At 43.5% G+C, this 72,089-nt stretch overlaps 1 protein-coding gene across 3 annotated transcripts; it reads left to right on the top strand.

The window, feature by feature from the left end:
• Positions 1-48,915: 48,915 nt before the first annotated feature.
• ZBTB42 (zinc finger and BTB domain containing 42) lies at positions 48,916-58,154 on the top strand. 3 transcript variants are annotated; one of them, XR_004645602.1, is made up of 3 exons: positions 49,001-49,102; positions 56,278-56,420; positions 57,420-58,154. XR_004645602.1 is itself a non-coding variant. In XM_034769835.1 (2 exons), the coding sequence occupies exon 2, from the start codon at positions 50,611-50,613 to the stop codon at positions 52,039-52,041; it is 1,431 nt and encodes a 476-aa protein (XP_034625726.1). In that variant the 5' UTR covers positions 48,916-49,102; positions 50,597-50,610; the 3' UTR covers positions 52,042-52,207. The 3 variants fall into 3 exon arrangements, 2 of the variants coding, with proteins under 2 accessions (XP_034625726.1, XP_034625725.1); XM_034769835.1 differs by lacking the exons at positions 56,278-56,420; positions 57,420-58,154 and adding an exon at positions 50,597-52,207 and having other exon boundaries at positions 48,916-49,102; XM_034769834.1 differs by lacking the exons at positions 49,001-49,102; positions 56,278-56,420; positions 57,420-58,154 and adding exons at positions 49,613-49,974; positions 50,597-52,207.
• Positions 58,155-72,089: the final 13,935 nt, after the last annotated feature.

Raw genomic sequence — 72,089 nt, 5'->3', positions numbered from 1 at the left:
ATCAATGAAGTAGTATGAGACAGGCCCTTCTTTCCTAATCCATTGCTAAAGAAATATAGAGATAAGATATAATTTTATGACAATTTTTAAACAGTTTATTTTAAAACATTTTAATTATGTAACTTCAGAGAGAATGTTTATGTCCAATGACAGGAAAGAAAAATCAGAGAGCAAACTGAAGCATCAGAACTAAATTAACCCTTGACATAACAGGTGCTAATCCACTGGTGTTATATACCAGTCGTGATTTTGTTCTTCTGTCTTTAAAAGATATATTACACTGAACTAAAGAAGCACTGATAAAGAGATGGAGGGTGAACTCTTGATCCCACTGAAGTCAATGGGAGTTTTACCATTGATTTCAATAGAACTAGGATTTCAGCCTAGGTAGTTGCACCTTTTAAATAAAGATGAATTTGGATTAGCCAAAAATCTAACTTGATAGAAAAACAAAAATGAAAGAACATAACTTCAAGGTGCCAAACCTAGAAATCAACAACTATGGTTCTAAACTGTAAAAGGCCATTGTTTGAAGGGATGTTAAAAAATAGATATTTCTGGACTAGCCATACAATAGTTGACTAACTAGGAAGATTTTTTTAATAAATATATAGTCACATGGGATCATTAAAACTCCCGATTGTGAGAAATTTACATTGTAAATAATTTAATGTATTATTAATTATTATTTGGTTTGCACTTCTATAATGGTTTTGATCCAAGGATCTGAAAGCGCTGATTAAACTTATATTTTTAAAAGATGGAAATTTGGACTAGTCCCCATTTACTAAAGCATTTGTTGGAAGTACTTCCCAATGGCTTTGAACAAGCACTCTGCATAGTCTTATAGGAGACCTATGTTTGGTTTCTAGTCCCTGTTTCCTGCGAGATGACAGAGCCTGAGAACACTGAGGAGGCAGTATGCTTTCTTCAGCTGGAGAAGGGGGAGGAAGGCATGCTTCTGAAGAACTCAGTAGCAGTTTCTCTGTCTCTCACGGCTGGGTTGTGAGCAGCCTGGAGTGGGCTGCTCAGAATCTGTGCCAGAGAGTCAAGTCATACCGGGACCAGGCCAGGTCAAAACTGCAAAATCAGAGGCCATTACCAAACTGAGTTCATCAGGCAAGAAGTGGGGTCAGGCTATGCCAGGGTCTTGCACCAGGGTCAGCAGTGGCTCTAAACTAAGATCAGGGTCAGGAACCAGGCTGAGGTCAAAAGCCAAGAGTTTGGGATTCAGGCAAATCACAGAGAGGAGCAGTGAGTGGGGTCTGAGAAAGAAGCATACCAGAAGTCTACATTGCTTAGACAAGTCCCAGACATGCCTTCCTGGTTTATATGCAGAGTGCCAGGAAATCACAAAGGACTGTTATTCATCCCCCTTAGGATGGGGCTTCCTGCAGGGCTTAGCCTCTCAGTACTTTTTGGTGGTACCTTTCCATGTGGTGATGAGGAAGTCGTGCCTGGCTCAGACCTCAGTTCTAGGCCTATGGGTTCTTACATGACTTCCCCCCTTCAGGCTTCTCCTTTTCAGGGTGCAACCAGGCCAGGATTGTCTGGATGAGCTTTTGAAACTCTCTCACCAGGCTGGGGGCGTGGATGGGGAGGCAGGTTCCCAATTCCCTCTTTGGATCATTATCTTTCCCAGTCTACAAGGTAGTATAGGCATCCTCAGGTGCATTTGGAATTGAGGATGGCATGCACCTTGTATTCTTCATGGTCCTGGTCTTCAGCAGGTGGAGGTGGAGGAGTAGTTTGGCCAGGGAAGGGGTTTTCAACATAGGATTTTAGAAGGTACACATGGAATCCAGGGTGTATCTTGAGGGATTGGTTAAGCTGTAATTTGAAAGCAACTGGATTGACTTGCTGGCAGAGCTGGAAAGGTCCCAGAACAGGTGGTCCAGTTTGCGGGAGAGTCTACTGGATGGAAGATGCTTTGAAGTGAGCCAGAATTTCTGTCCTAAGGAGAAGGCCAGGGCCTCCTGGCACCTCTGGTCAGCATATCACTTGTAAGCTTTCTTCGCATTCCCTAGTTTCTCCTGAGTACAATGGATTTGTTGGAGCCAGTCAGCGGCAGCTGGATTCAGCAATGCTGCTCATTGTGCTGGGTGGAATAGGGAGTGGAACTCATGATTTGCGAAGAAGGGGCTCTTTCCTATAGAGGCATGGTCCACATTGTTGTAGGAAAACGAGGCAGGTGGTAAGAGGTTGTACCAGTTACCTTGGTGACAGTGAAGAAACCGAGGTACTGTTCCAGTACCTGGTCCACCCTTTCAGACTGTCCATCTGTTTGAGGGTGGTAAGTGGTGGAGGTAGAGGCATAGAAGTCCAAGAGTTGCAGGATTTCATGCCAGAAGTATGAGGTGAATTGGGGTCTTGGTCTGAGACAATGTGGTCAGGGAGCATGTGTAGACAAATAATACATCTTATCAACAATTGGCTGGTAACCTTGGCCGAGGGAAGGCAGCTGCAGCAGATGAAGTGGTCCATTTTCATCAGACAGTCCATAACTGTCAGGATGAGAGTGTGACTGTCAGAGATGGGGAGTTCCACAATGAAGTCTAATATAATCGATGTCCAAAGCTTTGGGAGTATTTCTAGGGATATTAAAGTACCAAGGGGCTTGGTTCAAGGTGTTTTGGTGTGGGCACAGAGCTCACGTGAACCTACATAGGCTTCAACTTTGGCCGTCATGTGGGGCCAGTAGAAAAAGTGGGGAGCTGTGTGGGATGTCTTATGATGACTGAAATGTCATGCCAGTGGGATGTCCTGACAAAGATGTAATACCTCAAGGTGGAGGTCCTAGGGGGGCATGCATGCACCCACAGAAATATGTTACTTCTTCTTTTTGTGGAGCAGTGCATTCAAGTGCCCGAGTGCTCAGGAAGTGGTTCCTGGGCAAGGGGGTTCTCCTTCGAGGTGGACTGAATAAGGAAGATCAGAACTTGGCAAATTGCCACATTGAGGAAATTACTGTGTTTGAGGAGACATGATGGCTTGGAGCTTGGTTCCTCACCTCCTGTTAATGCTCTCCTTTTTGCAATAAGGCGTCAGTCTTCCTTTTCAGGACTCAGGTTGGTAGGTCATGGTGAACTCGAGAAGAGAGGGAAGAGCATCTTCGCCAGCAGGCTGGCTAACCTAGTGAGGAGGGCTTTAAACTAGGTTCACCGGGGGAAGGAGACCAAAGCTCTGAGGTAAGTGGGGAAATGGGATCCTGGGAGGAAGCACAAGCAGGAGAGCGCAAGAGGGGAGGACTCCTGTCTCATGCTGAGAAAGAGGGACGATCATTGAGTTATCTTAAGTGCCTATACACAAATGCAAGAAGCCTGGGAAACAAGCAGGGAGAACTGGAAGTCCTGGCACAGTCAGGGAACTATGATGTGATTGGAATAACAGAGACTTGGTGGGACAACTCACATGACTGGAGTACTGTCATGGATGGATATAAACTGTTCAGGAAGGACAGGCAGGGCAGAAAAGGTGGGGGAGTTGCGTTGTATGTAAGAGAGGAGTATGACTGCTCAGAGCTCCGGTATGATACTGCAGAAAAACCTGAGAGTCTCTGGATAAAGTTGAGAAGTGGGAGCAACAAGGGTGATGTTGTGGTTGGAGTCTGCTATAGACCACCAGACCAGGGGGATGAGGTGGACGAGGCTTTCTTCTGGCAACTAGCAGAAACTGCTAGATCACAGGCCCTGGTTCTCATGGGAGACTTTAATCACCCTGATATCTGCTGGGAGAGCAATACAGCGGTGCACAGGCAATCCAGGAAATTTTTGGAAAGTGTAGGGGACAATTTCCTGGTGCAAGTGCTGGAGGAACCAACTAGGGGCAAAGCTTTTCTTGACCTGCTGCTCACAAACAGGGAAGAACTAGTAGGGGAAGCAAAAGTGGATGGGAACCTGGGAGGCAGTGACCATGAGATGGTCGAGTTCAGGATCCTGACACAAGGAAGAAAGGAGAGCAGCAGAATACGGACCCTGGACTTCAGAAAAGCAGACTTTGACTCCCTCAGGGAACAGATGGGCAGGATCCCCTGGGAGAATAACATGAAGGGCAAAGGGGTCCAGGAGAGCTGGCTGTATTTTAAAGAATCCTTATTGAGGTTGCAGGAACAAACCATCCCGATGTGTAGAAAGAATAGTAAATATGGCAGGCGACCAGCTTGGCTAAACAGTGAAATCCTTGCTGATCTTAAATGCAAAAAAGAGGCTTATAAGAAGTGGAAGATTGGACAAATGACCAGGGAGGAGTATAAAAATATTGCTCAGGCGTGCAGGAGTGAAATCAGGAAGGCCAAATCACACTTGGAGTTGCAGTTAGCAAGAGATGTTAAGAGTAACAAGAAGGGTTTCTTCAGGTATGTTAGCAACAAGAAGAAAATCAAGGAAAGTGTGGGCCCCTTACTGAATGAGGGAGGCAACCTAGTGACAGAGGATGTGGAAAAAGCTAATGTACTCAATGACTTTTTTGCCTCTGTCTTCACGCACAAGGTCAGCTCCCAGATTGCTGCACTGGGCAGTACAGCATGGGGAGAAGGTGACCAACCCTCTGTGGAGAAAGAAGTGGTTCAGGACTATTTAGAAAAACTGGACGTGCACAAGTCCATGGGGCCGGATGCGCTGCATCCGAGGGTGCTAAAAGAGTTGGCGGGTGAGATTGCAGAGCCATTAGCCATTATTTTTGAAAACTCATGGCGATCGGGGGAGGTCCCAGATGACTGGAAAAAGGCTAATGTAGTGCCCATCTTTAAAAAAGGGAAGAAGGAGGATCCGGGGAACTACAGGCCAGTCAGCCTCACCTCAGTCCCTGGAAAAATCATGGAGCAGGTCCTCAAGGAATCAATTATGAAACATTTAGAGGAGAGGAAAGTGATCAGGAACAGTCAGCATGGATTCACGAAGGGGAAGTCGTGCCTGACTAACCTAATTGCCTTCTATGATGAGATAACTGGCTCTGTGGATGAGGGGAAAGCAGTGGATGTGTTATTTCTTGACTTTAGCAAAGCTTTTGATACGGTCTCCCACAGTATTCTTGCCACCAAGTTAAAGAAGTATGGGCTGGATGAATGGACTGTAAGGTGGATAGAAAGCTGGCTAGATCGTCGGGCTCAACGGGTAGTGATCAATGGCTCCATGTCTAGTTGGCAGCCGGTTTCAAGTGGAGTGCCCCAAGGGTCGGTCCTGGGGCCGGTTTTGTTTAATATCTTTATTAATGATCTGGAGGATGGTGTGGACTGCACTCTCAGCAAGTTTGCAGATGACACTAAACTAGGAGGCGTGGTAGATACACTAGAGGGTAGGGATCGGATACAGAGGGACCTAGACAAATTAGAGGATTGGGCAGAAAAAAACCTGATGAGGTTCAACAAGGACAAGTGCAGAGTCCTGCACTTAGGACGCAAGAATCCCATGCACTGCTACAGACTAGGGACCGAATGGCTAGGTAGCAGTTCTGCTGAAAAGGACCTAGGGGTCACAGTGGACGAGAAGCTGGATATGAGTCAACAGTGTGCTCTTGTTGCCAAGAAGGCTAACGGCATTTTGGGCTGTATAAGTAGGGGCATTGCCAGCAGATCGAGGAACGTGATCGTTCCCCTTTATTCGACATTGGTGAGGCCTCATCTGGAATACTGTGTCCAGTTTTGGGCCCCACACTACAAGAAGGATGTGGAAAAATTGGAAAGAGTCCAGCGGAGGGCAACAAAAATGATTAGGGGTCTGGAGCACATGACTTATGAGGAGAGGCTGAGAGAACTGGGATTGTTTAGTCTCCAGAAGAGAAGAATGAGGGGGGATTTGATAGCAGCCTTCAACTACCTGAAGGGGGGTTCCAAAGAGGATGGAGCTCGGCTGTTCTCAGTGGTGGCAGATGACAGAACAAGGAGCAATGGTCTCAAGTTGCAGTGGGGGAGGTCCAGGTTGGATATCAGGAAAAACTATTTCACTAGGAGCGTGGTGAAACACTGGAATGCGTTACCTAGGGAGGTGGTGGAGTCTCCTTCCTTGGAGGTTTTTAAGGCCCGGCTTGACAAAGCCCTGGCTGGGATGATTTAGCTGGGAATTGGTCCTGCTTTGAGCAGGGGGTTGGACTAGATGACCTCTTGAGGTCCCTTCCAACTCTGATATTCTATGATTCTATGAACTCGAACTGAAAGAAAAACAGAGTTCACCTTAGCTGCCTTTAGTTTAACACTCAGGTCTTGCAGAGATACTCAAGGTCCTTATTGTCTGTGAAGACCTATGTAGAGTGACAAGCCCCCTCAAGGTCGTGGTGCCACTCCTCAATGCAGTTTTAATTGTGAGCAGCTCCTTATCTAATATTTTGTCATCTCTTTCCACTGGGGTGAGGTTGCAGAAGTAAAATGCACCGGTAGATGCAAAACTTGCTGGGGTCTGAGCTTCTGTGAGAGTACTGCCCAAGGGCCATGTTGGATGCATCAGCTTCCACTATGGACAGGCAGATTGGTTCAGAATGTACCAGGATGGGGGCCATCATGAAGGCAGATCTGAACTGTGTGAAGGCATGCTGGGTTTCAGGTGACCAAGTAAACCGAATGGCCTTATGCAGGAGCAAAATCAGAGGAACAATTTTTCCTGAGAAGTCAACAATAAATAAGGCTATGATTTTGTCATGGAGGTCACGGAATCCGTGAGTACCAAAGACCTCTGTGACTTCAGCCCTGGGGGGCTGGGAGCTTCAGGGTCCCACTGCCTCCTCAGTGGCAGGGAGCTGTGAGGTACCCCTGCCGCCTGAGGCAGCAGGCTCCCTAGTTACCATGGGCAACAGGGGTACCCTGCAGCTCCTGGCCACTGTGGGTAGAGGGGGTACCTCGTAGCTCCCAGCTGCCATGGGTGACAGCGGGACCCCCGCAGCTCCCCGGCAGCTGTGGTGGGCATGTGAACTCTGGCAGCTCCCCGGCCACCGTGGTGGGGCAGGGGGGATCCCTGCAGCTCCCCACCATTGTGGGGCGGCAGGGGGACTCCCGCAGCTCCCTGCCACCGCGGGGGGCAGGGGACCCTGCAGCTCTGAGCCTCCAGTGGTGGTGGGGGCCCAGAGATCCCAGCCACCCCGCAGCTGCCCAGCCCCTTCGCATTTTATCATGGATATTTTTAGTAAAAGTCAGGGACAGGTCATGGGCTTCCGTGAATTTTTCTTTATTGCCTGTGACCTGTCTGTGACTTTTACTAAAAATATCCATGACAAAATCTTAGCCTTAGCGATAAATCACTGATAAAAATGGGCAAAGCCCATGAAGCGTTGTAATTCACGGGGTTCCGGGAAGCTGCCCAGTCACAGATTGATGCTATTTTTGGGGGGATCCATCCGAATGTCCTAGGTGGAGAGATGTAGCCTAAAAACGCCAGTTTGGCTTACAACCTGTGCAGCCTTTCTAGAACCGATCAGACATGACAACGGTGTTGTTCTTGGTTCTCTGAAAATACCAGCTTACTGTTGAGATAAATATTGATCCAATATGTCCTTGAACATGTGGTTCACAAAGTGTGGGAAAGTTGCGAGGGCAGCGTTAAAACCATAGGTATTCAAAGTGCCTGTACTGGGTATGGAAGTTGATTTTCCATCCATCCCCAGCTCTTATGTGCACTAAGTTGCAAGCTTCTTCAAGCTTTAGCTTCATGAAGACCCTGGCCATTCACATGCAATCTAGCATTCTGGAATAATAGGCAGAATATACTGGTTGTGAATTGTGACCTGATTTAGGGCTCAACAGTCCATGTAAAGTTGCAGCAATCCATCTTTCTTCCATACGAAAAAGGATTGGTGTCCCGAGTGGGGAGGTAGATTAGCAGATGAAGCCCTTCTCCAGATTTTCTTAGATATAGGTGCACAGTGTTTCCAGTTCTGATTAAAACATGGTGTATGTTCACCCACTGGGGCCTTTGTCCTGGGCTACAAATCTATGGGGCAATCATAGTCCTGGAGAGGGGGCAGGATGTCCAATTTTTTTTCCCCTCAAAAACATCAGTGTTTTCCTGGTATTTCTTGGATGGACATGATTCCAGGATCAAAGTACCTTCTTTCTAGCTGTCCCCCACTGCCCTGGATGTCTCCTGGGGTGGTAACTTCCCTCCCTGGAGAACAAAGGTTGGCTCATATGGGGGTTGCAGACTGACTTTTTTGCGGTAATTGGAAGAAAAGTTGACATTCTCTCTCCTCCAGTAGATAAGCGGTACTGCTCTTTCCATCATCTGTCGAGATATTAGCGGAAGGGAGAAGTCTGGGGGTGGTCCAAGCAATCTTTTAGGGCTGGATTGTGGGTGGCCTGTGGGCATGGGGTGAGCTGCTCAGTATCTAAGGGCTTGGCTACCAGGGCTGGCTCTGGCTTTTTTGCCGCCCCAAGCAAAAAAAAAACAAACCATGCAGGGCGGCCGGAGCCAGGGTGCAGGGGGACTCCCTGCGCTGCAGACATGCTCTGGGCAGCGGAGTGCGTGCCCCAGCTAGCGGGGTGGAGGGGGAGGCAGAGGGAGCAGGGGGAGAGAGAGAAGGGGGGCGACCAGGGCTTCCTTCAGCGGGGCGCTCACCATACGGCCCCTCCCGCCGAGCCGCCTGCCGGGAGGGCTCTGCGCCGCTCCGGTCGGCGGGGAGGGAAGGACGCGGGCTGCCCTGCCGGGCTTGCTGCAGACCTGGCATCAGCTGGGGAAGACAGAGTGGGCAGCCTGCTCCCAGCAGGATGCTCCCCTCCTCTGCGCCGCCGCCTCCTACAGGGCGGCCGGAGCGGTGAACCAAAACAAAAAGAAAAAAAAACCTGCGGGGCGGCCGAAGCAGCAAACCATAAATAAATAAATAAATAAAAGGATTGGAGGGAAGCAAGTTAGAACGCATTAAAGCAGCCCCGGGCGTCCTAACTCCCAATGTGTCCACACTGGCAAGGCATGTAGAGCGCCTGGACTTTGCAGCTGGAGCGCTCCTGGTAATCCACCTCCATGAGAAGCATAAAGCTTACTGCGCCCTGGCTGAAACACCTGGGCATCAGTGTGAACGAGGTGTTGCATTACTGTGCTGTGATTGTCCTCCAGAAACGTCCCATAATCCCCTGAAGTCAAGTGGCCACTCTTCTCATTGTTTTGAAATCGGCTACAGGAATGCGGATATTCCCTTTCAAAGCTCCGTTTCTGACAGCTGGCATGCTTATCTGCTCCGGGACAAAGCAAGCCATTAGTGTGGAATGCTACTGTTATGAGTGTGTGTGTGTGTGTTGGGGGGGAGATTTGCTGCTGTCTGAACTTACAAGACAGCATGCTGACATGCTCTAAGCCCCCCAAAACACACTCCGTCACACTCCACCCCCCGATTTGAAAAGTACGTTGCAGCCACTTGCATGCTGGGATAGCTACCACAATGCACTGCTCTTTGTAGCATTGCAAGAGCTGCTAATGTGGCCACGCCAGTGCGCTTGCAGCTGGCAGTGTAAACACACGGCAGCATTTTCCCTGCTGCAGTCTCTGAAGGCTAGTTTAACTCCCAGCGCTCTACATCTGCAAGTGTAGCCATGCCCTAAGCTGAAGAGTTGAACATCAGTCTGGTGCCAAGCCAGGTCAAAACTGCAAAGTCAGAGTTTGTTACCAAATTGAGAGCATGAGGCAAGAATTGAGATCAGGCCACCTTGGGTCTTGCCCTGGGGTCAGCAATGGTCCTAAGCCAAAGAGAGTAAACCAAGATCGGGGTCAGGAGCCAGGCCGAGGTTGAGAGTCTGGGATCCAGGCAAGTTGCAGCGAGGGGCAGCAAGTAGGGTGTGGGGTATAAACATACAAGAGGTCTGTGTTGCTCAGACAACTCCCAGAAATGGTTTCCTGGGTTATATGCAAATTGCCAGCCAATCAGGGAATCAGGGTAATCTACATAGCAAAGAAAAACCCGCAGCTGGCCCGTGCCAGCCGACTCCAGCTCGCAGAGCCTGGGCTGGAGGGCTCTTTCATTGCTGTGTAGACTTGTAGGGTTGGGATGGAGCCCAGGCTCTAGGATTCTGCAGGGTGGGAGGGTCCCAGAGCTCAGGCTCCAGCGCAAGCCTAAACCAGGAAGTCTACACAGCAATGAAACAGCCCTGTAGCCCGAGATCTGTGAGCCCAAGATGGCTGGCACAGGCCAGCCATGAGTTTTTCTTTGCTGTGTAAACATACCGAAAGAGGCCAGTTGCTTAGACCCCTTTAGGCAGGACTTCCTTTCAGTTCTTCTCAGGGGTAACTCTGCCTGGGTCACTGGTGGCAATGAGGCAGCAGCACCTGTTTCAGACCCTTTGGTTTTACGTTCTAGGCCCATGGGTTCTAATAGTGACTGATTAATGAATAGTGTTGACAAACTCTTGAGGGAGTACCCTTCATTTCTGCTCACCTGAAAGAATGTGACTGTGAGGACAAGCTAAAAAACATGCTACAGGGAATACAGTGACTGAATTGGTTAGATATTGAACATGCTAAAGTAGCAAACACATGAGTCCTGTCCCTTAGATCTCCCCAAATTATTAATTATCATCACAGTAGTACCCAGAAGTCCTGTCAGGATAAGGTCCCTGCCATGATAGGCACCATACAAACACACAGGGAAGTTCTTGCTCTAGACACACAGGAGTCTTTTTTCTGAAGAGATTACAGTCTGCTTTGAAAAGCTGAATTTTCCTCTTCCTAATTACAATATTTGCTGTGGCCTCATTTTGGGGGACTTGTCTGAGAATGCTAAAATTTGCAATGAGCTTTTTCAAGTTTGATCTAAATCCTGTTAGTTATGTAAAAAAGGGGAAACCTAGGATGCTTTAGCATTAAGATTACAGACACACAAAAAGTCTGGAAATAGAAACATTAAGGTTCTTGTAGTAGACTTAACTCACTCACATTGCTACTTGCTATTAACCTGTAATTGTTCAGGCGAATTTATGTGATGGTGCTCGTAGAGATTCTAGTTGTAAATTTCCATTTGGTTCCTGCTGCTTGGCCTTGGTATTGAACAAAAGGTCTATTGGGCTGGATTGGTTCCCATGCTACTGGTTTCCCAGTAGAAAGTAACAGATTGAAGGTTTCTAATGGAGTCTTCTGGAATTTCCTCTAGGGTTTTTTTCATAGACTCTAGGACTGTAAGGGACCTCGAGAAGTCATCGAGTCCAGTACCCTGCCCTCATGGCAGGACGAAATACTGTCTAGACCATCCCTAATAAACATTTATCTAACCTACTCTTAAATATCTCCAGAGATGGAGATTCCACAACCTCCCTAGGCAATTTATTCAAATGTTTAACCACCCTGACAGTTAGGAACTTTTTCCTAATGTCCAACCTAAACCTCCCTTGCTGCAGTTCTCTCCTTAGAGGCTAAGATGAACAAGTTTTCTCCCACCTCCTTATGACACCCTTTTAGATACCTGAAAACTGCTATCATGTCCCCTCTCAGTCTTCTCTTTTCCAAACTAAACAAACCCAATTCTTTCAGCCTTCCTTCATAGGTCATGTTCTCTAGACTTTTAATCATTCTTGTTGCTCTTCTCTGGATCCTCTCCAATTTCTCCACATCTTTCTTGAAATGCGGTGCCCAGAACTGGACACAATACTCCAGCTGAGGCCTAACCAGTGCAGAGTAGAGCAGAAGAATGACTTCTCGTGTCTTGCTCACAACACACCTGTTAATGCATCCCAGAATCACGTTTGCTTTTTTTGCAACAGCATCACACTGTTGACTCATATTTAGCTTGTGGTCCACTATAACCCCTAGATCCCTTTCTGCCATACTCCTTCCTAGACAGTCTCTTCCCATTCTGTATGTGTGAAAGTGATTGTTCCTTCCTAAGTGGAGCACTTTGCATTTGTCTTTATTAAACTTCATCCTGTTTACCTCAGACCATTTCTCCAATTTGTCCAGATCATTTTAAATTTTGACCCTATCCTCCAAAGCAGTTGCAATTCCTCCCAGTTTGGTATCATCTGCAAACTTAATAAGCATACTTTGCCAATAACTTTGCCAAGCTGTTGATGAAAATATTGAACAGAGCCGATCCCAAAACAGACCCCTGCGGAACCCCACTCGTTATACCTTTCCAGCAGGATTGGGAACCATTAATAACTACTCTGAGTATGGTTATCCAGACAGTTATGCACCCACCTTATAGTAGCCCCATCTAAGTTGTATTTGCCTAGTTTATCGATAAGAATATCATGCGAGACCGTATCAAATGCCTTACTAAAGTCTAGGTATACCACATCCACCGCTTCTCCCTTATCCACAAGACTTGTTATCCTATCAAAGAAAGCTATCAGATTAGTTTGACATGATTTGTTCTTTACAAATCCATGCTGGCTATTACCACCTTCCAAGTGTTTGCAGATGATTTCCTTAATTACTTGCTCCATTATCTTCCCTGGCACGGAAGTTAAAACTAACTGGTCTGTAGTTTCCTGGGTTATTTTTATTTCCCTTTTTGTAGATGGGCACTATGTTTGCCATTTTCCAGTCTTCTGGAATCTCTCCTGTCTCCCATGATTTTCCAAAGATAATAGCTAGAGGCTCAGATACCTCCTCCATTAGCTCCTTGAGTATTCTAAGATGCATTTCATCAGGCCCTGGTGACTTGCAGGCATCTAACTTTTCTAAGAGATTTTGAACTTGTTCTTTTTTTATTTTCTCTTCTAAACCTACCCCCTTCCCATTAGCATTCACTATGTTAGGCATTCCTTCAGACTTCTCGGTGAAGACTGAAACAAAGAAGTCATTAAGCATCTCTGCCATTTCCAAGTTTCCTGTTACTGTTTCTCCCTCCTCACTGAGCAGTGGGCCTACCCTGTCTTTGGTCTTCCTCTTGCTTCTAATGTATTGATAAAAAGTCTTCTTGTTTCCCTTTATTCCCGTAGCTAGTTTGAGCTCATTTTGTGCCTTTGCCTTTCTAATCTTGCCCCTGCATTCCTGTGCTGTTTGCCTATATTCATCCTTTGTAATTTGTCCTAGTTTCTATTTTTTATATGACTCCTTTTTATTTTTTAGATCATGCAAGATCTCGTGGTTAAGCCAAGGTGGTCTTTTGCCACATTTTCTATATTTCCTACCCAGCGGAATAGCTTGCTTTTTGGCCCTTAATAGTGTCCCTTTGAAAAACTGCCAACTCTCCTCAGTCGTTTTTCCCCCTCAGTCTTGATTCCCATGGGACTTACCTATCAGCTGTCTGAGCTTACCAAAATCCGTCTTCCTGAAATCCATTGTCTCTATTTTGCTGTACTCCCTTCTACCCTTCCTTAGAATTGTGAACTCTATGATTTCGTGATCACTTTCACCCAAGCTACCTTCCACTTTCAAATTCTCAACGAGTTCCTCCCTATTTGTTAAAATCAAATCTAGAACAGCTTCCCCCCAGTAGCTTTTTCAACCTTCTGAAATAAAAAGTCTGCAATGCAGTCCAAGGACTTATTGGATAGTCTGTGCCCTGCTGTGTTATTTTCCCAACATATATCTGGATAGTTGAAGTCCCCCATCACCACCAGATCTTGGGCTTTGGATGATTTTGTTAGTTGTTTAAAAAAAGCCTCATCCACCTCTTCCACCTGATTAGGTGGCCTGTAGTAGACTCCTAGCATGACATCACCTTTGCTTTTTACCCCTTTTAGCCTAACCCAGAGACTCTCAACACTTCCGTCTCCTATGTCCATCTCTACCTCAGTCCAAGTGTGTACATTTTTAATATACAAGGCAATACTTCCTCCCTTTTCCCCCCGTCTAGCCTTTCTGAGCAAGCTGTACCCCTCCACACCAACATTCCAATCATGTGTATTATCCCACCAAGTTTCGGTGATGCCAACAATTTTATTTTTTGAATCTAACAGTTCAGTACATAGTTGCTATGATGGGAGATGCTTTATGTATGCAGATAGATTTCAAGTAGTTTTTTTGTACCTAAATATGTCACATTAACACTGTATTAACAGTTCTTTTATTATTTGTGTATTAGCATTAGGAGAGAGGAGATTGCATTTAATTTCCTTTGTGCTTCTACCACCCACACTATATTTTATTAATACACACACAAAAAATCTGCTGGTGCATGTTAGTATTTGCATGGTCTCATCTTACTTGTACAGTTCATAGATTTTATAGATTTGAAGGTCAGAAGTGGCCATTATGTTCATCATTCTAGTCTGACCTCCTGCATAACGCAGGCCATAGGATTTCACCTAGCGATTCCTATATCTGCATTCCTGCACTTACACCTACCTCATCAAGATGAATGGCCTCTGGGTAAAGAGATTGCACTTCAGGGAGGTGAATAAGGCAGGGATGAGCTCACACCTTTGGTGTTCTCTTCCTTCAATGCCCTCAAGATCCACTTCTGCACTGATGCCTATGAGAAATCAGCCAAATTAACAATGGCGATTTGAGTGATAGTGTGGAATAAATGGATCCTGTTTAATTCATAATAAGAAACTGCAAATGCATATCTATATATACAAAAATAGTATATATTTGAATGCGTCCCTCTTCCTTACAATTTGTATATCACTTGTTTTCTTAGGCTGTAATCCTGCAAACATTTTATTAGTATTATTTATTATTTACCTTACAATAGGACCCAGGCGACCCAGTCAAGGACCAAGACTCCTTTGTTTTAGGCGCTGTACAAACACAGAGCAAGAAGACAGCCTCTGCCCCAGAGCGCGTATGCATATGCTTTACTTTCCATGTATAGGTAATTCAAAGGGGACATCAGTTGAACTGCTCAGGGGTATAACTTGAAGCAGATATGTAAGTCTTTGCAGAATGGGGGCCTTACATTCAAAGCTGTCTGGGGCAGGAACTGTCTCTTAATATGCCTTTGTGCAGCGCCTAGCACAATGTGGCCCCAATCCTGATTGGAGTCCCTGAATGTTACCGGAATACAAATATTAAATGCTGAAAAAAGTAACAAGGGCGACTGTAATAGAGAGAAACCAGGGGATCAGTCCTGCAGTCCTTACTGCAGCAATCAGGCTCCTAATTTGTGTTGTGATGAAGGACTCTGCTTTATGTTTCAATGAGATACTTATTGCAAGACAGGCCCACTGTTGTTCCAGCAGCAGCCATATAATCAGTGAGGACATGTGGGGAAGCTGTACAAAGTGATGTCACAGAATGGCTGGAGCTGCTTTAGGCTCTGATAAAATCTTAGCAGATGCCCACTGAGCATGATCACAGTTCTTTTCCTGTCCAATATCTCTGTTTTCAATGTCCTTTTCACCCACCCACCTTCTAAATTAGCAAAGAGCAAAGGTAAAGACTATTTATATGCAATATTTGGAGGGTTTTTGTGGCTTTTGCTTTTGTTAAATATTTTTGAGTTTTCCTTCAGCCAATAAATAAATAAATAAACAAATAAAGAAGGTCTTAAGCCTTGATTCAGCAAAACACTAAGCACATTCTCAACTTTGCTCATACAGTCCATTGGCTTCATTGTTGAAGCCAACGGGATATAGGTGCTTAAGTGCTTGGCAAAATTGAAGCCTGACTGTTGAAAAAGTGCATTTTATGTGTACTAATGTAGTAATGTTCACGTCTCTGATTTCAGAATAAAACAATTATTTTCAAAACAGCCATTTTCATCAGATCTCAAAGCACTTTACAAATGAGGTGAGTATCATTCCCCATTTTGCAGATGGAGAAACTAAGGCACAGAGAGGTGAAGTGAAGTCACTTGCCCACGGTCACCCAACAGGCCAGGGGCAGAGTTGGGAATAGAATCCACGTTTCCTGAATCCCTGTCCATGTCTCCATCCACAAGGCCACACTGCCTACTAAGCAAACTAGGATGCCTCCACATTGCACAATTAACTAATACACCCATCCATGCAGTCTTATTACCCGTGGTCACCTTTCTGTTCCCATAAACACTTTGACTTGTACATTTGTCTTGTCCCTATTTAGGTAATCAGCTCCACATGAGTGGACCCTTATGTCTCTGTAGAGTTGCACTGAAATCACTGGCGCTCCAGATAGCGATGGGGTATTATCTCTTATTATATGTTTACACTGTGCCCACTATAATAGAACCTAAACCTGGCTTGGACCTCTGGATGCTACTGCTATTCACTGGCATTGTGGCTAAGTTAGGAACTTAGACTCAAGATCTGGGTTCAGTTCCCTGCTCTGCTATAGACTCTCTGGATGACCTTGGATAAGTCACTTACCATCTCTGTGTCTTAGGTCCTCATCTGTAGAATGGGGCTAATAGTACTTTACTTTCTTTGTCTTGGCTATTTAGATTGTAAGCTCTTTGGGGGCAGAGACTGTCTCTTACTACATGTCAGGACAGCACAATAGGTGTTGGGGACTCTAGGCTCTATTGTAATACAATTAATAATTTAATAATAACCTCCAATAACTGACAAACAGCTGAAGGGATCATCCTCAAAAACTCACCTTCGGGTTAAAACTAAGCCTCGAGAGATTCAGCATCAAAGGGACATTTTCATAAAAACATAGTGTTCTATCACTGTATAACCTGAACTAGAGCAGTTTTTCAATAAAGTGAAAAAATAAATATAAAGCAAAATAAAAAGAATGACATGATTTTAAAAAATGTAATACAATATGGACGGTTTAAAACCTTGGATAAAATATCACCAGCCATCCAGCTTTCCTTCTTTATGATAGTAGATGTGGAAAGCTATCATTATAGTTTGCAAATAATGTTACCCTTTTATGTACGTTGTCTGAGCTTTTTTTATTACATGTCTTCCACTAGACAGTTTCTTACATAATGGCATTATTCTTTTTACTCCAGAGAAAGCTGTTAGGCAATGATTTTTCACTGGCAGATTTTGTTAATAATATCCGCTGAAACCTGCACCTTCAAGAAATTTCCCACTTCGAAACTGTCATGACGTATTCTTTCTTGTTAGAATGTTTGCCTAATGCTAGACATAGAAGCAAATATTTATCACTCTGGGCATGCTATAGGGCTTACACAAATCACCATTATTAATCTAAATCACTTCAATTAAAATTGACACAATTAAGATAGTTAATACTATTTTGCTTGATAAATAAACCCTTGTTCCTTTTATCCTGACATTAGTTAATTACCTGCCTAATGTTGTAGCTGACCGGGAGGGATACACTCCTGTTCCGTGGACATTGTGTGTTTGTGTGCATTCCAGTGATTGGCTGTGTCTTGAAAATAACGATATTTTTTGACTATACGATATAAAGTTTTGTCTATTTGTCTAATTGCTGGGGTGGAGTGTGCATTACCTCATACAGAAGAGGGTAAATATTATCTACCATTTGATTTGAGATGAAATTCCAATATTATTTCATTCCCATATTTCTTCCTCCCCACCTCCCCCCCCATTCTATAGAGCACTGGTATCCGCCACAGCACTCTATAATAGTGAGCAGACTGCGACACTGTTGCAGGGGTTCCCTACAGCAGAGCTCTGCCAGTGCTATTGATCAAGACACAGGCACGAGCTAAGTAACGCAAGGTTGTTCTAATTCCCTGACTCATCTCCTCCTCCCCCTACCCACTGGAAATAGTAAACCCTGGCTCTCAAAATCAAACTGCAGTCTTCTGACTGCAGGGAGACTGACTAACTTTGATTGCTGAGTCACTCAGTTGACCCACATATATCAAATTTCTGTGTGTAGCTAGTGATATATAAAATGCCTATTGTAATCCTGTAAAATTGGAAGCTCTAACTAAGCACTATTTTAAAATATATTCAGCTTGAGATTCTACAGGCTCCCCAAATCACCATTCACTCAATGTTCACCAAATAATATTTCATGATATCCACTGAATTATTATGTTCTTGGGGTCCTTTTTTTTCTTTCACAAGTCATCTTAGGGCTAATCAGCAGTCTGGTCTTATACCGGCCACTGCTGAGAAAGTCAGATCTTGAAAAGACACAATTCCCAGATAATTTTTGCCTGTCAATAACTCATATACGTTTTTTTTGGATCTAGTATGTGATGTGGAAGAAAACTGAAGATGAAATTATTTGCAGCTATGAATTAAGGCTGTTTTTTAAGCAGCCAAGACTTCTCTCTGCTCTGCATTATGAAATTCACCTTGTAACCCACTGCATCTTTTTGCAAACATTGTTTTTAGGAGTGTGAGCTATTTTTTGGAGTAACTGATCAAAATGTATATTCCAGTTCCACTGCACCAACATGAACTACTAGTGTTAATGTTGTTTGAAGGGCTCCCACAAATCCCTTCCCCCATTTGTAAGGGTGTTATAATTGGGCTAGGAACATTTTGCTTTCATCTGAAACTTGAGAAAATTTATTTCATGTATGCATATAAAGATGGATGCATAAAAGGTGATTCCGGCATCTATAGTTTGTTGGGAAAGTTATTAAACAGGTCTCAATCCTTCAGGATGAAAGTTGTCGCATCAATGATATTGTAATAATGATCCTTCATTAAGAAAAATGATATTTCTTGTTAACCAGTGCAAATAGTGGATGAGAGTGGATGCTCAAGGTACACTTTCAAACTGGCTAATCCATAACAGTTGGGTTACAATTCATACCAAAATTAGACAATTTAAATAAAAGGAGAAAAATCAATCAAATCAGACAAGTCTTGATCAGATGAAAAGGCATGTGATCAATCTACAATATGAATGAGCTTCTTCTGCAACAAGTCTCTTAAATTACCTTCTTCACTGCCATGTGAATCAGAGCTCATTGGCCAGCTGTCCAAGAGAAAAGGAATTTTTCCATCTACTTTATTTTCACGTTTGGGCATCTCTTTATGCTGCTTGGACTCTGAGGGGCAAAGATTTCTAAGCATAAGCAAGAGATCCCCAGCTGCTTAGCCTGGGTTAGTCCTAAAGGACACATAGAGCTTGCATATCACAGCACTTCTATCACCTTTTGAAATCTAAGTCTGTAATTCATTTGTGGATGTATGTTTACCTACTTTAACCTTGTACATAACTCTCATTTCTTTTTCTTAGTTAATAAATCTTTAGAGAGTTTATTATAGGATTGACTACAAGCATTGTCTTTGGTGTAGGATGTAAGGTGTGGTTGACCTTGGGTATGAGACTGGTCCTTTGGGACTGGGAGTAACTTGAATGTTGTTGTGTTTTTTGGTGTAAGCGACCATCTATCACAAAGGCAAGCTTGCCTGAGTGGCAAGATAGATGGGAGTACACAAGGAGACTGTCCGTGACTCCATGACAAGGCTGTTCTAGTGCTTGAAGAGTTTACGCTTGATACTTGATTGATGAAACCTAAGTATAAAATTCATAACCAGTTTGAGGTTTGTGCCATGCTTCTTCACAATCTGCCCTGAGGTTGGTATTCATGATCATGCGCCACTGCAGACAGTTTGACAGGAAGTCTTTCCATTGATTCATAGATTATAAAGCCAAAAGAGGCCACATTGTGATCATCTAGTCTGACCTCCTGTATAACACAAGCTGTCGGACTTCCCTGAATTAATTCCTGTTTGAACTGCAGCATATCATTTAGAAAAACATTCAATCTTGATTTAAAAATTGCCAGTGATGGAAAATTCACCACAACCCTTGGTAATTTTTTTCAATGGTTAATTACCCTCATCATTAAATATTTGCACCTTATTCCAAGTCTGAATTTGTCTAGCTTCAGCGTCCAGCCATTGGATCTTGTTATATCTTTGTCTGCTAGATTGAGGAGCCCTCTGTTATCAAATTTCTGTTCCCCATGCAGGTCCTCAGATCAAGTCACCTTTTAACCTTCTCTTTGATACGCTAAATAGATTGAGTTTCTTGAGTCTGTTACTAAAAGGCAGGGTTTTCCAATCCTTTAATCATTCCTCTGGCTCTTTACTGAACCCTCTCCAATTTAACAGCATCTCTCATCCAGTAAGTATAGCCTGCATTCTTTGTTGCTAGATGTATCACATTTGATCACATCAACATGCATATTGTTTGCTTGTCCCCAGCTTACCAAGTGATCCAGATTGCTCTGTATCTGTGACCTGTCCTCTTCATTATTTACCACTCTGATCAATTTTGTGTCATTTGCAAATTTTATCAGTAATGATTTTATGTTTTCTTCTAGGTCATTGATAAAAATGTTAAATAGCATAGAGCCAAGAACCAATCCTGGTAGGACCCACTAGAAATACACCCAACTTGATGATGATTTCCCCTTTACAATTACATTTTGAGACCTATCAGTTAGCTATTTTTTAATCCACTTAATGTGTGCCATGTTGATTTTGTATTGTTTGGGTTTCTTAATCAAAATGTTATACAGTACAAAGTCAAATGCCTTACAAAAGTCCAAGTATGTTCCATCAGCACTTATCAAGCAAACTTGTAATCTCATAAAAATATCAAGTTGATTTGAAAAGATATTTTTTCCGCAAACCAAACTTTATTGGCATTAATTATATTATCCTCCGCAAATTCTTTATTAATTGAGTCCTATCTCAGCTATTCCATTATTTTGCTTAGGACCAATGTCAGGCTGACAAGCTCATAACTACCCCGGGTCACCCCATTTACTCTCAATAAATATTGGCACATTGATTTTCTTCCAGTCCTGTGGAATTTCCTCAGTGTTATAAGACTTTTTGGAAATCAGTATTAAAAATCCATTGAGCTCCTTGGACAGCTCTTTTAAAATTCTCAGATGCAAGTTATCCAGAACTGCTGATTTAAAAATGGCTAACTTTAGTAGCTGCTGTTTAGCATCCTCCTGAGTTCCTGCTGGAATAGAAAGTATTTCATCATCGTCATCATATGGTATGACTATGTCATCTGGCTATTTCCCAAATATGGAACAGAAATGTTTACTACATAATTGTGCCTTTTCAGCATTATTATTGACAATTCTACCATTCTACCAATGGACCAATACCATTAAGATTCCTTTTGTTCCTAATATACTTTGAAGCGCTTTTTTTGTTGTTAACTTTTCTGGACTTTGACTTCTCTTTGTGTCCTTTTGCTTCCCTTATCAATTTTCTACAATTTCTAGCTTCTAATTTATATTCATCACTATCAACTTGCCCTTTTTTCCATTTGTTATATATTGTTGGGTATTTTTATAGCTGCTTTTGATTACCCTCTAAGCCAGGTTCTTTTTTTAAGCCATGTAGCCTTCTTTCTTAATAGTGGTATTGTGGATTTGGGGGCATTTAGTAACATATTATTAAACAATTCCCAATATCATTCACATTTTAATGTTAACATTCTTCCCGCTGATTCAGCTCATAATTGTTTTTAGCTTTGTGAAGTTGCCCATTTGTCTATATTACTGGGCTGGACTTTATTCTGTTCATGACTTCATCAAGTCATGATGAATTATGCCTAAGCAACCACTAATTTTTAGTTGTGATCAATTCCTCCTTATCTGTCAAGATGAGGTCTAATATAGAATTCCCCCATGTTGGATGCAACACTTTTTGATTAAGAAATTGTCATCTGTAATATTTAGAAATTCTGAGGACATTTTAGTCGTGGCAGCATGAGACCTCCAGCATATGCCACTCAAATTGAAGCCCCCCCGCCCCCATGATCATGCTGTTCTTTTCCCCTACACATTATAGATAGGTGTGGAAGGAGTCAGTCATCCTGTTCCCTAGTGCGATTTGGTGGTCTGTAGCAGACACCAAATAGTACCCCATATTGTGCTTTATCTGTTAGGACATTGATCCCTAAGCATTCAAGATCGTTTGCTTCCAAGTTGTCAGTGATTTGGAAACAGTAATGCCATTTCTGGCATAAAGTGCCACTCCCCTTCCCTTTTTGCCCACTCAGTCCTTCCTAAATAGTGATTTTAACATTCCAATCATGCAAATCATCCTACCAGGTTTCAGGAATATCAATTAGATAGAATTTATTCTCATAAATGAATAAACTCTTGTTTATTACCCAGGCTAATAGCCTTGGTGTATATGCAATTAAAAAGTTTAGTCTCTTCATTTTCCTTGGTGCCTTGATTATTTTTGTTCTCAAGATAATCATTGAGTTCTAAATGGGTACACGTTTCTCCTTCCTTTTCACCCTTCCCTTTTGTTATTAGCAGAACACCTTCCGGACGAGTCTAGCCAGCCTGTGCCCAAAGAGATTGGATTCCCTTTGACTGAGCTGGAGGCCATCTCAGCTGTACAGCTCCCTCTCCCCCTAGAAGGTGGACCAATGTTCCACAAAATCTAACCCCTCTAGTTTACATCACTTACTTGGCCAGCTATCAAATCCCCCCTCATTCTTCTCTTCTGCAGACTAAATAACCCCAGTTCCCTCAGCCTCTCCTCATAAGTCATGTGCCCCAGCCCCCTAATCATTTTCGTTGCCCTCCGCTGAACTCTCTCCAATTTGTCCACATCCCTTCTGTAGTGCGGGGACCAAAACTGGATGCAATACTCCAGGTGTGGCCTCACCAGTGCTGAATAGAGGGGAATAATCACTTCCCTCAATCGTTCCATTTAGCTGACTGCACAGGGGAACAGCTCCCCGCCCCAGATCACCTCCACTCTACCTCCTCTGCTGAGCACACAGCCCCCGCTCTAAGTCTCATCCAATTGGCGCTGCAAGCCTGCGAGGGGAGGAGAATTAGAGTGGCGCCGGCGTGCTCAGTGGAGGAGGCGGAGATGAGGTGAGCTGGGGCGGGCTCCCCGGGCGGGGTTAGCTGCTGCGGGGGGGAGTCTCCCCAGGCGGGGTTAGCTGGGTGAGGGGGGGGGGGAAAGGCCTTGCACCGGCCTGCCCGCAGGAGTACCGGAAGCTGTGTAGAACAGGGAGACGGGGGGAGGGGAGGACAACAGTGCCTGAACAGTGGCCCCACCTCCTGCTCTTCCTCTTTCCCTGGGGGCCCCACCCCCTGGCCAGGCCGGCAGCCGAAGGCAAGTCGTGGTAAGGGCCACCCAGGGAGCCCAGGTTGCTGTGGGGAGCCCCAGACCCTCCACCTGCTCTGGGCACTAGAGCAGCCCCCAACCCATGTCCCCACCCCCGGGGATGCACCTCACCCTCACAGGAGCAGACCTCCAGGAGCATGAGGGTGAGGAGCCATGGTAGCTAGTCCCTCTTCTCAGAAGCAGCCATGGAAACTGAAAAATTCCATCTTCCCAAGGACAGAGTCACAGATTCCAGCCGCCTGGCAATCAGGCTTGTGGGAATGATGTCATGGGATGTACGAGTATCCACCTAGGTCATAATGTGAGCCAATCAATCAGTCAGGAAAAATTTTAATGGCCCACTGGACCTGAAGATATCTCCTTTGCTGATCTCTCCTCCCTAAAGGTCAGTGTGGGAGAAGAAAGGTCCCATGCAACTGAAAATTCCACCTGATTGACCAGTATCACACCCGTCCCCCCCATGATCAGTGATGAGCCTCTAGCAACAAAGCAATCCAACAACGCGCAACAGTGACTGGATACAAGGAGCTTCTTATTTTTCCCACTGAAAAAGATTGTGGGTGTTTGTAAAATATCCTTTGCCCTTAGGCAGGAACTGGTCTGTTTTGGGATCATATAGCAGGATGGGTGTTACTCAGCTACAGAGCTGTAGTAACTCCGGCAGGACAGTTACAAAGCTCATTGAAATGCACTAGCCTTCTCTATAACCTTTTTCTACAATTTTCTGCTGCAGAGCTACTCTCTTGAGTCATGTCGTGTTTCCAGGTTGGTGTTTCCTCTGGATCAGAGCCTGAAACTATGGCTTTCCTGGGATTTTGTATCACAGGAAGCAGTGGGTATTTGATACTGGATCAGGCCATAAGCAACTGGCCACTCCCTTCATTTATTTGTTGTTGTTGTTTTTTTTCAAATTATTTTTAACAAATCTACTAGCCTGCAGGTTTGGAGCATAACAGAAGATACAGGGAGGCTAACTCTTTGGGATAAATCCTGCTGTCCTTAGTCAGGCAAAACTATTTGTTTGCCTTAGAATCATAGACTCATAGAATCATAGAATATCAGGGTTGGAAGGGACCTCAGGAGGTCATCTAGTCCAACACCCTGCTCAAAGCAGGACCAATCCCCCACTAAATCATCCCAACCAGGGCTTTGTCAAGCCTGACCTTAAAAACCTCTAAGGAAGGAGATTCTACCACCTCCCTAGATAACCCATTCCAGTGCTTCACCACCCTCCTAGTGAAAAAGTTTTTCCTAATATCCAACCTAAACCTTCCCCACTGCAACTTGAGACCATTACTCCTTGTTCTGTCATCTGCTACCACTGAGAACAGCCTAGATCCATCTTCTTTGGAACCCCCTTTCAGGTAGTTGAAAACAGTTATCAGATCCCCCCTCATTCTTCTCTTCTGCAAACTAAATAATCCCAGTTCCCTCAGCCTCTCCTCATAAGTCATGTGCTCCAGCCCCCAATCATTTTTGTTGCCCTCCACTGGACTCTTTCCAATTTTTCCACATCCTTCTTGTAGTGTGGGGCCCAAAACTGGACACAGTACTCCAGATGAGGCCTCACCAATGCCGAATAGAGGGGAATGATCACGTCCCTCGATCTGCTGGCAATGCTCCTACTTATACAGCCCAAAATGCCGTTAGCCTTGGCAACAAGGGCACATTGTTGACTCATATCCAGCTTCTCGTCCACTGTAACCCTTAGGTTCTCTTCTGCAGCACTGCTGCCTAGCACTTGGTTCCTAGTCTGTAGCAGTGCATGGGATTCTTCCATCCAAAGTGCAGGACTCTGCACTTGTCCTTGTTGAACCTCATCAGATTTCTTTTGGCCCAATCCTCTAATTTGTCTAGGTCCCTCTGTATCCTATCCCTACCTTCCAGTGTATCTACCACTCCTCCCAGTTTAGTGTCATCTGCAAACTTGCTGAGGGTGCAGTCCACACCATCCTCCAGATCATTAATGAAGATATTGAACAAAATCAGCCTTGGGGCACTCTGCTTGATACCGGCTGCCAACTAGACATGGAGCCATTGATCATTACCCATTGAGCCCAATGATCTAGCCAGCTTTCTATCCACCTGATAGTCCATTCATCCAGCCCATACGTCTTCAACTTGCTGGCAAGAATACTATGGGAGACCATATCAAAAGCTTTGGTAAAGTCAAGTAATAACACATCCACTGCTCTCCCCTCATCCACGGAGCCAGTTATCTCATCATAGAAGGCAATTAGGTTAGTCAGGCACGGCTTCCCCTTGGTGAATCCATGCTGACTGTTCCTGATCACCAGGGCCGGCTCTAGGCACCAGCTTGTCAAGCAGGTGCTTGGGACAGCCACTCCGGAGAGGGGCGGTACGTCCAGCTATTCGGCAGCAATTCGGCCGACGGTCCCTCACTCTGGCTTGGAGTGAAGGACCTTCCACCGAATTGCCGCCGCAGATCGCGATCGCAGCTTTTTTTTTTTTTTTTTTTTTTTTGGCTGCTTGGAGCGGCCAAAACCCTGGAGCCGGCCCTGCTGATCACTTTCCTCTCCTCAAAGTGCTTCAAAATTGATTCCTTGAGGACCTGCTCCATGATTTTTCCAGGGACTGAGGTGAGGCTGACTGGCCTGGTAGTTTCCAGGATCCTCCTTCTTCCCTTTTTAAAAGATGGGCACTACATTAGCCTTTTCCCAGTCATCTGGGACCTCCCCCGATCACCATGAGTTTTCAAAGATATAGGCCAATGGCTCTGCAATCACATCTGCCAATTCCTTTAGCACCCTCGGATGCAGCGCATCAGGCCCCATGGACTTGTGCTCATCCATCTTTTCTAAATAGTCCTGAACCACTTCTTTCTCCACAGAGGGCTGGCCATCTTCTCCCCATGCTGTGTTGCCCAGTGCAGTAGGCTGGGAGCTGACCTTGTTTGTGAAGACAGAGGCAAAAAAAAGCATTGAGTACATGCCTGGTCTACACCAATGTAGCTATACTAGTGTCAACTCCAATGGTGCAAAAAGGCAGCTTTACCTGGAGTCAAATGAGTGTAAACTGTGCTGGTGCGTGCAAGTCACAATTTACACTGGTCAGCATGTGTGCTGTGTGTCCCTCTCTGTACCCATGCTACACAGGAAGTAGTCCACCACATGCCTGAATGAGGAGTTTGCTCCAGTATAGCCATGGTGGTGTAACTATTCCAATATCAAAGTCCTGTTGTGACCAAGGCCTAAAGCCCTGCAGGATTTGCCTCAGGGCTAGGATTAAATGTAGAGCACACACTGGGATGGCGACTGTGGTAGCATGTATCCCTGTTCTAGTGACAGCTGCTTGAGAAGTTTTGAATTTTGAAATGTTGACAAAATTTCACATTTTGAAATTTAATAAATTGAAAAAAATATATAAAATACTTCAGTAAATCCTGCCCCTCATTTTTAAATAAACTGTAGAGCTAGTCAAAATTTTGAATTGGGAGTTGGGGGGGGGAGGACAGAAACAGGAGAAATTTGAGGGGAAAGTTATGATTTTCTCCCCCTTTTTTTCAAGATCAAGATCTAGTCTGATTTCATTGATCAAATGGCCAACGTCTCCACTCGTTAAGGTCCTGAGTCAAATTAACACTTCAAATTGGATCTGTTTGCAGGGTCAAAGGCAGCTGATAGATCTAATATCAGCAGGACATCTGGAGTGAAATTTTTACTCCACTCGGCTCAACTCAAGTTTTGCCATTGCCTTTATTGGAATCAAGATTTCACCTGCAATCTTTATCCATTATCACTGATGAACACAACCAGTGCAATCAACAGTGGCTTGTTAAACTCAGCAGCCTTCTCCAGAACTAATTTATGGTCTGCAGATAAATAACTTTTCACCTGTTTTGATTACAATCCAGAAGTCTCTTTATCCAACATAGGATATTGGGTCTGTTATGAAGTTCTTCATTTTTCCTATAATGTTTTTTCCCTTTTTTATCTTGTGGGTCCCTTCCAAGTCATCAACTATCTTTTGGACAACTTAGCAAGCCAATTGTGTATTATGAGTTCACCATAGAGCATCTATGGCAAGGTCAAAATGTCCTGCCAAGGCTTTGCTCATTAACTTAATTTATTGTAACTTCAGAAATGTCTTGTAAGGTATCCGTCATATAGGAAGTCAAATGGCACACTGAAGCCATGTTCTGCATAAAACCTTCTAACTTACTTAATGATCTTTGCTCTGACAATTACTTAATTATATCACTTTTGTAGCACTTCTGAAATGTTCACCTCTCTATTTTCTAATCTTTTTTCCTTCTCCCCTTTACTGTGATCACAAATTTGTCTGGCAGTTTAATTCTAGCCTTTTTGTGGACAACTTCTGTGATTTCTTGGACTGTGGCTTCTTCCTTCAGCTCGGATTTGGTTTAAAGCATTGAAGTTGACATTCTTTTAGATTTCTTTACAATATTTCTCTTTTAACTCTCTATATTTTTGAGTTTCATGAAATTTGGAGCTTTGTGGACATCTCATATGAAACTATCTTACGTTACAGGCAGCGTGCTCCAGTGGACAGGGCACTGCAGTGGGAGTTTAAAGACTTGGGTTCTATTCTTGTTCCTGCCAATGACCAGCAGTGTGGCACTGGAAATCTGTGCACCCCCACCTGTAAAATGGGGGTGATGATACTGATCCCCTCTGTAAAGTGGTCTTTGAGAGTGTTTGATATAAAGATCTATATAAGAACTAAATATAATTATATTAATGTAAAAGACATCATGTACATGCTTGGCTGAGTCAAGATGAAAGGAGATATTTAATTATTTATGGTGATGGAGTGGCTTTACAGGTATTCAAAACAAGCACTGTCTGACGATGCCAAAGTGCACGCTCTTTGTTGTGCATTCTCTTCATCTAGGGTGACCAGATGTCCCGATTTTATAGGGACAGTCCCAATTTTGGGTCTTTTTCTTATATACGCTCCTATTACCCCCCACCCCGTCCCGATTTTTCACATTTGTTGTCCGGTCACCCTATCTTCATCCCAAAGAAGACCTAATCTAGTTTCACTTCTGTCTCTAAAGACCTATGCTCTGCTGTGCCCAGATTTCCTCATGAAACTTTTTATTACTGAATAAAAGAAAGTGGTAATATTAGGGATGGTGGAAAATTTTCCATCAAAACTTTTTTTAAACAGAAAATTGGGTTTTTAAGAAAATGAACATTTATACAGAAAGTGCCTGTTTTCCTCAAAAAAATCCATTTAGCTGGGAAATGAAACACCCCAAAACAGGGCGTTTCTTTTTAGCCCAAAACATTTTTTTGTTTGTTATGGTACTTTTTGGGCAAATGTTGTTTGTTTGTTTTTCAGCCGAAAACTGCCAAAAAACAGCAAAAATTATTTATTTTTTTAATAAAAAACTAATTTTTCTTCTTTTCTATGGAAATTTTTGATGAAAACAGTTATAATTAATATAATTAATCTTCTACTTTCACTATTTCCGTAGAATTATGTTGCCCTATTCCAAGTTTCTCCTTGTTTTCTTTCCTCTACCTTATTGCCAGTATTGGCATTAAAGCTTCCCTTAATGATGACATATGTTCCTCACTCATTCAGAATAGGAGAGAACTCTTCACATAGAGCATCTGTTTATTTATCTAGGGGACATGTGGCTGGAACATAAACTTGAATGAGCTCTGGGAAAGGCCATTTTTAAATATGAAAATGGATTAATATTGGTATAGCCAAAATCCTTCCAACCCGTAATTTGATTACTAGTCACAGAAAATTCTGAGACAATCTCATTATAATTAATATAAGCATTATTTTTTTCCACTGGACAAATGTTGTCATAAGAAAACTGATGTACCAAACAGAAACAGACCTACATTCTTTTTCATACTGCATATTATTGCAAGCTTCTCTTTAAGGATCCCATCCTGTGATGTGCTGATAGTCCTTAATTCCCACTGATATATAGTGGTCCAGTATTTCCTTTGCATGCACCAGATTTGCGGATATTGCAATACCATATATATTTCATCACAGTTTCTAATTATTCTATGACATTACATTGGGTATGTCTACACTACGAAATTAGGTCGAATTTATAGAAGTCGGTTTTATAGAAATCGGTTGTATACAGCCGATTGTGTGTGTCCCCACATAAAATGCTCTAAGTGCATGAAGTCGGCGGACTGCGTCCACAGTACCGAGGCTAGTGTCGACTTCCGGAGCGTTGCACTGTGGGTAGCTATCCCACAGTTCCCGCAGTCTCCGCCACCCATTGGAATTCTGGGTTGAGATCCCAATGCCTGAATGATGCAAAACAGTGTTGCAGTGGGTTCTGGGTACATGTCGTCAGGCACCTCCCCCTCCGTCAGAGCAACGGCAGACAATCGATTCGCGCCTTTTTACCTGGGTTACCTGTGCAGACAACATACCACGCCAAGCATGGAGCCCGCTCAGCTCAGCTCAGCTCACCGTCACCATATGTCCTCTGGGTGCCGGCAGACGTGGTACTGCATTGCTACACAGCAGCAGCTAATTGCCTTTTGGCTGTAAACGGTGCAGTATGACTGGTAGCCTTCATCGGCGATCTGGGTGCTGGCAGATGTGGGGCTGGCAGACGTGGGGCTGCATTGCACACAGCAGCAGCCCCTTGCCTTTTGGTAGAAAATGGTATATTATGATTGATATCCGTCATTGTCGTACTGCAGTGGCTGTCAATCATGGGCACCTGGGCAGACATGCTCAGTCCTATCGAACAGTCTCGACGATGATGGCTATCAGTCGGAGTATGCTATTTTCTGCCAAGCGCCCAGTATTTTCTGCCAAGCACCCAGAAGATGCTGAGGGCTATCAGTCATGCTGCACCGTCGTCTACCAGCTTAAGATGTAAAAAATAGATTTGTTCTGTATTCATTTGCTTCCCCCTCCCTCCGTGAAATCAACGGCCTGCTAAACCCAGGGTTTTGAGTTCAATCTTTGGGGGGGGCCATTCTGTGTGACAGTTGTTTGTGTTTCTCCCAGATGCACAGCCACCTTTGTTGATTTTAATTCCCTGTACCTGTACGCCATGTCGTCACTCGCCCCTCCCTCCCTCCGTCCGTCAGATACTAGTTTCGCGTCTTTTTTCAGACCAGACGCCATAGCACTGGGATCATGGAGCCCGCTCAGATCACCGCGGCAATTATGAGCACTATGAACACCACGCGCATTGTCCTGGAGTATATGCAGAGCCAGGACATGCCAAAGCAAAACCAGGACCAGCCGAGGAGCCGATTGCAGCGCGGCGACGAGAGTGATGAGGAAATTCACATGGACATAGACCTCTCACAAAGTACAGGCCCCAACAATGTGCAAATCATGGTGTTACTGGGGCAGGTTCATGCCGTGGAACGCAGATTCTGGGCCCGGGAAACAAGCACAGACTGGTGGGACTGCATCGTGCTGCAGGTGTGGGATGATTCCCAGTGGCTGCGAAACTTTCGCATGCGTAAGGGCACTTTCACGGAACTTTGTGACTTGCTTTCCCCTGCCCTGAAGCGCCAGAATACCAGGATGAGAGCAGCCCTCACAGTTGAGAAGCGAGTGGCGATAGCCCTGTGGAAGCTTGCAACGTCAGACAGCTACCGGTCAGTTGGGAATCAATTTGGAGTGGGCAAATCTACTGTGGGGGCTGCTGTGATCCAAGTTGCCAGGGCAATCAAAGACCTGGTGATATCAAGGGTAGTGACTCTGGGAAATGTGCAGGCCATAGTGGATGGCTTTGCTGCCAAGGGATTCCCAAACTGTGGTGGGGCGATAGACGGAACCCATATCCCTATCTTGGCACTGGAGCACCAAGCCACCGAGTACATAAACCGCAAGGGGTACTTTTCAATGCTGCTGCAAGCCCTGGTGGATCACAAGGGACGTTTCTCCAACATCAACGTGGGATGGCCGGGAATGGTACATGATGCTCGCGTCTTCAGGCACTCTGGTCTGTTTCGAAAGCTGGAGGAAGGGACTTTCTTCCCGGACCAGAAAATAACCGTTGGGGATGTTGATAAGGCAGCCCTCCCCAGAAACCTTTTGCAAAGGCTTTGGGAGTACATGAAGGAGAGCTTTCTGGAGATGTCCCTGGAGGATTTCCACTCCATCCCCATACACGTTAACAGACTTTTCCAGTAGTTGTGCTGGCCGTGATTGCCAGGGCAAATTAATCATTAATCATTAAACACGCTTGCTTTTAAACCATGTGTAATATTTACAAAGGTACACTCACCAGAGGTCCCCGGTGTGCCCTCAGGGTCTGGGAGCACGCCTTGGGTGAGTTCGGGGGTTACTGGCTCCAGGTCCAGGGTGATAAACATATCCTGGCTGTTGGGGAAACCGGTTTCTCCGCTTCCTTGCTGCTGTGAGCTATCTACATTATCTTCATCCTCCTCTTCCTCGTACCCCGAACCCTCTTCCCTGTGTGTTTCTCCAGTGAGGGAGTCATAGCACACAGTTGGGGTAGTGGTGGCTGCACCCCCTAGCATGGCATGCAGCTCCGCGTAGAAGCGGCATGTTTGCAGCTGTGCCCCGGACCTTCCGTTTGCCTCTCTGGCTTTGTGGTAAGCTTGCCTTAGCTCCTTGATTTTCACACAGCACTGCTGTGCGTCCCTGTTATGGCCTCTGTCCTTCATGGCCTTGGAGACCTTTTCTAATATTTTTGCCATTTCTTTTACTGCTACGGAGTTCAGCTAGCACTGATTCATCTCCCCATATGGTGAGCAGATCCCGTACCTCCCGTTCGGTCCATGCTGGAGCTCTTTTGCGATCCTAGGACTCCATCACAGTTACCTGTGCTGATGAGCTCTGCGTGGTCACCTGTGCTCTCCACGCTGGGCAAACAGAAAATGAAATTAAAACGTTCGCGGGGATTTTCCTGTCTACCTGGTCAGTGCATCTGAGTTGAGAGTGCTGTCCAGAGCGGTCACAATGAAGCACTGTGGGATAGCTCCCGGAGGCCAATAACGTCGATTTCCGTCCACACTACCCCAATTCTGACCCGCTAAGGCCGATTTTATCGCTAATCCCCTCGTCGGAGGTGGAGTAAAGAAACCAGTTTAAAGGGCACCTTAAGTCGAAAGAAAGGGCTTCATCGTGTGAACGTGTCCAGGCTTAATTCTATTTAACGCTGCTAAAGTCGACCTAAACTCGTAGTGTAGACCAGGCCTTAGTTAATATATATCTGTATATTGATTATTACATGTGTATTTTATATATAAATGTGAAAATTAATTATATTTTAATGTTTTAATAATAGCTAATATGAATAATTTGATAGAGAGTGAAATGAGACCAAATAACTTTCTGGAGAAAGATCTGTTTTTGTTTTGTCTCTGATAGAGAAACCATTTTCAAGGTCATCAATAATAGTAATTTTCACTTTGCCCACTGCTTGAATCAGCTGATATGAAGCTGTTCTCCAAATCAAAGGCAAAATTTGTCTACTAGTGAGAAAGGGAAAAAGCATGTAGTTGTGTGGAGTATTTGATGCTTGGAGAATTGATGCTGAAGCAATAGAACGTTTAGTTAGCATGTAATGATGCAAAGACCTTCCTTTGAAATATATATACATATAATTCTTGCTGACTTCAGTGCAGGTAGGATAGAGCCCTAAATGTGACACATCCTCATACTACCACTGCCATTCAGAGCGCAATATCATTATTTCATTGCATGCTAATACCTGAGTTGTTTGTTAAAGCAGCAGTTTAAAAAAATCACTCTTCTCTCTAAAACGTTGCTAGTCACCATTTTTACAGGGAATCTGAGATTACTGAAACTGAAAGATTAGAGGGAAAAAAGCCATTCTCGCTATTTTTTTTCCCAGGGTTTACTTTGTGTAGTTGACAGCATTTTCTATATAGTCCATCTCACTATTTCTTCTGTCACATCAATCACTTTTCTTGCAGTTTCTGTGCATTTCTCACAGAGCAGAAAGGGAGAGAAAATACATTTTTGAAAATAGGAAAATGTGACTGTAAAACTAGAAAACTTGACAAAGGGGTAGGAGCAGTTGCAGTACTAGAAACTACTTTGATCTACGTTCTGATTTGCTGAGGTTCCTTTAAATATGAAATTCTTCATTTTTATATTCATAACACTCCCTGTTCCATAAGACAGAGTGAAATGACTTATGGAAATGAAATTATTCAACTACATGCTTTTCCTTTTTCCTCATTACTCTTCATTTTCACTACTCTTCACTAAGTAATATTTTGTGAAGCATCTCAAGTGGGATTCTAAACTCTCCAGATATCAGTTTATTAATCTTCTGGTGCAGTAATGCCATGGTGATAAGTGTGGTATAACTACCTAGACAGAGAGAGAGAGAAAACCCCCTTAAACCAACAGGAGAAGATAACAGACAGTTTCCCCCCTAGACAGCACATAGAAGCAACTTGAGCAGTTAAGGCCACCTCCATGTAAAATTTCAGTGAGGCCGGAGGACAAAAGCAGTTTGGGGTGTGAATAAGGCTTGGTCTGCACTTAAAACTTAGGTCGATATAGCTACATAAGTCAGGAATGTGAAAAAAATGACCTAACCCCTAGTGTAGACACAGGTATGGCAACAGAAGAATGCTCCCATCAATGCAGCTATTGCTGTTTGGGGTGGTGTTCCTATACCGAGGGAAAAAACACTTCTGTCAATGTAAGCTGCCTCTGTACCAGGGGTTCTCAGGACAAATTTTTTGGTGGCCTCAGAATGCAGCCACCAACTCTTGCTGGTGGCCGCTCTCGCACTTCCCCCTTAAAATACCTAAGTAGCTTTAGGAAAATCAAATAAATATGCACATATACATGCCCAAATCATTGTAATTTATTTATTGCTAGCTAATAAGTCTGTTGTGAAAAGTGTTATTAACAAACATACAAGTATCACTTTTCACAGCAGATTTAATTAGCCCTGGGGACAAATTAAGCCCTGGATGAAGGGTTGGGGGAGGCGATGGGGGTGGGAGGCAGTTGGGGCCTGGAGCCTGAAGCCCTGCAGTCAGAGCCTGAAGCCCCATGGCCACAGGATGGGGTCCAGGGATGGAGCCTGAAGCTGTGTGGCTGGAGCCTGGGGCCTGTCACTGCACAGCCAGAGCCCAGGGCTGGAGCTCAAAGCCCCACGGCCAGAGTTTGCTGCCCCACCACCCCAGAGATGAAGCCCAAATCCTAAGCCCACCACCCCTGGGAAGGTGGGGAACTCACTGACTGCCTGCTCCTACAGAGTTGTGCCCCAGGTGACTCCAGATGGGGGGCAGAGCCCAACCCCTGCTGCTGGCCCCAGCAACCAACACCAAGGCGATGCATCCAGGAACAACGGCGGGAGGGGAGGGCGGAGAGGCTCTACTTTGCCCTCCCCCCCATCACAGCTCAGGAGGTTGTGACTGCAAGAAAATCCCTTGGTGGCCACATGTGGCCACGGTGGTCGCATTTGAGAAACGCTGCTCTATACTACGGGGTTATGCTGGCAGAGCTACAGTGACACAGCTATGCCGGTATAGTCTCCCTAGTGTAGACACATCCTAAGAGAGATTGATTGTAGTGCATCTGTGCTACAAGATTGATAGCACTGGAGAATGAAGTCCTCTTTCTCCAAAGGACAGGTGCAACATGGACAGTGGCAACGTGAGCTTCTCCGCAACACCCTGACAGTGAGCTTCAACACTAACCAAAAAAGATTGGCCTGGTCAGAGGTCAGTTTATACTCCATAGTCAACACAGTTCTTGGCCTCTTAGCCGGTGACAAGCCTGCCAAAATCGTGTCATGGCTCGGGGAGGAGGTTGTGATGAGGAGTCCTACCCATTGGACTGAGACCACAGACCAGCAAACTCTTTCTCCTAAGTCACTTAAGTATTTTTAAATATCTGCAACACAAGTGGTCTTTTCCCTTTTTTTAAAAATGTTTCCATTTTTTTGAACAATCAGAGCATATTTACTTCAAAAAAATTAGCTCAACGGATAGATTGACTCCAATAACAGAGCTCCCCGGGGTTCACCTGCAAGTGACTGTATGCTGCTTGTCCTTTTCTGTTTCAATATGGTTTGATTTTTATTTAAAATGTGCTGGGGGGAGGAGGGGGAAAGGGAACCATTGAGACATTCTCTATATGAGAGACTGATTAACAGCCTTCTAGTGGGTGTATAGGCAGGAGCTCTATTGATATGAGACCATATCAGTTCTATATTATGCAGAATTTTGAAGTCTGTAAACATTTTAAACTATTTGTTCTTATAAAAGAGGGTGACACTCCATCCATGACCTATCTTGGAATGCCTAGGAGTTTTATTAACCTTTCCTGTATATAACGAAGTGCTTGGAGTGTTCTATATGTGCATGTGCAAAAACAACTATAAAGTCGCATACATTAATGAAGGGCCCACTCCTACAAGCCTTCTCTGCAAAGAAGTCCTATGGATTCCAAAGGGAGTTACATGGGCAGAGGCTTGGAGGATTGGGTCCCAACACTAGAGTGCCAACTAATGGTATGGGAGGGAGTCACCAGGTGGTGCTGTGACACATAATCTTAAAAGATCTTTTTCTTAGCATTTCAGCAGTGTACGATGGTGGAACAAATGCTGTATTGTTACTTTTGTGAAGCAGATTTATTTGGGGGAAGCCACTGCAAACAGCAAGACTTCCTTGCCTTAATCGCTCCAACTAGAATCAATTCTTGCTGCAAAGTTGGTTCCTGAGAACTGAGCATTGTTGGCTGGGCTGAGATCTCTGAAAGAGGGGATAGCCTGCATGCAGTTTGTGACCATCTCTGTTCAAGGACTGGTGTATATAGTGCAAATACACAATTTATACTCATAAATACCCCGACTCTGTGTCCCTGATTTCTCCTCCTACAGGAAACTGACCTGCCAGACCTTGAAATCTGCTATAGTTGGACAGAGAGGTCACAAGAGTAGAGAACTTTCCAACCACTAGCAACCTTAAAACTGTAAGGATGTGAGACCAAAACATAATGTTTATCTTGCTATAATGGGCTGGATTAAGCATTTCTCTGTTACCTTGATATTGTCATCTTCTGTCACAGTCACAATGTGGTTTGGCCTGTTTTAAGCTCAGCTTTTTGGAACTCTCCCTCTCTCATTTGTTTCTTTGATCCTCGTCCATAATTTTAAATCTCAATATTTTGTCCTCGCTAAGAACTATGAGTTGTGGTCTTGTTTTTACTGTTGCTTGTTTTGTGACTGTATCTTTCTGTGATGCTTCCTCAGCACTTTTGATCAAAGATATAATATAAATAAATGTAATGTCATGTGCTCATTTCTTATTATTATAGACTGATGTTAGAAAACTAAAATCTTATGTGTAGTCCTCACTTTAATCAAGAAACTAAAGAAAGTTTATGAGCACTATATATTTCTTTTAATTTGTCCAGAAGAAAAATATGGTTGGCAGGGGGGAAATATATCATTTCCTCTTACGAGTTTACTTTCTAATGTTAATAAATGATACTGAATAAAGTGGCAACATGGATGCATGAGAAACTGCTAAATGTTGGTTGCCACATGCACCATTGCCAAGCTGCCTAAAAAGACAATGGATATCATTTTTATGTGGGATTTTCCTCCCCCTCCCTCAGATCAAAAGGACAGCAGCCATGCAATCTGCTGTTTGTGTAGAAAATGTGTCAGGAGAGGCAAGGAGGGCACACACATGGGAACATCTGCTCTAAGAAGCCACTTGAAAATTAACCATTTAGGCCCTGAGTCAAAGAGGTGCTTAAGCACATGCCTAACGTTAAGCCTGGGAGTAGCCCCAGTGACTCTTGGAGTCACTCTCTCTGGATCCTGATTTGCTCCTGGGGCAGCACAGCTACTCACTGCCTCTTGCAAAGCCACAAATAAGTTCTCAGGGCCCAATTCTAAGACCACTGACGTCCGCAGGAGTCGTTCTCCTGAGTTCAGTGGGAGCTGGATCAGCCTTTATGCTCAGATTGTGCACTTCTTTCTCATGCTGGTGAGCAGCTACTCACACGAGTCACCCCATAGGCTTCAGTGAGACTACTCACATGAGTTCCCCCCTTAGTGTCATTTCTAATAGAAAGTAAATTTGGTTTTTGACCCTCAGACTTTAGGCACAGAAACCCCTCCTATTATGCACTGGTTGCTCATTCTGCTTCCATTTCTTTCTGCAGCAGCTGTACACTACTATGTTCCCTTTTGGGGAGGCTCATCACAAAAAGCTATTAGCCAGCCCTGTTTTAAAAGCGAAAGGGGGCGGGGGGCAAGACTCCTGATTGGTTTCGTCTTTTGTTTCAATTACAGGTGCACCACTCACTCACAGCTCCCTCCTGTGCCCTTTGCATGAAGACTTGTTGCCAACACAAAACTGTTTGTCAACCCAGCTTTTTAATAACACACAAAAAATCATTCTTTGTTCCTTCTACGTATGAAAGTGAAAACCCCACCTTGTCCCAAACATCTGAGACTGGCACGAACGGGGAAAAAACAGCTCAGTGTTGTCCTAGGCCGATAGCCAAGACAACTTGTGCAAGTTTGCACTGGAAATAGTTTTCATAGGCAGAGGGTCTGCCTTCAGCGAAGTTCAAAACTAGCAGCTAGCCACCCGACCTGCCAGTTTCACTGAGTCACTTCCCTGTTATCCCTCTGCTACTCTACCCCACCCACACTTAGATTTGGAACTGGACAAAAATTATCTTCTCACAATTGCCCCTTATCGCTTGTGGCATATTGAAGACTCCTTGTGAAAATGTCAATTCTAACCTCTCTCTGGGTCCAGTCCTGCCAGCCATTACTCATGGAAGTACTCCTTACAGGAGCAGTCCTGTTTAAATCAATGGCTGAGTGAGGGTTTCTGGGATCTGGCCTTTACTCATTTTGTTTTTCTGGTAACTAGCATTCCATTTATTTATTTTTTCAGTTTCCGTGTAGAACTTAACCCAGACTCACCTTTTTATCATCTTGCTACTTTTCTCTGGGACTTTTCTATTGCCTCAATGGACCAAATTTAAACCTGGGGCACATCTCCATTGACTTCAGTTGACTGTACTGATTACACCAGGACTTATAATAATACAAGGTGAAAATTTGGCCCCATCGAAGTCAGTGTGAGTTTTGCCCTGGGTGTCAATGGGCCCAGACTGTGTGCCTAATATTGGGCACAATAGTCAACCAAATGCTATAATAATGCATTCCAATTCCCTTCTATGCCACTAATTACAATAGCCCCTTTGCCTTCTGACCCAAGGATCAGTCATTAATTGTTTGGTTTTTTTGAGGTGTTCTGCTCTCCCTGTATATTGACTATATAACTCCAAATGTCATGACCTCTCATTTAAAGTGAGACTCACAATACTTTGTTCTCCATTCTCTCCATCTATTTACATCTCTCTGGATGTTACCACTTTACTTTAGAGATGGCAAAACCAAGAATCTTGAATCTGATCTCTTTCAAATATGGGAAGAGGCGGAGAAGGGTGTTTGGGTTTGAATGTCTGGATCAGAACCTGCCCCTTCTGTTTTGGTTCTGGGTAACATGCAAAATCAGAAAGGGACTATTTTCTGGTTACAATTCACGTGTCCCTAGATGACACAAATCTCTCAAACAACTGATCTCCTGGGATTTTTGCCTTTTTGGGCTACAGTCGCGCAAGTTTAGTGCTATTGTATTCAGTCATGAATGCTAGCCCAGACTCGCCCTCAAACCAGAACTTTGAACCCAAGCCAAACCTAATTCAGATCTGAAAACCACCTTTCTGACCCATTGCTACATTGCCTTATACTATGGCCGAGTCCATTTAGTTTAGTGCCTTCTGTAAATTTGGATTCCATGCTAGAGTCAACTTCATTTAAACTATTTATGAACAGAATGAAACAATATCACCAATGCTTTTCCCATGGTAATACTCCACACATTCCTTCCTCCTCCCTGACCAATGACATGCTACTATTAATATGTGCTATGGTTACCTAACCAGGTCCTTATCATTCAGGATTGTTCCCTTCTACTTACCAACCATATATTCTAATTTCCTGTTCAGTGCAGTGTATCAAGTGCCTTTTGCAAAGCCAAGTAGATGGCATCCATCTGCTTTCTAAAAATGCCACCAGTCTTGTCAGATGAGATTTATACTTTGTAAAAGAATAAATACAACTTTTTTATGGGCTGATATTTTGTTCTTACTTGTTCTTTATTAATGTCTCCAGGATCTCACATCACCAGAATTCAGATGGACTAAGTCTCCTTGAAAACTTTCAGCTCCAACTGGAGTAAATGGGAGTTGAGGATTCACAACAGTTTGCAGAAGGAGTTCAATACCTTATTTTCTCCAAAAAGGAGCTCCAAATCTGTCATGGGGACATTTACTTACTTACAACACCAGGCCTCCAGCAAAGTATTTAAGCAGATGCATAATTTTAAGTCATAGAACTACTCACAGGCTCAAAGTTACGCATGTGCTTAAATGCTGGATCAGGGCCTATCCTAGGCTCTTACTAACCAAGACCAGCATCCCATTTTCATCTCCAGGGCAGGAAGTGACAAGTTATATAAACCCAAAGCAAGCACAGTGAAAATGCTGGGCAAAAGTGTCATGCAAATTCATAAGCAGAATAAAATAGGGACTGGAGTTAGCTTCCTAGCAGGCAAGAGAAGGAAGTTCTGGAAATATATTTCTATTTGCACTTCTTTTGTTGCACTGCCTGAGCTTTCCCTTCAACTGGAATAAGACTGAGGGAGATGGAGGGGCCACTGTTACCGCCCTGGCTTCCTTCCACTATGTATCGCAAAGACAGTATGGTTCTCTTTGACTAGAGAAATGATCTTCTCCCTTGCTCACCTTATCTCCAATCTTCCATTTTCCTCCTCCAAACTTTTCTGCCCCAGATGCCCAGCCAGGTAGGCTTTAGTCATCCAAAGATCCCAGGGAAGCCAACTGGAGTTTGGGTTGCACAAGGATTGCAGGGTCAGGCCCCACAGTTCTTGTAACCATAAAATTATCATAACCTGTGCAACATTTGCCATGTCAGATGCTGCTTCAGCACTACCCTCCTGAAACCCTTATCCACGCCTTCACCAACTAAGTGACAGTGCTGTCTATGGCCTGTTCAAGCCCCTGCTCTTCAGACCAGCATGAGCAGCAGAATGGTAGAGAGGGAAGAAGGTCTTGTGCTTGAGGCACTGGGGAGGCTAGCACAAATGTCTTGAAGGTCACAATAACGTGTTTTAAAATGGGTCTATGATGATTTAAAGTATAGTTGCCTGTAGCTTACAAGCCTTCCTGTGGAAGTGTTGTTGTTTTTTTAGTGAAAGAGGCATGACAGACTGGGTCAGGCAGGGTGTTCTAGGAATATGGGGCAGCATGAAAAAGATGGAGAGTAGACATGGGGAAAGAGGGAAATGAGCACACAAATGAGTGGTTGGGCTGAGTGCCGAGGAAGACTAAAAAGAAACAAAAAATCCTTCATGAGGGAATTAAGTTGTGGAGGGTCTGGAAGGTGAGAGCAAGGAGTATGAATTCAATTCAAGTGCCAGTAAAGGATTGGGAAAGGGGAAAGCAAAGGTAAAGTTGACTTCTGCAGCAATTTTGGATAGATTAGCAAGGGGGTAAAGTGAGTTACATGAAGGCTAAAGTAGTCTGCTGTTCTATATAGGTTTTTATACCATACTCATCATGACAGTACCTGAGCACCTTTCAGTTGTGCATTAAGCAACATAACTACACATCTGCCATGTCTTGTTTGTGCTTTCATCCTCTCCCAAGAGGCAGCAGCATGTGCAGTAGAGAGTACTGGCGGGGTAAGTTGGGGTTTTTATTTTCTTAATATCCTTGTTCATATTAGAGGAGGGTCAAAGAAATGTGCCTTGCATTAGAGCAGAAAGTGGTGAGGTTTGGGATGGTTCACTCCACAGTCTCAGACCATCCCTGGTGAAGGTTCTGTCTCCCGCATAGATGAGCTTAATGCTTATTGTTAAGAGTTCCATTGTGCCAGAGGAGAGAAGTTGTCAATGATGGTCTTCATCCTGTAGTTATGGTTGGAGCTGATTACTGTCCGCTTCGGGGTTTCAGCATGCGGGATGCAGAGAAATGGGCTTTTTAAGTTAATTTTTGTACTTGTAACTTGCATTGGGGTGCCTAGGGATAAATACAAATAAATAATCAAGGGGCATTCAGGATCGCAGTGCAAAAAGCAAAGATCAAAAGAGGATAAGGGAAGAACCCTTCTTTTCCACTTATCAGAGAGCTTGGGCAAAGACAGAGCCATTAAAGCTATGAGAGAGATAGGGATTTCTCTAATACAGATCACGACACATTTTCTACCAAGATGTTAGGCTGACTACACGGTTCACAAAAGAGGAACTGATCCTACTTAAGAGACCTTTTATGGACAATGAGATAGGTGCATCAATTCTCTACCTTGCAAAGCTCTGGATAACAGAGGTAAGCTGATTTATCCTAGGATATAAGTGTGATAGATATTGCAATCCCATGCAATATCTTTGGGGACCATATATAGTATTAACTTTATGTATCACTGTAGGCCAAGGATTGTATGCAACTCCAGATGGGTGGGTTACCACAGCTTCTCCAGGAACCAAAAGCAGTGAGGGGGATTAAAGTGAATCACTTAGGTTGTAAACACCTCCAGAGAGGTACCATCCCTTGGGGAGGCTTGCATATACTGGTTCAAACTGGGTTTCCCAGAGACCAGCAGACAAAGAAAGGGCTTTGGCATAAAAATGCTGACCTTAAACTTCTTTCTGATAAAACAAAAAGCCAGGACCTGCTTTCCATAGTGGAAGCATTGGAAAGATCTTAGCCCACTAGGGCCCCATAAGACTGGTGGGTGACCTCTGGTAGGCTTGAAGCATGGTATAGGAACTTGAATTGTTGTTATATGTTCTGTAATGCTTTTACCTTAAGAATAAAGGTGCTTGCTTAGAAAGAGCTGTGTGGTAACATGTAACTCCTGGCAATACACTATTCACAGCCCTCAGAAAGAAAGCAACACATGGATTCTGGCCTTTAGGCAGACTGGCTTGCTGGGGATATCACAGTGCAAGGCAGGGGGCTGTGCAGCCTTCAAACCCCCGGTTAGAAAGGAGAGGGACAAGGATCCCTGTCCAGACACAGGTGATGGCTGGAGACCTGAGACCTGACTGGGACCTCCTGGCGTTGATCAGAGGTGGTGGTGGGGATATACAGATGCAGTTACGCTAAAACTGTGACAACATCTGCTGAGAAACTGTTGCTAAAGGAAAAAGTCTTCACCAGAAGGTGATTGGTATCAAGCCTTTATGCTAGTTTATTTTATTGCTTAATATATATTTTAATCACAAGATCGCCCCATTCTGATATAGCAAATTACCATTGGTGCAATAAACACTTATGTATACATTACAATGTGTTCTTCCTGGTATTGCTAAAATAAAGCCTCGTGATGAATTGTTAAAATAATGTATTATGCAATTTTAAACAGAACAATGTTGGTTAAGTTCTTTTCCTTTAACAGGATATTTTCTTATTCCCTGGCAGTCTGGCCTCTAACTGAATTACTTGGCTTATCAGTCACTGTAATGGCTTCTGATTTGAACAACTTTGTTAGGACATAACTTTGTTAGGACATACCCAGTCCCCAGTTGACACCAAGTTGATCTATTGTTATTCACCGTTCAGTAGAGTCAATACTAACTTGCATTCACCTGTTACTTTGTAGGCTACCAGACTGCTTTTTTCTGGGAAAATTTAACAAAAAAAAATGTTAAAAAATGAAAATTCTCCTTTACCGCTACTAGATTTTTTTTATTTAAAAAGACTAAGACATTGTGAATATAAGCATATCATACAAAGGAAGGCTCCAAACGTCACTTTGGGAGTAAAAAAGGGTAAATGTGGGTGGGGGGAAATATTTAAAACTATACAAAACAGAAAAGTGTAAACTGTATCCTACCATATTCATGCAAATTTGCAATGTCAGCAGAAACCAGTGGATGGGGTTTCAATGAGGATAAATGTTTCATATGAGGAAGAGGGAATCTATGGCGAAAGGCTGCACGAGGACCTTTACTGAGAGCTCTTGGAGACCCAGAACACAGCCCACAACAATAACAACCAGAAATGAAAAGTGTCTAGCAGGCACAGCACAGAGGTCATGACAGCCGACAGTATCTGCAAAACTAGGCAGACAGACAGTACAAGTGTGAAAGATGTGGTTCTAATGGGACTGCATCCCCAAATCTCAGGAGTGATAATCACCCCTTAACACTGGAGGTAAAACAGAGGTGTAAGAGCAGAAATGCTTGGCTGGCTTCAATGAGAACGTGTGCAGACGCTGTCATGAATAACGGTGCTTCCCAAACGGTATCCATTTTGCTGTACCTGTGCATGCGTGTCAGTTCTGGATTGGTTATTCTTACTAATACCCATCATTGAAATAAAGTGAATGAATATATTTTTTACACACACACACACACTTCTTATGAGCATGTCCTGTGTCTTATCACCAATCCTCTTTGCATGAGCAATAGATTGGGTGATAAAGAGGCACCAAAAGGTATCATGGGCAGAGTAAATTGGGTTAGCAGCGATGAGTTACACAACCTTGACTTGGCTGACGACACTGCTTTCCCTAAGTATGACATGGAACAAAATGATTGCCCTGCATCACTGATAGAACAGGAAGCAATAACAATTGGATTGAAAGTAAATACAGAGAAAACCAAGATTATGAAGGTAGGAAACAGGAGAACAGATGCAAAGGTGTACGTGGACGGAAAAGAAATCAACCCGGTAGAAGAGTTCTGCCATCCGGAGAGTATGATGACATTTGAAGGTGGGTGTGCTAAAGTTATTCATATGAGATTAGGAAAAGCAAACATTGCTTTTGGAAGGATGAACAATACCTGGTCAAACTGTGGTCTTCACACCAAACTAAAGATGAGATTATACCATGGGATTGTACTGAGCACGCCACTGTGTGGAGCAGAGATTTGGCTGATGACAGTGACTAACTCAAAGAGATTGGAGGCTGTCCGTCACAGATGGCTGAGGAAGATATTACACATTTCATGGAAAGACAAAATAACAAATGTGAGAGAAAGGGATCTGACAGAGCAGGCCATGTTAGAACATATCAAAGAAAGAAGGTTCAGGTGATTGGGACATGTACACCATATGGAAGATGGGAGGCATGCTAAGCAGGCACTAAAGTGGGTACATAAGGGTGGAAAGAGAAAGTGAGGCAGGCCCAGGAAGAACTGGCAGAAGAGATTGACAGAGGATATTGAATGCACAGGCATCACCCGTGAAGAAGTACCACAAGTAGCGAATGAAAGGACTGGACTGCCCGATGTGTCAGAGACCCAGGAGGAACTAAAGTCTAAGGAAAGGCCCAATGAGTACAATACTATTTCTAAAACTGATTCTCCCTCTGAATTGATATCGGACTAACCCAAAACATAAAAGCAAGATCACATAGCACTTAAATAACAGAGAGAAAACACAGGGAAGCCTTCTACACAATGAGATGAGAGAAAGCGAGAGACTATTATCAAATCACATAAAAAACCCTGTTGCTACCACTGCCAAGCTTGTCCATGGAGAGGGAAGAGAGATACCATGAGGTAATATATATACTTGTTGGATCAAAGGGAGAAAAATGAAAATGAATCATCAAGCTTTATGGGCCGGATCCCAAGCCCATTTTAGTGATCAGCCCCTCCACTGATTTCAATGGACTTTGAATCAGGACCAAATCGCATAAACTATTAGGGGCACGTATTACCCTGCACATGAAAGACCAGTTGACATCAGTGCAGAGTTCTACTCCCAATCTATGGTCCTGCAGTCTTTGCCCAGGCAAAATGCTCATTGAAGTCAATGGGAGTTTTTCATGAGCACTGACGACAAAACAGGGTCTAGTGACAGCATATGATACCATAGACTGCACTCTTGAATAGTCTAATGCAGACGTTCTCAATTTTTTTCTGTATTGGGCCCTCTCTCTCTCCTTTTTCCAGCTGGGGTCTACCTGGGACGCACTTGCATTCAATGATATGGAAAGAGCAGCATGGTCCCAACTTGTTCACACATCCCAGCTGAAGAACCCCTGGTCTAATAGCTTTGCAATGGTGGAAGCAGTGGTTCAGATGGGACACAACCTCCTGCTTGGCTCCCTCCTCTCATGGAAGAATTTAAAATGGAGCCTCCTACTCAGTTGATTAGTATGGGACTTTTCATACTGCAGGCTGGGAGGGACTCAGAGACCTGCAAGGGAGGTGAAAGCAGGTTGCTTGGACAGTCACATATTTACATGAGGGTCTTCAGAAGTGCAGGACGTCTCAAAATGTGGTGCAAGGGGCATTTGTCCCTGTTGCCCTTGCCAAGGTCACCACTTAGGTCTTGTCTACACTAGAAAGTTGAACTTTTTAAACTATATTGGTAGAGTTAAAGTAGTACAATCCCCTAGTGTGGACACAGTTATATCAGTATAAAGGTTTTGGATACATGGATAGCTATTTTTGTAAGGTGTAGCTATTCCCATTTTTTTAAAAATAAAAAGTTTAGCTGTGACTAATTATAGATAAATGTTATTCCTGGAGAAAAATTGACTGCTGCCATATTTTAGTTACATTTCAAAGATAGTAACTAATCTAAAATTACTGTGAAATTATAATCACTTTACTAAAAATAAAGTGCTGTTATTTGTAGACAGTTATTCCTAGCTGATAGGAAGCCAACAGAAATTAAATCTAACCTTTTCTGCTTGATTCTCTTTTTCTTTCTCTTTCTTTTCCCTTGTTTTTAAAGAAGAGAAGTGGCAATTAAAAATATGGTAGTACAAAAGAAGGGACTGATACTTGCAGACCTTGTTAAGAGAAAATTCCCCTTGTAGCCATACTGCCAAAGTGTAGCTTGTGGGATCAGATCCGAGACTGGAAAAACAGAAAGTCTCATTCATTTCAATAAAATGTTTTTGTTCAGAAAAAAAAAAAAGCCAGAGGCACTAAGGGGTATGAAATTTTTAAGAGACGGTATTAGTGACATGACAAACTCAGGATGAAGATGCTGAGATATCAGTTCACTAGTATGACTGACAGAGTGTCATGAATTTGCACCGTGCTTTACTCCACACATAAGAAAAAGTCCCTATCCAAAGCAGCATAATTCAGATATATACAAAAGACTGCATAACATTTCAAATGCATGAACGTACGGAGACTGTCAGTCCTGACATCAACAAAGAAAAGCCTTCACATGCAATTTGTGAAGTAAACAGGAATAATTTCCTTGTGTTGGCTGGACTGTTGGCTGTTACAGTGGGGTAATGTAGGCTACCATAGTTAAAGGGACTGTTCCAGGACAGTGAGAAGATCTAGGTTATATTCCCTATTCTGTTCCAGTGTGATCATGGGCAAATCGCTTAAGGGCTTTGCTGCATAGGGATGGATTTAAGCATATGCTGCTTAAGGGCTTTGCGGAATCAGAGCCTATACCACTCTGTGCCTCAGTTTCCCTATTGTAAGATGGAGATAATACTACCTCTATCCGAGAAGGACACTATGAGGATACAATCATAAATTTCATGAGGAACTCAGATACTTTGGTAATCAATGCCATAGAAATGTCTTTAAAATTAACCAGCCCTGGTGAGGTTTGATCTCTGAGAGCAACGAGTCAAAGGCGATACAGTTCCTGACGTCTATGAACAAAGAGCCTGGAAATAAAATGACAGAAATCTGGATTAAATTGACAGTAACAAACACATTAATTATAATAATTAATAATGTATTATGATAGTACCTAGGAGCCCCATTGCTCTAGATATTGTAACATACACACAGTAAATGATAGTCCCTGCCCCGGGCCATTTTACAATCTAGACAGGACAGACAAGGGGTAGGAGACAGGACCTATTATCCCCATTTTACAGATTGGAAACTGAGGCATGGACAGATAAATGACCTGTCCAAGGTCACACAGAAATTCTGTGGCAGAGCTAGGAAGTGAACCCAGGTATCTTGAATATGACAGGTTGAAAAACAGGATTAATTTTTCACAAACAGTTTCATGCAAAATATGTATGCAGTGTTATTGTAGCCATGTTGGTGGGTGAGGTCATCGCTTTTATTGGACCAACATCTGTTGGTGAGAGAGACGAGCTTTTGAGCTTACACAGAGCGGAAGAAGAGCTCTGTGTAAACTTGAAAGCTTGTCTCTCTCACCAACAGAAGTTGGTCCGATAAAAGATATTACCTCATGCGAATTTATTTTTTTAAACTCAACATTTCAAAAACTGGGTCCCAGTCCAGGGCTTTAATTATGAGACCATCTTTACTCTGACATGCCTCAAATTTTACATATGTTCACAATCCACACAAATGCAGGACAATGAAAGTCACTGGTATTGTTATTCATTCCCTACGGGCCCAACTTTCAATGGTGTAGGATCAGGCCGTAGGGATGACATCCTGGCTTCCCTGAAGTCACTGGGAATGTTGCCATTGATTTGGACGAGGCCAGGATTTCACCCTAGGTTCCTTTGGTGGGGCCATTTGGTGGTACCTAACACACACTGCACAGAAAACTGGTAAAATGGCCAGTGGATTCTACACTTTTTAGTACAAAGAAGTTTACTTTTGATGGGATTACAGCTAATTAAAATTTAAAATTCAAATTAACTATCTAAAAGGTCATCTTGAAAATCCGTAGGCATCTGGTATTTATCAGCTGACACACAACTAAAGATAAATCCAGGAAAGCATGCCACCTTTCCAAGTGTCATGTTTCAGTCAATCCCGTACTGAAAGCAGGAATGAGGCAATGAGCAATTAGCACCGCCTGGGGAAAGTGATAATGCGTAATAAAAACTTGCTGCTCAAATCGATTTTTTTAAATATAAATTTCTAATCTCTTGAAGGGATTGCTTCTTTAACCCTACAGCGCGTATGGAAGGCGTGCTCCATAATCTTCCTGCTCTCAGACACACACCAAACTTTGTGAAAGCCTCTTAAACGACTCTTTATTTACTTGCACTCAAAGCTGTCTAGGTCAAAATACACCGCGGGGGGATGAGCTCAAGTTCGCATCATAATTATTCTAAAATCTACATGTAATGTATGACTAAATTAGCCCTATTTTATGACAGTCACCTGATCCAATCCTAGCCACATGTCACGGATTACAGATTTGTGCTGTTAGTTCTTTACCAGCAGGCAACGATTTAACTGTGCCAAAAAGCATCCCTGCGATCATCTAGACAGGATACGACGGGAATGTACGCATACAAGCCCGTTGCCTTTCACATTTAGAGCTAACCCGCTAGGCAAACAAAAAGTTCCCAGCCCGAGAATTGAAAGTTGGGGCTCACTGCTTGATCCCGGTGCGAATGACTGTAATGGCAAAAGATTCTTGCTTAAAAATCAGGAGCGTGTCAACATCCCTTGTGTAATATAAAGACTCGGGCGAAGTCCCTGCTTCGCTGTTGGAAAATAGGGGGCAGTTTCGCAGCGAAGCGATGACCAGTCCTCAGGACGACGGAAAGGAATCACCACTCCTCCCGGCTACGGGAAACCGAGCGTTGGTTAGGAAACCGCTCCCGGGGAAAGTGACTTTCGGGTCGCTGCCTCCTGGGCTTGCAGCACGTTGTGTTGCAGTTAAAGAAGCTCTGGTTGGCGTCCTGCTCTCGGGGTGCGGGGGGGGGGGGGGAAGGGAGATACTTTCCAGCCATGATGAGAGCACATATCCCTGCCAGAGATGATCTCTCCCTCCCCCTCTCCAGCACAGCCCGGCCAGGAGCTGGTGTTGCGTGCCAGGCCGGGGAGCGCCCCGCAGCACCTTCTCCTCCCCCCGCAAGCCCAGCCACTGCAGCAGCGTGGGACAGCGAGCGGACGATCTCGCGGCACATGGCCGAAGCAGCGGGCGGCGGGGCAGCTGCCGCCCGGAGCAGAATGCGGGCAGGCCGGGGAGGGGGGCAGCGCTGCAGCCGCCGCCGCCTGGGGGCTGGCAGCGTCAGGGGCCGGAGCCGGGAGCGCGGCTGGGGCTATTGTGTGCACTAGACAGGCAGGGGGAGACACACACACACACACACACACACACACACCCGCTCGCTCAGAGGGAAAGTATCGCGAGAGCGGCTGGCTAACAACCTGCTTCACAACACAAGAGCGCTGCTAGGCTGCCAGCAACAGAGCCCGGGGCTCCTGTCCGCCTCCGGCTGTACGGTCCCCGGCGCCACCAGCCACATCTGGGGCGGCTGGAGGGGGGGCAACCCCGCACGTGCGGCCGCGACCCGGGGGCCGGACGCTGAGCCGCCAGCAAGACAGGCTGGTAAGTAGCCAGCAGCGGTGCCTTCCCTGCCCCCCTTCCCCGGCTGGGCTGCACCCCCCTGTGCCTGGGGGCACCCTCCTGCCCTCCTCCCCAGCCCCTTGTGGGGGCCAGCTCTGTCCTCTCCGGTGCATTTGACCCCCCCACACACACACACACCCCTCCCCCGAGCCTGCCCACAAAGGGAAAGTCCAGGCAATAGTCCCATAAAGTTACGGGGGGGTTGGGATTGCCGCAGCTAAACGAGCCCGATCGGAGCCTCCTCTCCCCGGTAAAGTTTGCGAGCTGCGCTGGAGCCGGGAACTTCTCCCAGCAAAGGTCAAACGGGCTCCCTCGTCCCTCTGCGCGGCTGCAGCCGCAGCGGTGGGATTGTTATTAAGCAACTTTCCCAGTATTATTCTTTGGGGGAGGGGGGGAGAGGCAGAGCCGGGGGAGGGCTCGGTTTAAGTTTATGGGATTTAATAGATGGCTATAAATGGGGTTGCTGGAACTTTAAAAGGCAGCAAGCTGTGGTTGGCTGGTAGCTAGATTTGGAGTAACATATGGCATTAAAAGGAGCACAGCTGGAGGTAGCATTTCCATCGCAGTGAAGTCAGAGCAGCTGACTCTCCAGCTTGCAGTGTAATTAGCAAACCGAGCACTCCCTCCCTCACTCGCACACTCTCCTCTCTCGCACACGCACTCACCCGCCTGCTATTCTTCCGCTACTGCCGAGCAGCACCATCGCCGCCTTCGCCCGGGGTGCCCTCTCCCACCGCAAACTTGGGCGCCTCCAGGAGGGGCTTTTTTCCCCCATGCACCCCTCAGTCCCTGCGTGGCAGCCGGGTAAGGTGAGCCGCCTTGTTGGATCTCCCTGCTTGGAGCTGTTGCCGCAGGTAGTTGGACTTGTAGCCTCACCGCATTTCTCTCGAATTATTGGTTTGCTTTTAATAACTTTTAGGGCAGTAAACTTTGGGTGTGTGCGGGCTTGATTCATAGGACCTTTCTCCTCCCATCACATCCTCCCCCTAAATCCGTGAAGTGTTCAAGCTCCTTTACTAGTCCAAGCAATGAATGAGTGATCTATTATTTAATGTAAAATGATTGCGCATAAAGTTAAGTCTGGGGGTGGATTGATTTGTTTGTTTCATTAAAAGAACAAAACTGATGCCCGGAGTTAGACATTTCCAGGAATGCATAAACTGCTGGGTTGTCTCCCCCTCTTCTCCCCCCCCCACCCCCAGTTTGTTAGTGAAAGAGACAAAGGTTGGAGGTGCTGTTTCTTTAGAAGCTTTTGTTTACTTACAATCAAGTTTTTCCTGTTTGGAGCAGGTGTTGAAGGATGAGAAGCATGTTGGCTTTCTTTGTTTTAAATAAAACTATTCTAGACAACGAACAGTAAACGTTATCTCCAAGGCTGTTTCTTTGGCTTGTATTACCCAAAAGCCAATCTGTTTGTTACAGCTGCTAGGAGGCTTTAGTTTACAGTAGCATTCAAGTTTTTCCTGTTTTGAACAGGTTATGAAGGAAGAATGGAGTTTCCAGACCATAGCCGCCAGTTGCTGCAGTGTCTGAGTCAGCAGCGTCACCAGGGCTTCCTGTGTGACTGTACTGTTTTAGTTGGAGAAGCTCAGTTCAGAGCCCACAGAGCTGTTCTTGCTTCTTGCAGCATGTACTTCCATCTTTTCTACAGGGACCAGTTAGACAAAAGGGATATTGTGCATCTGAACAGTGACATTGTCACAGCCCCAGCCTTCAGTCTGCTGCTTGAATTCATGTACGAAGGAAAGCTGGAGTTTAACAGTCTTCCAGTTGAAGATGTGCTCGCTGCAGCGAGCTACCTTCACATGTATGACATTGTGAAAGTCTGCAAGGGCAAGTTGAAAGATAAAGAATTGTGTTTGGAAGAAAAGATGAATGATGATGTGGCAAATTTGGAAAAAGAGGAGCATTTTTTAGACACGGGAGTGCCCCTGGTACATGAGTTTGACCCGGGACACAAACAAAAATTCACTGTCGCAGAATATGATAGATCAACGAATAAAGATAGGATCAGTGGTCACCCTGGCTGGTCCTCTGATCTTATAAGTGTCAGCTCTGTGTCTGCAGAGGCAGAATCGTGTACCACAGCAGCTGGAAAAACAAAGGCGACTGTCAATAGTTCTGCAGGATCTTTGTCCCAAAGGTCTGTTAACCATACCCCGGCTTCAAATGATGTGGACTGTGCTCTGGATTTGTCTTTCAAGCCTGTGTCTGGGAGAGATTCCTTACACCCCTCCTACGTCTTTGGACAGCTGGCTTCCGACAGCCAGCAGCAGGGTACTGAGCCACTTGTTAAAGATGAACAAGACTTGCTGTCAGATCAGGAGGACAGTGAAGCAAGGAGTCCAGAGAGTCAGCATTTTGGGAATTCAGCCAAAAGCCTAGTGACAGGGTTAGGACACATGTTCACAGGAAATGGCAATTCTCATGCAAGAGAAGATGATATAGATCAAGACCGAGATGAGAGTGAAGATGACATGGATTCATCAGATATCTCCTCCTCTGGTGTGCTTGTGCCTCCTGGGCATATCTGCATTTGCCCCCTTTGTAGCAAAGTTTTTCCAAGCCCACACATCCTGCAACTGCACCTGAGTTCTCACTTCAGAGATAAAGATGGCTCAAGGACCAGGTTGTCACCTGATGGTTCGGTGCCCACCTGTACGCTTTGTGGGAAGACTTTTTCTTGCATGTACACCTTAAAGAGACACGAAAGGACTCACTCGGGTGAAAAGCCTTATACCTGTGCTCAGTGTGGAAAGAGCTTCCAGTATTCTCACAATCTCAGCCGTCACGCAGTAGTGCATACCAGAGAGAAACCCCATGGCTGCAAATGGTGTGAAAGACGATTTACACAATCCGGTGACTTATACAGACACATCCGTAAATTTCATTGTGGCCTCGTAAAGTCCTTGGTGGTTTGAGACAAGCTTTTTGTTGTTGTTGTTGTTGTTGCTAATGTAATGTGTGGGGTTTTTAAGGCAGCATCTGATTTTCTTTTTTTACTGATATCCACATCAGTTAATGATGTTGAAAGATGCTTAAGTCTACACTTCAATGGCCTTTTTGCCACAGCCGCCTTTTTTTTCCCCTGTTCCCCCCCCCCCCTCCCCCCCCCCCCCCCCCCCCCGTTGTCTGTTGCGCACCCATGTTACATTATTTCCAAGTTAGTAGAGTGAAAATGATTTAAGTACTTCTTCAATGATTTGGGCTTCTATTTTTCATGCTGGAAGTACTTGCTTTGTGTTCACCCCCTCCCCATTTTAAAAAAGATTGATAACAGAATTGGAGAAATACTTCAAGATTTACTTAAGTCCCCTAAATGCTATCTGTATATTTCATGACAACACAAGAGCTGAACTGTAGCTTATTTGATGCGTCTGAGGGAATCTGCTCACTTAACTCCATGTGTCTCAAGATGAGACCTACAGCCTTTTCAAGAAGTAGGCTTAAATTGGCCCAGTTTTTTAAAGAGGTTTGAGAATTCCTTGAATTGTACTTGCGTATCTGGTACAGTTTGGCTTTTGATTTTTACTACTGTATCAGAGTAGTTTTGCAATCATCCTAAAATCTGAATGAAAAGCCTTGCATACAGACTTGGCATACTCAGAAATTTAAAAACTTTCCTTCTTTCTCCCCATCCCTCCTCTAAGGACTACTATTTGTTGAATAGCACTGAGCTGCTTTTGAATTTTAAAAACTGGGTAGAAACATGTTTCTATCTGCACTATATTCACTCCTTAGCTGTTGAAGGATTCGCACTGGAGTAAACATGTAAACTCATGTGATATAGGAACACATTTCCATCCCTGTCTCGACAAACAAACACAGGGACCAATCCTGCTACTGCTGGGGAAACGTTACTTCAGTGAGTAAACTCATAGAGGGTGCAAGATTGGGTCTGTAATATGTGCCATAACCTTGCTCAGACACTTGGGAATGGATAAAAGTATACAACAACTGCAGAGGCTGGTGAAGGAAACGAAATGGCTGAGCAGCTAGTTAGGAACTGATGACCAGTATTCTTAAGAGGAAATTGGTCAGTGTAATAATATGTGACAGTCAATCTTTTTTTGTTTGTTTGTTAATGGGGATTTCTGATTTTGTTCAGGATACCTGTAGCATCTTTTGGTACATTTAGTAAAATTACAAATTTTTTGAAATGACCTGTATTAAAGAGCAGTAGCTTGGATTTTTTTTTTTTTTTTTTTTTTATGGCTTATATATTGTTAAAGTTGGCAACTGCCCTGGGCCAAGTTATGTGGAATTCTACTGATTTCTTGGGTAGCACAAATGCAAGCCAGCGGAGGGGCTTGGCCCTGCTAGTTTCGCACCAGCCGAAGAAAATATTAACTTTCCCATTTTCCTAAAATTTAGACCATCTGTAATTATAACCAGTTAACTGAATTACTGTATTTGGAATTCCATATCTGCCTAAGAGAACACCCTTTGGTCTGTGCATGTCCGTAAATATCAGATTATGCCTCTCCAGTTAAAACAGCCGTTCAAGGTACACGCACATACAGAACTGAATTCTTATGACATCTGTGCTTTTGAATTTCATTTTTCTGAACTGAATCTTTTTCTTAATTTAAAAAAAAAAAAAAAAAGTTACTTTGTCAAGTTTACTGACACTCCTGGAATGGTTTCTTGAAGTTCAATCATTTTATTTTTAAACGAATTTGAAGCACTGAAGTGGATTCTTCTAAATACTGTACTTCAGAATATCGGATTTCATCCCAAAAGAAGGAATTGTCCAGCATTTCCCTTTACATGTATTAAGTAAGCACTACTACCTATGTGGTTTCAACAGTGTAATTGTGATATTGATCTATTGTGAAAGTACTTTTAAAAAAAAAAAATCAGGACTTCATTTGTTGTGACCTCCTCCTTATTCATCTCTTAAACTATGAATGTACATGTAATGTGAAATTTTACTTCTACTCTTAGTTTGTTCAGACTAATTTCTTTGCATTACTGTAAAATATTTTTGCTGAACCTGTTACATAGGAACATGTGGGAGAGCACTGTATGTGTTAACAGACGTGGCTTTGGTACTGTGGTCTTATTCTACTTAATCACTTTTTTTTTTTTTTTTTTTTGCTGTGATTGGAAATAGCACTGAACAAAAATCTACTAAAATTAAGTTATTTTTTTTCTCCTGATGATACTTGAGATAGTATTTATTAGAATTTTTTGAAGTGGAATTATTACTGTTAAACTATTTCAAAATAAGTTAATCTATGCTTCACCTTAAATCTTACACAAACTTCTGTACATGCTGTAAAGTGAACAACTAATACAGTAGTGGTATTATCTAAACTAGCAATATTTTTTTTCATTTTCATTTTTTGCGATACTGTTGTTGCATTTCACTCTTCACTTCCTGTTCTTATATATATATATATTTTTAAAAAGAACAAATATCATAAATTGTGCCATAATACATCATTAGTACGGGGGCAGGGGAAAGTCAGAACAAGTTTGCATCTGACTTTAGTCTAGAAATAACTCACTAAACTAATGCTATGAGCATGCTCTGTACTGCATTGAAAATGGGGTAGGAGTAAAAGTAAAAGATATAACAAGCTGTGGTGGGGTTTTTTGTTTTGGTCCTTTTCTCATAGCTTAGTATTTTTCTCCCCAATTTAATAGCTTGAATTTCTAAAGTAAAGATGTTTGTTTGCACTTATTTTTATTTTAAAGTGACTTTTTTTTATTGCGCTCTGTCTTTTTTTTTAAAGTTGCAATAGCTTTGAGCATGTCTTCAAAAATGGTTCATTACAGAGAAGTACTAAAAACATTGCACACTTATGTTTGTTTTCATAAAATATTTCACTGTGGGGGAGTTACCTTCTCTGTAGAGAATAGTACTGCTCTAAATTTTAAACACTGGATTTGTCTTCTACAAACAAAAACTGTGAAGTTAATGTAAAAAAAAAAAATCATCAATATTTTTAATTGTTTTTAATCTTGTTGCAGTTCAGATTAAATATGTATATTTAAAGACACTAATTTTTGTGGGAGAGTTTTATAGTATACAGTATGTAGAAAAGCTATTGGAATGGAATATATTTTATAAAAATGTTCTATCACTGTTTTATAGTGAACTATTTTTTTTCTTCAGTGTTAGTACTATACTGTTTAGTCTAGATACGACAATCGCGTAAAGAGTGACTTAAGGAAAAACTATTGTTAGCGCTTAGTATTTTTGTGTGGAGTTTTGTTTGCAACTGTATTGGTATGTGCTGTAAAATGTGACAATCGTGATTAGGATTGTTGTCTTTATAAATTTACACAAAATAAAATGTGCTAGAGTTGTACATCGAGCCCTTTCGCTCTTTTTTGAACTTTTAAAAATCTATACCTGATCATGGTTTCACGGTTTCTTTGAATGACAAACTACTTTTTCAGGGCCGCTTGGATTGTTAGACACTTGAGGGAATTGCTATATTCTTGTCTGACAGGGACATAGACCCAGTGTTCAATCCATTACCCAGTCACTGAGGAAAACTAAATATTCACACCCTGTTCTTCTGTTTTGATATCCTAATCATACTGAACTTAATTCAAAGCCTACTGATATCCATGTGAACCTTTCCACTGACTCGAATGAGATTTTTGGATCTGGCCCATTTTTGAGCAATTCTGCAGTATATGCTCTGTGTCTAGAGCTGTGTTTGCTTCTACTGGAGACATGGGTACCTATCCTGCAAATGCTTACAGATTTAAGTAACTCTACTCATACGGTCCAATTGACTTTATTCAGGTGGGAGTAGTCTCACTGAAGTCAATTGGACTACTTATGTGAGTAGTTACTGATGTGTATAAATATTCACAGGACTGGGGCCTTAAGGTCTGAGCCTATTCCCACTGAAGTAAATATAAACGCTCCTTTCAGTGGGAGTTGGAATTGGGTCTTTTAAAAAAGATTGGACATGCTGGCTGTCTCTGAAGAGACTAAATAAGCTGTGTTTTACTATATTCTGAAGGACCCAACCAGGGACAGAAAGTTTGAAAGAACTGGTATTGCAGAGCTGCAAGTAAGGAAATCATAATATTTCAGGGAGGCAGGGAGCATGTTTTGCCCTTTCTTTTGCTGTAATATCTTTATTGCGAAGTCTCTCATATTGTATTCAAGCACATTTCCTGCCTTGCAGCGCTTCAGTACCTCCTGTCTCGCTCTGTAGGGAGGATAGAATGCTGTTGGAGAGAACTATCATTCCTACGGCACCCGGCTGTGATGTGATGAAGTGTTGGCAAGTTTTGTATAATTTTATTGGATGTGTAGCCACCGCTAGAGGTGAGTGTCTGTTGGTGGGATTCTTACAGCTGTCTGTCTGGCACCAGTAACCATTGTTTTCTTCCGTCCCTAGCCTTCTGTATACACTTGCAGATACAGACGTTTGTTTTCTAGATGCAAACTGAACATATCCTATTTTATTGCTCTGCTGTACAAAAATACCTTCCATTGAGGGATGGTAGACATAGGAGACGTGTTTTTATTAAACTTGCAGCTGACCCTATAAAGTAGATGATCTGCAAATATGCGTCAAACAAATATTTCCAAACTGAAGAAAGCAGCACTTTTTAAAATTTGGCTTGGGCATACTATGCCCATTTTATTTCTGCCGATTAAAAACGTTAAGGTATCCTAGCACTCCAGATCTTGGTGCCTATTGCTTGATAACTTATTAAATTTTAAGATGCAGCAGATGTCACGCTTTTCCACTATCAGAAGACTCAACAGATTCTAAACCAAATAGAAGGGAGGGAGAGGGACATGCATCAGAGTGGCTGCCGGGTTTTGATCTCTTTTGAAAGATGGACTTGCTGCTTAGCTCTCAATTCAGTCCTGGAAGGTGCTACGTTTCTTTGAGGTGCCAACTGCCTTCCACTCGGTAGCTCGTAGGCTGTCCTTAAGCCTTACAGGGTTGGCCCATATATTACGTCAAACAAAATTACACGGAAAAGCAAAACACCTTGGTACCAGACACATAATGTTGTATGTCCAGCTGTGAAGTTCACACCACCACATGTCACAGTGCAGGCCAGAGACCACTGCAACCACAAAGAAATGGCTTTGTGCTCTTTTTGACCGATGTGGCACAGGAGAGGATATAGCGGCCCAAATATAGCTACCAGCATTTTGCCAATCATCGGTTGTTTGGAAGCAAAGTGCTATAGGGGGTTTTAATCATGTGGGTTCTCCATTAGCGTTTTGGATTCTAGATTGTGAGAGGTGGCATCTATGGTTGGCCAAGCTTTTAGTCAAAACAATACTTAATTTTTTTTATTACAGACTAAGCATCCAGGCCTCATGATGTGACGAAGTACTGTCCTTTTGACATTGGAAGCGCACCTGAGCAACATCGTGCAACTTGTATGAGAATAAACCAAATTCCGGCCTAAAGTACCAAAATCTGACTGATTCAGTCATTCTCAACATTGACCTTGATAGGTCGAAAGTCAGTAAATACTGATCTGAGGCAGGAGTTGTCTGCTGGGTAATTGAACTTTTCTACTGAATGTGTAGGAATGGCTATCTCAGTAATGCCATTCTGCTTACTGGTCATGGGGCTTAGATACTGCTGTCTTGGACTGCAGTTGCCACTTCTTTCCAAATAGTCTTGTGGGTATTTTTTGTTCTGCTCTAAGTATTCTTGAACAGAATATGAAACAGCAGCTGTTATCTAAGGGAAGCTGTGGCAGGTGTGACCCAGAGGAAGTAGTGTATGTAGGACAAAGCTGGTATCAAGTAAAATGGAGTCAACAGTGCAGTTGGCCTATGAAAACGTTTTGTGCTCGAAGTATAAGGATTGGTAACAGCACCCTTGCTAGCCCGCTTGAAGAACAATTCGTCTTGAATCGCTTCTTACTTATTCTGGGAAGGGCCTGGCTGCAAGTGCAGAAGATTAAGCAAGTTGGTGCAGAGCTGCATCTTTCATAATGATGGAGAGACTCTGGTTTCTTACTCATTTTTATTAATGTAGAACGGGAGTGGTGAAACACTGCCGAAGAATGCAAAGCACTGTACGTACTGGTAACCTCCGTGTCTGAGGCTGTAAAGTTCTGATTGGCTTCTGACTAGCGCCTTTCATCCAAATGAAAAATATTTGCTAACCCTGTTTAATAGGAAGAGAGAACAAACAATTTGCTTATTGTTACCTTTTCCTGTTTGTTGTTCTCTTTAGTACAGCTGCACACTTCTGTGCACAGCTGGCTCTTGTGCCCTTTCAGAGTGATTTGTCACAGAAAATAAAAATACTTGCCAACCTGGCTTTAACAAAAAAATCCATTAATATCCTTTGGCCTTTATATGCATCAAAGTGACAGTCCTACACTACCCCAGTAAGAGAAGTCTGGCACAAACGGGGAGAAAAGTCTGTGCTGCTGCAGGCGACCAGCCAAAATGTTTTGTGCAGGCCAGCAGTGACGACAGTTTCCATAGGCAGAGGGTCTGCTCTGACAAACCAGCATCCAGTCACCCACTTGAATTAACACCCAGGCCTCTTCCTCATGTCCCTTCCCACCCACTTGGACAGCTACCTCTTTCTGATTGATTTTTGTTTTTAATAGTCTCTTGTATGTGCCAAGTTGTATTTAAACTGTCTGAGACAGTGTCCTTGGAACTTGCATTTTTAGCTACTTCCCTGTTAACCCATCCATTTATATTCAACGGCCTCTGGCTAGTCCTGTTTATTTTGTGTTCTTTCTAACTGGTTGAGCGTTCTTTGTGGGGCACAGCCTGTGTTTTGCATAGCATCAACCACACTGTTGGCAGCTACCAAACGTCCTAGGAATTGCTGGACTGGATCAGACCCACAGTCCCATCCAGTCCAGTATCCTGTCTTTGACAGTGGCCAGCATCTGATGCTTCATAGTGTGGTGCAAGAATCTTCTAGCAGGTAGATGTGGAATTATCTGACCTTCACACTAGTGCTCATACTGATCTTTAGTAGTTAGAGGCTGGCTTAAGACCTGAAACCCAAGGTCACTTCCGTAACTGTTGTTAATAATTATGGTAACTGGATAGTCTTGATGTCGTGTAAATATCCACTCCCTTTATCGACCTTACTAATATCTTGGCCTCAATCCCTTCCTGTGCTCAGGAGTTCCGCAAGTTAATTACACATCATGTGAAAAATTATTCCTTTTAAAAGCTCCTATACACAGTCTCCCCTGTCTGGTTCTTTGATAAAATGCCTGTGACCAAGTGCTTTTGCCTTTCACAGCATGCTCTAAAATGCTCAATATACTGCATGGAGACAAAAACTTGGCCCTTTCTTGGGTTTAGCTTTATTAATAAAGTTTAGCTGAAGCCTTATCCCCAAGCTGCTCCTACCTCAGGACTGCTCAGCCCACATCCTAGATCCTCTCCAGCCACTTCCTCTCCCTTCCATGTAGGTGGCGTTATGAGCCATCTGCTTAATGCTTTCCCAGTAGGTTCAGTAACTGTTCAGAAGGTGGCGTGTTCCAGGTAAACCCTGTATATCTGTTACATTTACAGTGTTCACTAATGTGATCTGAGAATCTAACGTTCCACCACGTGACTTCCCTGGCTGCTGGCATGTGACATAATTACCGCAAGGGGCGTGACTGACTTGACTGAAAATATTCAGTTGCTGTGTCCCTCTTCTGAGTTTAAAAGCAAACCAAGCCAAATCCATAGGGGATTGATAATGGACACACATCCTTTCACTGCCAGGCTAATGATTACAAATTATCTAGCTTGGTCCAAATATATAAGTAGTCGTGGCCTCTACAGTATAAGAAATGAATCTCCAGGCCATGTCTTAGTGGACTGGTGTCCCTGTCATAGAAAAGTCCTCATCATTGGCATCTTTATAGCTTTACTAGAAAGGCCAAGAAATGAACTAGGTGACCCCAGCCTCTGATATTTGTATGTCTCTGCAACTCAAGGTTGGAGTGAAAAACGTTTGGAAGGACAGTCCGCCCATGCCATTGTGTGAATAAATAGAAGACCTCAAGTATCAAGGGGTAGCCGTGTTAGTCTGTATCTACAAAAACAACAAGGAGTCTGGTGGCACCTTAAAGACTAACAGATTTATTTGGGCATAAGCTTTCGTGAGTAAAAACCTCACTTCTTCGGCTGCATAGAGCTTATGCCCAAATAAATCTGTTAGTCTTTAAGGTGCCACCAGACTCCTTGTTGTTTTTGTAGAAGACCTCAGTTTTCCCTCCATCCAATTGTCTCTCAAAAGTACTAAACTAGGAGCGAAGAGGCGCATGTGTAAACAAATTGTTTTCCAAGACACAGAAAACCGGACCATTTGGATATAACCCATCTCTACCCCAAAAATCCTTTTTACACATTTGAACTTCTAAAATTTTGTTTCAGATCATTACGGAAAGAGAAAAGGATCACAGAGTTATGGTGAATGCTAGAATATTCTTGCAAGAGAAAACACTATGTAAAATTGCTGAGTTAGATGGCTTGAACTATGGTCAATTTCCTCGTTACAGATAATCCAGAGTGAGACGCCAGTTTGTTGATTGCTCCAGGAAAAAGAGGATGATGATTAGGTAAATAATGTTCCCCCTTCCCCCGGTAATGGATATACAGGCCTAGGAGTGATTTATCAACTAACGGATGGATGATACTCCTGAATTAGTGCTTGGGTTTGACTGCTGGTGTGTACTGTGTCTGTGTAAAAGGTAACTATGAGGCAAGGTATTTTAAAGACCTTTTAAAGCTTGGAGCCTCTGGTGAATTTTTCACAGTATACGTAACTTGAACAAGCTGTTCAGAAATCCGTCATCTTTTATTTACTCATGTATCAGAAGCTGTTTTAAATAGAAGGGATCAGCAGCAGGACATTGAGTTTTCTTTAAATTAGAGGTAAACTTTTTTTTCTCTCTCTCTCTCTCTCTCTCTAAAAAGAGGAAATCCCTATATACAGGGATCCAACATTGCTTTCTACTGTCTAATCATTTCCCTAAATCCACTCTCAATCTTGCTTTACTGGATTCATTTTATAATCAAACCTTTTCAGGATGCAGTTTAAAATTTATATGCATACCATAACTGTCTGGTTCCTCTGATTTGGATAAGCAAGGAACTTCTATTGTCAGTGTGACAATTAGGCTATAAAAGTGGATTTATATCAGTTTATATAGTCACGTTGAGGGGTAATGGATGAAACTAACAGGTAGAAATATTGGGTCCAGTTCTATTCGCAATGTTCCAGGGAGAAGGATCCACTCTACGGGGGGAGGGGGGGGGGGAGAAACAAACCCATTTTAAAACCATACAAATGTGTTTATTATAGAATCATGTTAATGTAGGGCTTCATGAACCCCGGCAGGTATTTGTCCAACCTGTTCTTTAAAACCTCTAATGAGCGGGTTGTGGAACATCCCTTGGAAGCCTATGCCAGAACTTAACTCCCCTTATAGTTACAAAGATTTTTTTCCCCCTAATCTCTAATTTAAATCTTCCTTGCTGCAGACTAAGGCCCTTAGGACTTGTCCTGCTGCCAGTAGACATGGAGAACAATTAATTACCATCCTCTTTATAACATCCCTTAACAATATTTGCAGATGGTTATCTGGTCCCCTCCTCAGTCTTCTTTTCTTTTCTCAGGACTAAACTTGCCCAGGATTTTTAATCTTTCTTTGTTGGTCAGGTTTTCTAAACCTTTTACCCTTTTTGTTGCTCTCCTCTAAACTCTCTCCAGTTTGTGCACACATTTCCTAGTGAGTGGCGCCCAGACCTGGCTACAGCACTACAGCTGAGCCCTCACCACTGCAGAGTAGAGCAGGACAATTACCTCCCATGTTTTCCATACAACACTCCTGTTAATACCCTCCTGTGCAGGGCTTAAATGCAGCCAGAGCTGTCTGGAGCAGAGCTCTGGTAAACATTTTCAACCCCTGTGGAGTTTTTATAGTGTGTGTGTGTGTGTGTGGTTGGGGGGGGGGGGGAGGTGAAATGGGTGACTGGGAAATACTCTTGAGAATTTAAGCCCTGCTCCTGTGCCAGTTCTTGGGACACCTGGGACTGAGAGTCACCTCATTACCCACTGCCTCTAGAGAGAGAGGGAGTCTTTCTTGTGGTAGGTGGGTGTCAGCTCCCCAGGGCCGGCTCCAGGCACTAGCTTCTCAAGCAGGTGCTTGGGGCAGCCGCTCGAGAGAGGGACGGCATGTCCAGCTGTTCGGCCGCATTTCGGTGGACGGTCCCTCACTCTGCCTCGGAGTGAAGGACCTCCCGCTGCAGATGCGACCGCGGCTTTTTTTTTTTTGCTGCTTGGGGCGGCCAAAACCCTGGAGCCGGCCCTGCAGCTCCCTGACCCACCAGCTTTTCAGCCACTCAAGTGCTCGCAGCCCCAACTCTGACTTACAGAATCACAATAGGTGCCTCCCACTCCCCGTGTCCCTTTGGATCATTCCCCCGTGAACTCCAGCCCCTCCCACTGGTTATTCAAAAAAATTCCACGTCCTTGGCACCCAACTGTGCAGTATATCCCAGTTTTACCTTAACCCGCCACTCCTGTAAACCAATAGCACTTATAATAAAACAAAGAAGGCTTAAATAATCGAGAATAAAGATTTAACTAGAAATGAGAGTGGTGGAAACAACTGGTTACAAAGCAAAACAAAATCAAAACAAACCTGGGTCTATGCTTATCAATAGTTACCTTTCCTACCTAATAAAATAAATTTCCCCCACTCTCCCCAAAGTTCATTCTGTTGCAGAGTTGTCCGGTTTCTCAAGAACCGAGGTCCAAACATTTGTGAAAGCAGCGTTTTCCTCAGTGAATAGGTATATAGTGTTTCTCCCTCCTCAGTGTTCTACTGAGAGTAGCGTTTTGTTTTTATGTACAGGCAGGGCCAACCCCTGTCTTCTTGTAAAGTTGCTTAATTATCTTTAAGTGATTTTTTTGATGGCCTCTGGTTTCCTAGTCAAAGTCTTAGTATTGTATAAGGCTAAACAAATTGAGCTTTGCACTACATCACCAGCCCAATAGAGAAGAGGTGACAATTCCCCCGTGCCTGAATGGGCAGTCAACGAAACACGTTATCTCCTGGTGACTAACTTCTACTCCAAGTCCATGAAGCAGACTTACAACATAAATACATCCCTCCTTAAATATTACCTGTACATACATCTTGCAATGATTATGAATCTTGACAAGTTATGAACTTTCTGTACATACCTTACACGTTAGTCTTTATGGATAAATATCCTCTAAGTGGTGTATGGTGTAGTGAGTTTGTCAGGACTGTGAGAGCTTTTTGCAAAGACCCAGGGACCTTTTGCCAAGGGGTCCATGTCACAACACCCCAGAATGATGATAGCCTTTTCCCCCAACTATATCCCATTGTTGACTCGTATTCAATTTGTGATCCACTATAAGCACTAGATCCTTTTCAGCAGTGTTACTGCCTAGCCATCTATTCCCCATTTTGTAATTGTGCATTTGATTTTTCCTTCCTAAGTGTAGTACTTTGCATTTATCTTTATTGAACTTCATCTCTTTGATTTCAGTCCAATTTGTCAAGGCCATTTTGGATTCTAATCCTGTCTGTCAAAATGATTGCAATCCCTGCCATCTTGGTGTCATCTGCAGATTTTATAAGCATAATCTCCACTCCATTATCCAAGTCATTAATGAAAATATTGAATACTACTAGACCAACATGGGACCCTATTAGATATGTCCTTCGAGTTTGACAGTGAGCCATTTACTATTCTTTGAATACGGTCTTTCAAACAGTTGTGCACCCACCTTACAGTAATTTCAAGGAGACCACATTTCCCTAGTTTGTTTAAGAAAATGTCATTTGGGACTATGTCAAAAGCATTACTAAAATCAAGATATCACCTCTGTTGCTTCTGCCCCATCCACTAGATCAGTAACCCTGTCAAAGAAGGAAATTTAGGTTCGTTTGACATGATTTGTTCTTGACAAATCCATTTTGGCTATTACTTATCACCCTATTATCCTTTGGATGCTTACAAACTGATTTCTTAATAATTTGTTCCAGGATATTTCCAAGTATTGAAGTTAGGCTGACTGGTCTATAGTTTCCTGGATTCTTAACATCATGTTGTTGTGCTTTTTAATATTGTCTTTTTGAGACACTACCGGCATTCCTGAACTTTTTTTTTTTTTTCGCCAGGGACTGTAGTGACCAGTTCTCTGCATTTGTTAGTCTGCTTTTTTGAAGTCCATTATCTCGATTCTGCTGCTCTCACTCCTTCCTTTCCCTAAAATCATGAAATCTACCGTTTCATGATCACTTTCACCCAATTGCATTCAACCTAAAGATTGGCAGCCAACCTAATGCCGAATACCCACCTGTTCTGTTTTTGAACATACCTTAGTTAATCCTTTAGCGATGAATTAACTTCCCCTGCATAAAGGCTAAGGGAGTCTTTATGCGGATGACATGCAAGGGAAACTGGAGGAAAAAGAAATCCAATCCCAGGCTAGCACATGGCTACAACGCTACTTGAACTGAACTGACACTAACAAAGGGTGTTAAGGCCACTGAATCAATGAGGTGGTGCCAATCAATGCCAGGACCTATCCTGACGGTTGCCCTCTGTGTCAGTTGATGGAGTACTTGTGCAGATGCCTCTTCAGTGTGTAGCACAAGAATAGCTTCTTGAGATGAAGTGTGGCCCAATGATTAGGGTGATAACCAGAGACCCAAGTTCAATACCCTGGGACTTCCTCTTTGATGGGGTGGGGGGGAATCACTTCTTATCCCCCCCGCTTTACAGAGGCTAATAGTGGCCTTCCTCACATTGTGAGGAAAATACATTAGATTGTGAGTCTTTGAAATGCTATGGTGTGGGGGGAAAGGGGAAGCCTATGGAAGTACTTTAGGTAGATAAAATGCCACTTCTCCAGTGGCTTTAGCCAACTGAACTTCAGAAGTGCAGAGAAACTCACGCAAGACTGCTGTGCCAGGGTGAATTTCACTCCTGATTATTAATAAAATTAGAAACAATTATCTCTGAGAACTAGGTTAAAAAGTCACATGAGATTTTGAAACCACAAAAAACACCTGTTCCTTGCTTCTTGGCTTGTAAAACTAGATTTGACAAGATCAGACAACACTTTGCTCTGCAATGTTTGCAAACGTCAAAATACGCCGAAACTTATTCCAGTTCTGCCCCGTGTTCAGTATCAGCACAATGATTTCCTTGTGGCATTTTTTCTGTGCCTTCTATGGCATATCTGCAGTTTCTTACAACATTTCATTATTTACCTTCAAATAAAAGGGTACGACTTTTTTTTTTTTTTTTTTTAAAGTCGCACTGATTTAAGAGTAAAGAAAGTTGAATGATGTATTTTTAAAAATTCTTTTATCATGAAGGATCTCCAAAATGTGCTGTATTCCATATGTATGACTGTTAGATCTTTAATGATGCACAGCAACGCTATGAAACAAGAAGTAAAGACTCCTATATCCAAATGAAAACAGTAGGAAAAAGGTGGATGTGCAAAATGTAATTACCAAACTGGAATTTGGCCAGGACACTGGGGCTATCTTATGAAAAAGTCAGGAGATCTTTAATTTTCACAGCATCAGGATCTCTTCTTTGCCATCTCAACTTGGGACTTTTTTAACAGCACAATGCTCCTGACACTTAGTAAATCACCAACGTCGCTTCCTGTGGCACTTGAGTTTTCCTTGGAATATTTTAATCCAAGTACTGACGTGGCACAGACTTGTTTAGCTTTTGCAACAATCTCACATTCTGATGTGGTTGTGAAAGCAAGGTGGATACCTTAAGTGAAATTCTGATTCTAAGATGGATTTCAGCTTTGGTTAAAGAACTGGAAGAGCTCTTTTTTTTTTTTTTTTTTTTTTTTTATTAATGCGTTGAGCTACCCAACTATTGCATTTGCAGTGTTTTATGTTTAAATCCTAAGAGCTGTGCCATCCCCTTAAGTAAATATTCAGATAAAGCGTTACTAGAGTGGTACAAAATTGTACAAGAAGAAACGTACATTTGATTTTTGTGTCTGCTTCACCAGAACTCAAGTGAAAGGTTCCATCCTACAGTCCTTACCAAGGTGAAACTCCCACTGGAATTACTGAGAGTTTTGCCTGAGTAAGGACCATAGAATTAGGGCCTTAATGTCTGCAAACTTTTAAATGAAAATGGGTACCATTGAACAATAATATCCAATGCATGAAGAGGTGGTGAAAGGCCAGGTATCCATGAGAATAGCTGTCACAATGTAGCAGTGAAGCATTTCATATTTGTATATGTCTTTTAAATGGAAATCAAAGTTAGAGTGTGTTCACTGAGAAAGGGGTGAACTAATTTGACTGCAAAGTCAATGTTGTAGCTGGTGACTAATTAATAAAACCTCTACCTCAAAAGAGGTAAGTAGTTATCCCTAAATCATGACAATATACAGTTTGGTTCTTAATACCACAAAGTACACTCCCTCATTTTTCTATTGATATTCTTAACTCTTTCTCCTAGCTGGCCCCTTTATTATGCCTTTTATTGAGAGCAGAATTTACACTGCAGAATGTAGGCATAATAGAGGAAGAGTTTGCTCAAATTATCCAGAGTCTGATGTAGTTCATTTCTTTATATAGAAATTTCTGTCAATGTGCTCACACAATTAGAAGCAGATTTGACTTCTAAACTTTTTTTCTTTATAAGTGGCAATGTTCATTGCTTTCTAATCCCCTCCTTGTCAATACATCCTATCCCCAAAACATCAAGTATAATTCCTAAATTCATGCCCACTAAAGTGACCTTAATGAATACATCATAGATGTGATACAGCAGAATAATTCCAACTTCCAAGCTACTGTTCATGGATTCTGTGTACCCTGATCAAGCTGAGCATGTAATAGGAGGAATCCTTTGAGAAAGGGAAACACAGTACAGTACTCAGTTTTAAGTGAAAGGCTCGGAAAATAACACATGTGGTACTGACCATACTGCTTCTGCTAATCATTGTACCACATATGCTATGTATTCCTTTCATACAGCCTTTATGCATATATGTGATCCAAAAATGAAATGAGCCTCCTCTTTAAGTTATGATTAGAGCTGGTCAGAGAACACTTTCCCAAGATATTTTTCTCCTGTTATTCATCAATTTCATTTTGATGGAAATTTTGATGGCTTTAGCTCGGACCCTGGTTAGTAAAGCTTTTTCATCGATAGCTGCTCAAGAGGAAGTATGTCATGGTTAAGGGACTGGGGCTTTGGAGATGGTCTCAGTACTTGACTCTGCCACAAATTTTCTGGGTGACCTTGGGCAAGTCACTTATTCTCTCAGTTCCCCATCTGTAAAATGGGGATAATACTTCTTTTGTCTGTCTCATCTATTTCGACTTTGAGTCCCCATTAGAGCAGGGAATGTCTCCTTACTATGTGTATATACAGTGCCTAGCACAATGGTGCCCTGTTCTGGGTCAGGGCCTGTAGCCGCTACTCTAATACAAATAACATTGAAATGACTGTCTTCCTTATAGCATGCGTGACAGGGCATATCAGCCCTGCACTGATGCAGCAGGGTTAATCCTTCTCTCTGGGCCGAAGAGGCCATGCCTTCTCGGCTCTGCTGGGCATGCTCCACCTGGAGACCTGATAAAAATGCAGAAGGGCAGCTCAGTCTAAGCTGACTGCCTGTGAGGAAGGAGGTGCACTGCTGACTCCTGGGGGAGGACCGCCTGCACTCCAGGATGCAGAGCCCAGCTAGCCAGAGACAAACCTCAACATACTGGCTCAGGATGCCACAGAGAAGGGAGAGACTGTGAAGACCCAGAGATGGCAAGCTGCAGAGAATCGGGTAGGAAGTGACCCAGGGAAACTTTGCGAAGCGGTTATAGAACCTTAGATAGGCTTGGCGTGTTTTGATAGGCAACCCCGCCACTGACCGGGCCCTGGGTTGGGACTCGGTCGAAGGGGCAGGCCCGGGTCCCCCTATCCTGGCCACCGCCCACCGTCACTATTTACTCTGGCTGCTAGGTCACACTGCCCTGATAGTAAGGGCTGGGCTATTGACTCGGGCCACTAGGCCATACTGCCTGATAGCAAGGGCTGGGCTACTAACTTAGGCCACAGGGCCATGCAGGCCCGAGACTGGGGGCAGCCCTACAGACTCAACTGCGGGGCTGTAATGCACCTCTCCCCTACCCCCAAAGGGTGATGGGGTGTATCAGCCCTGTGACAGCATGTTAAAGTGAAATATCATACAAATGTTTTTATGGTTCACCATAAGTACAGCCATATTGGGTCATACCTGAGGCCCATCTAGCTCAATATCCTGGTTGCCTCCCTGACTCTCTTGGCTAATAGTCATTGACGGACCTATCCTCTACGAACTTATCTTCTTTTTTGAACCCTGTTTTAGTTTTGGCCTTCACATCCCCTAGCATTGAGTTCCACAGGTTGACTGTGTTGTGTGAAGAAGTATTTCTTTGTTTGTTTTAAACCTGCTGCCTATTAATTTCCTTGGGTGCCCCAGTTCTTGTGTTATGTGAAGGGGTAAATAACACTTCCTTATTCACTTTCTCCTCACCATTCATGATGTTATAGACCTGCATCATATCCCCCCTTTGGTGATCTCTCTTCTAAGATGAACAGTCCCAGTCTTTTTAATCTCTCTCCCAATATGGAAGCTGTTCTATATACGTAATTATTTTTGTTGCGCTTCTCCGCACCTTTTCCATTTCTAATATGCCTTTTTGGAGCTGGAACGACCAGAACGGCACTCAGTATTCAAGTTATGCGCGTAATATGGATTTATATGGGGGCATTGTGATATTTTATCTTATTTTCTCTCTTTCCTAATGGCTCCTAACATCCTGTTAGCAATAAGATAGTCTTGACAGGTGTTGTGCACGCTTTTCTGAGCATTTTAGCTTTGTTAGTCTCCTTTCAGTGCAAACAGCTATTCCAACATTCACTTCTTCTCACCTTTGAGTTTGGATGGCCCTAATGAGGCCCCCTTGCCAAGCTCTGAGGGATATTCTTCCAGTGGCAGCATCTGGCTCTTTGGCATGCTCTACAGACAGTTGTGCTGGCAGCAACTGGCGTTTCCTTTTAGCTTTGTCATGTGGTAATCTGTCAATCGGCTCTTTGGGCTGCCTTGTTCTCCTAGATGCTTTTTTCTTTCTGACAAACCTCTAAATTCTGAGTTGTTAAATGAGATCCTATAGCATACCGCATGGGATTGCTCTCTACAAGGCATTTCCTTTGGCTTGTTCCAAAGGGAATATTTCAGCAAATCCCTCTTAATGTAATAATAATAAAAAAGAGGGCCAGATTCTAAGCTGGTGTCAATCATTGGAGTGCCAGTTGATTTAGGTAGAGCAAAGGAGATTTATACCAGCTGACGATTTGCCCGAGACTGTTGATAGTAACCTTTGAGGCACCCCTACCTTCAACCACGTACTGTAAGTTAGCTGCAAGAAAAACACTGGCACATGTGGAGAACAGAACAGAAGCTTCAGCTGCCCCTCTGAAAACATGCCTATGTAGGGCCAGATCTTTAGTTGGTGTAAATTAGTGTAGCTCATGGATTTTACTGGAGCTATGTCAACCCTCAGCTACCTCAGCAGAGGATCTGGCCCTCAGGATGTACTACACTCACTCTCTCTCTTTCTCCTCCTGAATAAGCCACTTAAACTGCATAGCTGCTATATTACAGTTTCCTAAGAGGTGTTGGCATCTGGACAGATCACATTCCATTGGACCCTGGGATGGAAAAAATGAATTCAGGAACAAAGAATGAAATCCTCAGTTCTGTACCCAGAAATCTGATATTCATGAAAGGGTATGGGTTAGCTGGTAGTTTGCCCTCAACTGGACCTTGAAATTACAGGCAAAAGGGAATACTTGTATGTAACCTTCCTCTCCCCTGCCAAGAATCAGAATGTGCTGAACTTCAACAAAACTAAATACAGCTCAAGCTGACGCATGGTAGGTGGAGGGAAAAAATCATAAGTGAGTTTAGTGTGATTGAAAAGCATAAGATTAAAAGCTCTGAAATCCTGCATTTATTCACAGAACTGGCACAGCATGTGCCATGACACGGGAAAGATCCCGCGACTTTGTTCTGCAGAAACCACCTCTGTGGGTAGGAGTGTATTTAAGGCTCCCTGTTATTAAATCTGTGGCCTTTTGCCTGTGACTGTCAAACATGATACAAATTGTCAGGTAGGAGCTAGTCTGAGATCACCCACTCATTGTAATGTATGCTACCAAATGGCTGGCAGGTGAGTGTGTCTATCACTACCGAACCTGGGCTAGACCCAAACCAATAAAAGACACATTTTACCAGTCCCTGATCCTGTCTGCAAAAGACCTACAAGGTTTTGTTGCTTACATCATGTAAGGATCCTTGTTTCAGATCAATACAATAATTGGTCTAAAAAGGATGCTCTCCATGGAAAAATTACAAGTCAAAAATTTCTTTGGCCACCTCTACTTACTTAATATAGTTCAAAGTGGAACTTAAACACTTCTATAAGGAAGAGAGGGAATGCCTTTCTAATGTTGGACTATGCCCCTACAGGTCTGCTTGAAATTGTTATTACATTATTTCAGACTAAATTTTACTGCAATAAGGTATCCTAACTTACTTTGCAAAAACAGTGGTTATGAATGAAATCTAAATGATTGAGAGTCCCAAACCAAGGGAATCTTATCAGTATTACCAAAACTCTTGTGGAAATCCAATGTCAGGCCCCAGTCCTGTAAAGATGCTGGATGGGATGCTAAGTGCAATGAAGTTAATGGAGTTAGCCCTGATTTACAGCGACATAATTGAGGTTAGAATCTGGCCCAATGTGACTTTAAAATGACCCAGAGAGAATGTAAACAGTACCAGCTGCTTATCTCTGAGGACTTTCAAAGGATGGCAACTGTACACATTTGCCTGGACACATGGAAGGAGGAGAAATGACCAGGAGAGTTATGCAAATCGACCTGTAGCCTACTACCCACAAGGTGAGGCATGTAAAACCATTCTATAATGTTGCGGGTGCTGTAGCAAATGTGGGGTGGGTGGCACTTGGGCACTTTCTTCTCTCCTCAAGAGTGACATAAAATTTCTCTCTTCTCTGCTCCCTCCCTGATAGTTGGTTCCTGGTGTGTGTGTGTGTGTGTGTGTGTCCTAGCCTAGAACATAAATTGATGCTAAAACAATGCTACACCTTCCCTGGCTCTATAAGTCATGTTCCTATTGCCTGTTGCAGAGTGGGTGTGACATAACATACACACAGAACCACTCCCTTCCTTTCTGTTGCATTCCCACTGGCTTTGTAACTGTTTCCTGTGTGTGTGCACTCACTCACTCTCACTCTCTCAGGTCAGGATCGCAGTATTTAGGCCACTTCCCATTAAGGATTAGTCTTTGCGAGAAAAATCAGGCCCTAGTGGAACATGCTCTTGTGTCGTATTAACGAGCTCTATGCTGAACTCAAATAGGGCCTGACTGTGCTGATGGAAACAAGGCTTTGTAAAATCTCGTGTGTTCTCAAGTGCATGTTCTAACATGACTTCATTTTTCTAGTGAAGATCAGCCCTGAGGTGGGTGGCCTGGGAAGCAGAGGTCAGAACTACTGTCGCTAATGGCTGTGTCTTTAGGGATGGGAGAGGGGGGCACTCTTCCTCCAGTGGTATTAGCACCAACTTCATTATGCCTGAGGGGCTTCAGCTTCTAGAGGTAGAATGGGTGGTGCCATTTAAGCTCTTGCTTTAGATCAGTGGTTCTCAAACTTTTGTATTGGTGACCCCTTTCACAAAGCAAGCCTCTGAGTGTGACCCCCCCCCCACTCCTTATAAATTGAAAACACAATTTTTTTTTATAACATAAGAATGGCCATACTGGGTCAGACCAAAAGTCCATCCAGCCCAGTATCCTGTCTACCGACCATGACCAATGCCAGGAGTCCCAGAGGGAGTGAACCTAACAGGTAATGATCAAGTGATCTCTCTTCCTACCATGCATCT

This window comes from Trachemys scripta, chromosome 4 (genome assembly GCF_013100865.1).
Source record: "Trachemys scripta elegans isolate TJP31775 chromosome 4, CAS_Tse_1.0, whole genome shotgun sequence".
Lineage (NCBI taxonomy): Eukaryota > Metazoa > Chordata > Testudines > Emydidae > Trachemys > Trachemys scripta.
The sequence above is the reverse complement of the archived record's forward strand: the minus strand, read 5'-3'. Positions and strand labels throughout refer to the sequence as shown.

Coding starts and splice junctions, on each gene's coding strand:
- ZBTB42 (XM_034769835.1), top strand. CDS start 50,611: ATGGAGTTTCCAGACCATAGCCGCCAGTTGCTGCAGTGTCTGAGTCAG.